The sequence below is a fragment of the Mytilus trossulus genome, chromosome 6, assembly GCF_036588685.1.
Source record: "Mytilus trossulus isolate FHL-02 chromosome 6, PNRI_Mtr1.1.1.hap1, whole genome shotgun sequence".
Taxonomy (NCBI): Eukaryota; Metazoa; Mollusca; class Bivalvia; order Mytilida; family Mytilidae; genus Mytilus; species Mytilus trossulus.
In genome coordinates, this window is record NC_086378.1 from 30,519,581 (window position 1) to 30,580,528 (window position 60,948).

General features: G+C 32.3%; 3 protein-coding genes across 11 annotated transcripts in view; 2 read left to right on the forward strand and 1 right to left on the reverse strand.

Moving 5' to 3' along the window:
• LOC134721095 (lathosterol oxidase-like) overlaps positions 1-4,064 on the forward strand; it is a 10,662-nt gene extending 6,598 nt beyond the window's left edge. For 2 of the 5 annotated variants that reach the window (XM_063583822.1, XM_063583824.1), the window contains exons 2-4: positions 1,289-1,518; positions 2,412-2,544; positions 3,037-4,064. In XM_063583822.1, the coding sequence (XP_063439892.1) occupies positions 1,309-1,518; positions 2,412-2,544; positions 3,037-3,560 (867 nt within the window). In that variant the 5' untranslated portion in view covers positions 1,289-1,308 and the 3' untranslated portion in view covers positions 3,561-4,064. Of the gene's footprint in view, positions 76-154; positions 296-1,288; positions 1,519-2,411; positions 2,545-3,036 lie in introns of those variants that run through there. The other 3 variants (XM_063583820.1, XM_063583823.1, XM_063583821.1) reach the window with 3 other exon arrangements.
• A 13,903-nt stretch (positions 4,065-17,967) lies between these two features.
• On the reverse strand, positions 17,968-50,618 carry LOC134721097 (dual specificity tyrosine-phosphorylation-regulated kinase 1A-like). Of its 5 annotated transcripts, none has more exons than XM_063583827.1 (9): positions 50,314-50,618; positions 31,098-31,312; positions 27,995-28,189; positions 26,626-26,773; positions 25,632-25,918; positions 24,928-25,074; positions 24,086-24,226; positions 23,119-23,401; positions 17,968-21,312 (listed from the first exon to the last, which is right to left on the reverse strand). In XM_063583827.1, the coding sequence occupies exons 2-9, from the start codon at positions 31,278-31,280 to the stop codon at positions 20,666-20,668; spliced, it is 2,031 nt and encodes a 676-aa protein (XP_063439897.1). In that variant the 5' UTR covers positions 31,281-31,312; positions 50,314-50,618; the 3' UTR covers positions 17,968-20,665. The 5 variants fall into 5 exon arrangements, with proteins under 5 accessions (XP_063439897.1, XP_063439895.1, XP_063439896.1 ...); XM_063583825.1 differs by lacking the exon at positions 50,314-50,618 and adding an exon at positions 39,324-39,705; XM_063583826.1 differs by lacking the exon at positions 50,314-50,618 and adding an exon at positions 34,585-34,729.
• On the forward strand, positions 48,060-49,475 carry LOC134722480 (uncharacterized). Its single transcript, XM_063586101.1, has 2 exons — positions 48,060-48,402; positions 48,568-49,475. The coding sequence occupies exons 1-2, from the start codon at positions 48,060-48,062 to the stop codon at positions 49,473-49,475; spliced, it is 1,251 nt and encodes a 416-aa protein (XP_063442171.1).
• Positions 50,619-60,948: the final 10,330 nt, after the last annotated feature.

Here is a 60,948-nt window from a genome sequence, read left to right on the forward strand (position 1 = left end):
CAAGAATATTTGAACCAAAGTATTAATTTGTTTACAAATGGAGAGAATTATCGCATATGAGAAAGAAATTGAAAGGTAAGTGTTTCTGTGTATTCTTTTCAAGATAGAAATAAAATAGTTCCCTGTAGATTCAATCAATCATTCGATCGATCTCGCTGTTTGTTTGTTTCCTACACATGGTAACTCACTAATTATAATCGTCCTTGTGTTTTATTCAAACATATATCTGTTAATATATCAGATGTATATCAGTTAATATATAAGTCGACAGGTTTGCAAATCAATAGATCTTATGGTATGTTTTTGTTTGTAAACCATGGGGGTTTGAATGACAAGTTGTCATGTAGGGTCATTCATTATTTAGCTTAATATACGATGGCTTTTTCTCATTGTTGAAAACCCTGTGATGACTTGCACATGTTATATTTAGTTGTTTACTTCTATTATATGTCTATTTCCATTTGACTCTGATTTGTATCATTGGCAATCATACCCCATCTTATTTTTATATCGTTTATTAATTATATGTATAACAGTAGCAATACTAGGTTGCACTTAATTGAATGAATGAATTTTTTATTTGATTAAGGAACATATCTCCCTCATGCAAAGCTCCGACTCCTTGTCCGGCTTTACTACATCCTTTAAGTTTTTGTCCTTTTTGGTCTTCTCCTTTCCCGGCTTAATTTATACTTTTTGTCATATTTGGTTAATTTTTATCATTTCTTCAAATTTGGATTTTCAAATATAAGCATCACTATAGACAAACCTTTTGTCGAAATGGACATCTAGGGCTGTAATTGCTTGTTTATTATGTAGACGAAACACGCGTGCGGTGTTCAAATTAATACGCCTGGTACTCTGAGGATTTTTTACTAACATTGACAAATACAATTTAGTAATCATGTACCTATAAACGCCTATAAAATGGTTGCAATATCATTTATATGGCAAAGACTTTGGCATGTATTTCATTTGTTTCCTTACTTAGTTATCACAAATGACAGATTAAAGACCCCCGTATAGGATACAATCTTCTTTCTTTTCTGCTGCTGCTTAAAACTTATACTTCATAGCATGTGAATGCTTCGATCAATATTTTTATGACGAAAATCCGTACAAATATGCATTAGTTTGAAAACGAACATCGTCGGTTGGAGCTTAACGAAGGTAAGCATGTAGAAAATTGATCACACTTTATAAATACGAACTGTGACTTGACTTAGGGGGTATACTATATCACAGAACAAAATGACTCTTTTTGCATGTGACTTATCTGTCTTTGTAGGTTGTGATTACTGAAAGACAATGGATGTAGTATTGAGTTACGCTGATGAATACGTCCTTACCCCCTACGTGTATTCCACGTCATGGCCAGAGGACAACCCTTTACGACAGATTTTGAGTTTATTCCTGGTGACAAATATTGGTGGATATGTGCTTTACTTTATTGCTGCTACCCTAAGTTACTGGTTTCTGTTTGATAAAAGACTGCTCAAGCACCCACTTATACTAAAGGTACATGTACTTCTTTAACTTTTAACCGTAATTGTTTGTCCGAAATTTTTTGTACTTTTTATGATTTCACTAATACATGTGATTTTCTTACATGTTTTAATGTGACCCGAAGAGTCTAGATATTGACATCGCTTTATTGGCTTACGTCACAATGAAGTTTTTCAACAGTTAAGTATAATATTAAATTATTTATCCAATCTGATTTAACGAGATAACAAAACAGTTTATATAAAACCAAAAATTACAAGTTCAAACTGGACAAATATTACTATAAATCGATTGACAAATACAATTAACAGTTACAGAAAAAAATAACACATAGAAAATACATGTATTAAATAAAACAAAATATACTGAGACGCATTTACATAATATAGATATAAGACAGATATCAAGAAAAATAAAATTGAAATTGAAAAGTCGCTAGTTGAAAAATTAATGAAGATTAGCTTAATTGTACTGAACTTGAACGTTAACGCGAGAAATCCCGAAATCCCCCCTAACAAAATAGAAATATAAATCTTTTCATTATTTAGCTGTGGCATCTATGTAACATGAGAATCAAGTATTCAGAAGTTACAAAGTATAGTGCATTTATTAGTTAAAATCGTGAATGTTCGCTTAATTTTTTTTCGTTCTATGCATGGGATATTCGTGCTACTTTAAAAGTAGTTACGTCATTTGCTCTCTGGTAGAGAGTGTTCGTTATCAATTATACCATCATATATTCTAATTTTCATATTTACTAAAACATAAAAGTTACATTAAGCGACTATTTATATAAATATCTTTTTGTTTTATGTGTTAAAAAAGCAATTATCATTTTGGTCTCGAATTCGAAAATAATTGTGTATTTAATATCTTATAATAATATCTTTTTTTCTCAATTTCAGAACCAAATTCGTCGAGAGATTATTTACACATGTAAATCGATTCCCGTAATGAGTGCACCTACAATCAGTATCTTCTTCCTAGAAGTTAGAGGATATGGCAAGCTGTATGATAATGTTGGCGATACCAGACTAGGTTGGTATAATTATAGATTGACATTTGTCATCTGATTCTCAACGAGATTGATTTTCTCGCTTGAACCGGTTCGTCGAAAGTGAGAAAAGCAATCGAGTTGAGATGACCAATGATAATCTATTCATCGCTATTTTACCTATGACGACATTGTTTATTTCATTGACAATGAGAAAAACACCCTAATTTCTAGCGATAATATTTCATATACTTAATGTTTTAAGAAAGGAATTTATCAGTCAGTAAGATCAAAGGAAAATTTCGTAAAATGGCGTAGCGATAATACTTATGATATCAATTGCTTCCAACATTTTACTATGAACGGTAGTCACTTTATGCGTATGTGTTCATTGTGGAAAGCAAGACTTTGTTTTAGTTAATGTAATTTGATGTAAAAATTGTTCTACAGTTCGATTAATCAGTGTACAAGTAATGTATGCTTCTACTCATATGATTATATTAATTTATAAATAAATTTGTTCACTATCTTTTCAGGATGGTTTGGGATTATCCTCAGTGTTGCAACTTTTATACTGTTCACAGACATGTGTATATACTGGATACACAGAGGACTGCACCACAAACTGGTCTATAAATATATTCATAAAGCTCACCACATATGGAAAGTTCCAACACCATTTGCAAGTCATGCATTTCATCCTGTGGACGGATTTCTACAAAGTTGTCCATATCATATATACCCATTTCTTTTTCCACTACACAAGTTTACATATCTTGGACTATTTGTATTTGTGAACTTTTGGACAGTATCAATACACGATGGATATTATCGAGTTCCAGACACGTTTAAACCAATCGTCAATGGTTCTGCACACCATACAGATCATCATCTGTTTTATAATTTCAATTATGGACAATTTTTTACATTGTGGGACAGAATTGGAAAGACATTTAGAAATCCAAGTGCATTTGAAGGTAATGGTCCAATGGTTGAGGCTTTAAAGGCGATTAATTTGACTGATGAAAACAAAAACACTACGAAAAACAAGGCTGATTAAAGAAATCTATATACAAAAGTGAACATGGTGACTATTATACTTTTGATTATACTGTACCAGCGACACCGATGTTCGTATATAGTCGCACATACACTGTTGTCCGAATTTTTTGTATTATAGTTGACGAAATTATTTATCAAATGTGTTCTTGTGTTATAGAAAAGAATGTATCAAATTATTTTTTATGATGTACATTTAAATGTAAAATAAAGAATCCAAGTTATATTTTCGTGAATATGAACGTTGAACGTTGAAATTTAAAAATTCTGTATGCCTTTCAGTCAGTTATCTTGTTAAATTATACTTATTATTGTTATTATTTTTTCATGATTTTAAAATCTATTTTGTGTAATGTTGTGATTCCGACTACGTGATTGATTTATAACTTATTAAAAGATTTGCACGTAAAAGAGCATTTCTGACCTGTAAAATTTGTGTAGTATACTTGTCTGTGTTACGTGATCATGTGTATAGAGGAAACAATTGCATTAGATATTAATGAATGTATGGTCTGATCAAACTGTACAATTACTATTGTTTCCATTCCATGACTTTCAAATATTTTTAAACTGACTGAAATTAGTTAGCATTTTTATCTAAAATCATCAGGTAGATTATTCCATAAACTGCAACTGTATATTTTAAAGAGCAGTGAGTCACCATAGTTCGGTTCCTTAAAGGCGAGTAATTTGACTGTTTGTGACCGGTGCAACCTAAATTCGTCTATAAAAGGCCTCGTTAAAGTGAAATGTAAAACAGGTCAAACCAGATAACTAAATATCTGATGAATGTTAAATACAAAGTACGACATACACAAGTTAGGCGCCTGTATATAATTCAGTGGTTGTCGTTTTTTTCAGTATATTATTTCGTTCTTTGTATTTTACATACATAAAACAGTAAGTTTTCTCGTTTGAATTGTTTAACATTTGTCTTTTCGGAATAAGCATGGTGCACAAGTTTCATAACATGTAGTTGAGGCAAACTTATGTTTAAAAAAAACCCAAAAAATCAGCAATTTTACCATTTGTCACCACACTAGACAATGTAATTCCACACTGTGAAAGAAATGAAAGATAGGGAAAGAAGGAAAAACAAACGCAATCTATTTCAATGTTACTGATCCTAAAACTAATTTTAAAACAGAAAAGTCAACACAAGATATAGAAAGTGTAGTTACAAATATTGGAAAACGCATTGCCGTTGAAATAGAAACTGTAACTTTGGGTGTCATACCACCAATTAAAAGTCCCTATCTGTTCAACCAAATGCACTATTTTTTTGTTCGAGTAGGACTACTTTCACCGTTCAATTGAATGTTACATGTGACAGTGACACGCTCTAACGTGAAGAGTTTTAAAAAATTTTGTAAAGTTGGAGCTAAATCAGAATTTGGAAGCGATGACAACAATTGTAAAGCAAAATTATATCCGGGTGAAATTTGATCCGGAGGAAAAAATGTCACAGTAGTTGTTGTTATTTTTTTATCCGGAGGAAAATATTTCCCTGGGATATTTTCTCCTTTGCCGTGAAATTCTATCTGGGTAGTTAACTTATTGAAAAGTTTTTAGAAAAAAACTTATCCTTTACAAATACTATGAAATAATAATAGTGTATTTGAATTAAAGCGAAATTGTTAAAAAAAAGGTATTATAATGGGAAATAATTTCACAAATCATCATTAAAAAAACTCCTGAAATATTCAAGTCAATATCATCCTTTTAAAACGAAAATTATCATGAAACATAGGGAAGAAAACCAGAAGTAATTTCAAAGATCGTAATTGTGAAAATGATATCATGATTATATATAAGGTTAGTGAAATACATGTTAAAGTGAGTTGTTTTCAGATCTCAGTTCAAATATAAATTAAAAAGTAAGGTAGAAATATAGTTGCATTACTACTGTTAACAGTAATAGAAGCATTTGATTATGATGATATTTTTAACTATATAAACAGTTTTGTCTGGGGACACAGATGTAGTTGTTGATTATATGAATATCAGGTAAATCATAGCATAACAATATAATGGAACAAAAACATGTTTAACAGCTGGATAGTATTTACCTGTGAAATGTTATCTGTCTTATTAAATCAAGTTGTATTAAAGTCATCTTTTCATATAAATGAATATGTAAAAAATAAAATTCAAGGAAAAATTTCACTATGAAATAGATTCAGAAATATATTATATTAATATCTTTAAAATATAAATTGCTCATAATTACCTCCCTTTGATAAATTATGCAAATTTGTTCTACCTTTGTGAAACATTTTATAATTATAGTCAGGTATATATTGATTGTGAGTAACTTACATAGTAGTTACTGGGACTTTATTTCACATGGTTCTGTGAAATATAGTACGGCAAATATATACCGGTACATACTATCCGCACAACACAGATAGATTTTCACTCCTCTGGATAAAATCTACCTGTGAAATACCATGCCTGGAAAAAAATTACCGGGACAAGTTATCCTCAGGATAAAATATCACAGAGGAAGAAATAAACCGTTACACAATTCCATTGGCATCAGCTACGACATGACACCAAAGGAGCTAGCTCAACTGAAAGAGATAACATAAGAAAAGAGAGAAAATTCTCAAGGAAAATGTAAGTGCAGGGTACGAGGCCGACTGTGTGTAATGTACATATTAAGAAATCGAGTCCAGAGTAAATTATGATAAATGACATGTAAATAGTCTTAACCGTTAAAAGCACCATATGCATGCGAGTCCAAGAGCACCAGTTCGCTCGTTATATTTTTGACACTTTTCACTGTTTTTATATAAATGCTGATTGCAAAACCAACAAAAAAGACCAAAATAGATGAGTTACGATTTCATGCAAAAAACAACATCCCTAAAATAATGGATTTAGTAGAAGTAAAGCCAAAAAGTTTCGATGCAACATTGATTCAGAATTGTGAATTAGCAACTGAACACTATAAAATGTAAGCTGTATAAATGTTAGTAATAACACTGGGAAAGGAAGAGAAGCAAGTCTTTATATACAAGAATCGATAGAAACGACTCAAGGAGACTTTGAAACTGACTACGGGGAATCAGTGTAGGTTCATATCAGACTAGTAAATGCATGGATACAAACTACTCAAAGGATTATCTATCAAAGTCCTAGTGGACCATATAACAATTGTGATTCATTAAGGAAGTTATTAACTAACATATGTGGTATCCAGAGATTATTGCCATATTTTACTGATGGGAGACTTTAATTATGACAAGATTAATTGGAATACATGGAGCACATCAATAAATGAACATTCAAAAGAATATAAATACATTGAATGTCTTCGAGATTGCTTTTTATACCAACATGTACTGAAACCAACACAAGGACGAATATATCAAGATCCACATAATAGATCTACTTCGCAACGAGTATGATTTCTGATGTGGAATACTTACGTCCGTTGGTGAAAAGCGACCACTCAGTATTGACATTCAATACAAAAAAGTCAGAAAAGACAAAGTTCTACTATGATAAATCGGACTTAGATGTACTAATGACAGACATGAACAATACAATACTAAGGATGTCAAAATGTCTGAAATCTAATACTCGGATACTCGGTCAAGATACTCGAGTACTCGCGAGTACTCGGATGAATCTTAAATGTCTACTGAAAAGTATAAATTTTAGGTGTGATGCAGAATTTTGTTTGTTTGTTATTACCTTCCATAAACAAATTAACGAAAGACAACAAAAAGTGGTTTGTCTTTAAAAAATATTCATTGCTCATTTGCTATCAGTTTGGCGTTTCAATGTGTATTGTTACAATACACATTGAAACGCCAAACTGATAGCAAATGAGCAATGAATATTTTTTAAAGACAAACCACTTGTATTTCAAAATTAACACATATACACAACATAAGAAGATAGGACAAACAGGCAAGAAAAATAAAGCTGTCTCGACCAAAAAACGTTGAAAACAATTAGGAAAAAAAACCGAACAGATGTTGAACACATTACATTCATATTCAAAACAGTGTATCTGTGGTCATTGATTGACGACCTTAATTATCCCATTGACTGGGGCATATTATGTGAACCTTTGTCTGTAAGGACTACTGTTCACTGCTTACTTGTTAAAGACACTTAAACTGTGGGGTCACCAAAGGTTCTCAACACCTTAATAAAGTAATTCGAAATATTAATCAGGATTAACACGATGTTTTGATTTATAACAATAATATACATCAAAACATAAAGGACCGAAATACCGTCCTCCATCTACAATAGATTGGAAACAGTGTCGTCAGGTCATTAAAGACGCTCTGTCTGCCTATTGTAAAAATTGGTGCAAACGTGAAAAATCCGATAAAAAATCTTTAGACAGTTATTTGAATAAAATTATGAATACTGTTGATATTCGAATATCTCATTTAGAAAACAATTCTGAAATTAATAATAGGAACCATGATATACCCATTTCTAGAATAAAAAACAAACTCAAGGTACTCGCAGAGCGGTTTGTGTTCGTACCGGCAGACAAGGCAGCAAATAATGTAGTGGTGGTGTGACGCATATACTACACGAAAGTTCTTCAAAACGAAATTATCAATTCCTCTACATTCAGGTCAGTGCGCACCACAGAGAGTCAAATCGTTAACAAGCATACCACTGCCACTGCCCAGCTTAAAGCATCTTCCGAACATTTGAAAGTCCCTACCATGTACTGGTTACCGAAATTACACAAAAAACCATTTAAATTCCGTTTCATCTCCGCTTCGAGTAAGTGTTCTACTGCTAATCTATCAGTGCTTCTAACCACCTCCCTTACTACTATCAAAGATCTGGTTATTAACTTTTGTAATAAAGCTTATGAAAATAATGGTATTAATTATTTTTGGAGTGTTAAAAATTCTTTAGAGGTTTTAGATAAAATACATGCTTTCAATGGTCCTTACAATTCTGTTGACAGTTATGATTTTTCTACTCTGTACACTACACTTCCACACAATCTTATAAAGAAAAAGTTTTCGTATTTGATAAAATGGTCTTTCGAAAAATCTCATTGTAATTTTATTTGCTGTAACTCGTTTAAGGCCTTTTTCTGTAACGAAAAAGGAAAGTATGCTAGATACACTTACTGGAAATGTGAGGATATGATTGAAGCTTTAAACTTTCTGCTTGATAACATTTTGGCTACACCTGTAGAAAGCTTATTAAAAATGGTATTTCTCATCCTAAATTTTATGGTAATATTGTACTTAAAGCGAGGAAATCACTATGTGATCCTTGTAAACTCATCGAACCTTTAAACAAACTTATAAGTAAGGGTTATCGTACCAATATTGTAATTAGATCTCTGAATATAGTTCACATTGGCACAATATTGATTTTGTCATTAGCAAATTAAAACATAACTAAATTTCATTATCTTTTGAGGCGAGATGTATAGGGGACACAGCCACGTTAACTTTTATTTCTATAGAAGTCGCCCTTCGCTATACTACTACCTGTCGATACATTTATTTTTGGCATTGCACAAGTCATGTCTTCTTTGACTATTAATGACGTTAAAATACTAAATCCCTGTGATGTGTTTTAGTCGATTTTTTACTATTAATTGGTTTTGGCTTTTAACTAGCTGTCAGTAACTGCGAGTACTCTCAAATCGTATTTTCTTGTTAATTCGACCTGTTGATACTGTTTATAATGCTTTTTTGTCATTTTTTATTTATATGGATCTTGTCTGTATACCAGCTTGGATTATTTGTAATATCTTCAATTTTTCACTTATTCTTACAACATTTGTATAAACTTCAAGATTATAAAAAAACGGTTTTTTTCTAAAGTGAACATTGATTGGTTAAATATTTCTCAGTGTGTTTGAATTTGTTTGTTAGCCTTTTGGTCATGAATGTTTGTCTCTAATATTTAATTAACTGTGCATTTGTATTCAGATATCGCAGATCAAATTTATTCGTTCATTGTGTAATCATACGTTTTTTGATTGAGTTAAGTCTGCCAATTGATATTTTATCGTATGTTTTTCTATGTTGTGATGTTATGCTATTGTTTCAGAAAAAGGGAGAAGGTTTGGGCCCATTAAAACGTTTAATCCCGCTGCAAATGTTTGCACCTGTCCTAAGTCAGGAATCTGATGTACAGTAGTTGTCGTTTGTTTATGTAATATATACGTGTTTCTCGTTTCTCGTTTTGTTTATATAGATTAGACCGTTGGTTTTCCCGTTTGAATGGTTTTACACTAGTAATTTTGGGGCCCTTTATAGCTTGTTGTTCGGTGTGAGCCAAGGCTCCGTGTTGAAGGCCTTACTTTAACCTATAATGGTTTAATTTTTAAATTGTTATTTGGATGGAGAGTTGTCTCATTGGCACTCACACCACATCTTCCTATATCTATATAAAGGTTATTCCTGATTAATTTTTCGAATTATTGTATGATTAAAGGCGTTAAGAACCTTTGACGACCCAACGGTTTAAATTCTATAAAAAGTAAGCAGTGATCAGTTGTCCTTACAGACAAACTTTTACCTAATCTGTCCTAGTCAAACGGATGATTTAGGTCGTCAATCAATGGCCACAGCCACACTGGTTTGAAAATGATTCTATATGGGAACAAAAGGTTGTGAAAAATAAAAAGGATTCTGTAAATCCAGAAACAAGGTTAAGAATCCTTGCCATAAAAGCAGCCAAGACGAAAGAGAAGGACATTGCCAATCATGTTGAGATAACCTGAGACTAATTTCAGACATTACGTAAAATCAAAAACTAAAACTAGAACCGGAGTATCTGATCTGATCATGAGTACACAAGATGTAATGATATACTAACAACCAATGACAGAGGGAAGGCAGAAACACTTTCAAGTTTCAAGCGTTTTCACAAAGGTGGACAATGGAGACATTCCAAAACTAAAAGGGACATAAAAGGACAACCTGCCAAGGGAGCCATGGCGAATCTAGAAATCAAACAGGAGACTGTACAAAAACGCCAGAAAACCCTGAACATAAATAAATCACAGATAATATTCACCTAGACTAACATGATTGTTGGGGTGCATTGTCAACCCCAATAATTATTATCTTCAATACGTCACTGAAAGAAAAAAACTACACCACAAGACTGGAGAGAGGGATGCATTACAGAAATATTCAAGAAGGGCAACCGAAAATAGGCGCCAAATTACAGACCAGCTAGCCTAACGTGCATACTTTGCAAACTTTGATTCCTATTTGTAGCTTACATGAGAACAAATAAAATATTTAGTGATTACCATTTTGGGTTTCTACACTACAGCTACTTCACGTTCGCGAAAAATGGACTAAAATTCTTGACAACAGAAGTTCCATTGATATCATATACCTTGACTTCATGAAAGCATTTGACACTATCGCTCATAAATGATTGATTTGAAAACTAGAGAGTTACGAAATAGCGGAAGTGATATGAAGGGAAACATCATTCTTAAGTGGTAGAAAAAAGAAAGAAAAAACCGTGTGAACAACAGATACCCAGAATCCAAACAAGTGACAAACAGCAATCCTGAGGGCAGTATATTTAAAACAATACTGTTTATCAACTATGTAAACGATTAACCACAAATCCTTGACTCGGATTGCTCAGACGCATTAGAGGTGGCATAATACAAGCTTACAAAGTCACTTCTCGAATAAACGATAAACTACTTCTGCAACTAGAGGACACAACAAGAAATTGGCTATAGAAAGGGGCAAGAAAAACATAAAATCAAACACTTTTAAGACTCATAAGTGACGCTCGAATCCAAAAAAGTTATGTAAAGTGCCAAATAAGGTACGAAGTTGAAGAGCAATGAGAACCAAAATTCCTAAAAACTTTGCCAAATACAGCTAAGGTAATCTATGCCTGAGGTAGAAAAACCTTAGTATTTCAAAAAAATTTGTAAACAGTAAATTTATAAATATAACCATATCAATGACAATTCATGTCAGCACAAAAAGTGCTGACTACTGGGCTTGTGATATTCTCGGGGAAATAAATCTCCACCAGCAGTGGCATCGACCCAGTGGTTGTAAATAAACTCATCATAGAAACCAGGACTAAATTTAGTATATACGCCAGACGCGCGTTTCGTCTATAAAAGACTCATCAGTGACGCTCGAATCCAAAAAAGTTTAAAATGCCAAATAAGGTACGAAGTTGAAGAGCATTGAGAACCAAAATTCCTAAAAGTTTTGCCAAAAAAAACTAAGGTAATCTATGCATGAGGTAGAAAAGCCTTAGTATTTCAAAAAATTCAAAAAATTTTGTAAACAGTAAATTTATAAATATAACCATATCAATGACAATTCATGTCAGCACAAAAAGTGCTGACTACTAGGCTTGTGATACCCTCGGGGAAATAAATCTCCACCATCAGTGGCATCGACCCAGTTGTCGTAGATAAACTGAGGATAAACTCATCATAGAAACCAGGACTAAATTTAGTATATACGCCAGACGCGCGTTTCGCCTACAAAAGACTCATTAGTGACGCTCGAATCCAAAAAAGTTTAAAATGCCTAATAAGGTTAGAAGTTGAAGAGCCTTGAGAACCAAAATTCCTAAAAGTTTTGCCAAATACAGCTAAGGTAAAAGAGCAAAAGCTGACACGGGAACCGGAACCGAAACAAGTCAGCAAATAACCGAAGACCTACGCATAGTAGAGTGATACAGCGCTCACTTACAGATAAAGATAGAATATGACTTTTTAAGTAACGGGACATAACCCTATGCTTTTTTCAGATGTCAGCACAAAAAGTGCGGACTTCTAGGCTTGTGATACCCTCGGGAAATAAATCTCCACCAGCAGTGGCATCGAACCAGTGGATGTAAATAAACTCATCCTAGATACCAGTACTAAATTTAGTATATACGCCAGACGCGCGTTTTGTCTACAAAAGACTCATCAGTGACGCTCGAATCCAAAAAAGTTTAAAATACCAAATAAAGTACGTAGTTGAAGAGCATTGAGAACCAAAATTCCTAAAAGTTTTGCCAAATACAGCTAAGGTAATCTATGCATGAGGTAGAAAAGCCTTAGTATTTCAAAAAATTCAAAAAAAAATTATAAACAGTAAATTTATAAATATAACCATATCAATGACAATTCATGTCAGCACAAAAAGTGCTGACTACTGGGCTTGTGATACCCTCGGGGATATAAATCTCCACCAGCAGTGGCATCGACCCAGTGGTTGTAAATAAACTCATCATAGAAACCAGGACTAAATTTAGTATATACGCCAGACGTGCGTTTCGCCTACAAAAGACACGCTCGAATCCAAAAAAAGTTTAAAATGCCAAATAAGGTACGAAGTTGAAGAGCATTGAGAACCAAAATTCCTAAAAGTTTTGCCAAATACAGCTAAGGTAAAAGAGCAAAATAGAGCAAAAGTTGACACAGGAACCGGAACCGAAACAAGTCAGCAAATAACCGAAGACCTATGCATATTAGAGTGATACAGCGCTAACTTACAGATAAAGATAGAATATGACTTTGTAAGTAACGGGACATTATCCTATGCTTGTTCACTTTATTAAAACATTACTATTTTGCGGATGGATGTTAAATCGATGATTTTTTTGGGAAGGTATCGACAATTTTCAGCATTTGTTTGCATTTAATCTCTATTAAGGGATAAAGGTACGATGTCATCTGCACAAGTAGGACATTCCACATAATGTTGCCTATACATCGTAGATTTTGTTTTTGCAGATTAAACCGTAATTGTATAGCCTGCCCATCAGTATATCGTGACTGACAACGTCAAATGTCTTCTGAATGTCGATTGTTATGACAAAAATGATTTGCTTTCCAGAGATCTTAGACCATGCCTCTGAAAGTATTAGTGCTACCAAGTTTGGAGATAATCCGTAGGTAAATCTAAATTATAACGGGATATTGATCAGCTTACATTAGGGTGGATTTACCCAACATGATATATTCGAATACTTTCCCAATAACTAATGTAACTAATGCTTGCTTGAATCGGCGATATTGTTCCGGTTTTAAAAATGGATGGTACTTTTTCCACTTATAGTTATTCTAGCAAAAGAGGAAAGAAATATACCAGAGGAACAGTCAAACTCATAAATCGAAAATAAACTGACAACACCATTGCTAAAAATGAAAAAGACAAACAGACAAATAATAGCAAACAAGAAACAACCTAGAAAACTAAATACTGAGCAACACGAATCCCACCAAAAACTGGGGGTGATATCAGGTGCTTAGTAGTTAATGAATCTTAAAAATGATGTAAAAACTTTAACTGCAGACAGTATGTAATGTAAACTGGAAGAAAAACTAATAAAATTGAGAATGGAAATGGGGAATGTATCAAAGAGACAACAACCCGACCATTGAAAAAACAACAGCAGAAAGTCACCAACAGGTATTCAATGTAACAAGAAATTTCCCGCACCCGGAGGCGTCCTTCAGCTGGCCCCTAAACAAATATATACTAGTTCAGTGATAATGAACGCCATACTAATTTCCAAATTGTACACAAGAAACTAAAATTAAAATAATACAAGACTAACAAAGACCAGAGGCTCCTGACTTGGGACAGGCGCATAAATGCGGCGGGGTTAAATATGTTTATGAGATCTCAACCCTCCCCTATACCTCTAGCCAATGTAGAAAAGTAAACGCATAACAATGCGTACATTTAAAATTCAATTCAAGAGAAGTCCGAGTCTGATGTCAGAAGATGTTACCAAAGAAAATAAACAAAATTACAATTATACATTAATAACAACAGACTGCTAGCAGTTAACTGACATGCCAGCTCCAGAATTCAATAACACTGATTGAAAGATTATGATTTCATCATATGAATATCAGGCACAATCCTTCCCGTTAGGGGTTTAGTATCATACCATCATAACATATATGAAAAGAACATAACCCGTGTCAGGAAATTTTAAGTCCATTAATAAGTAAAATACAGATACACAGATACAAAATATTAACATAATTTCCTTCTAGATACCTGTACTAGCTTTTGATCATAAACAAGCTTCTGTCCAAGTTTGATACAAATTAAAAATAGTATAAGAAAGTAATTAATTTTTTTAAAATTTTAACCACAGAGTGAATGTGTTGTTTCCTGGCAGAAAATCTAAGTCCTTTTAACGTAAAATACAGAGAAAAAAAGATTTATCGTTTTACAAAATTTAGTTCTGGATCTTATGATTATAAACAAGCTTCTGTCCAAGTTTAGTACAAACCAAGGGTAGCTTGAGAAAGTTATAAAAAATTTAAAATCTTTAACCACAGAGTGAATGTAATGTTTCCCCGCAGAAAAAATTATTTTTGCAAAAGTTACTTCTGGATACTTTCTTATGATCATAAACAAGCTTCTGTCCAAGTTTGTTAGAAATCCAGTATGGTTTAAGAAAGTTATTAAAATTTCAAAAACTTTAACCACAGAGTGAATATTTGTGGACGCCGACGACGAAGTATAGTTAAAGGATATTGCTAAATAGTTATCAAAGGTACCAGGATTATAATTTAGTACGCCAGACGCGCATTTCGTCTACGCAAGACTCATCAGTGACGCTCATATCAAAATATTTATAAATTTATACAAGTGCAAAGTTGAAGAGCATTGAGGATCAAAAATTCCGAAATGTTGTGTCAAATACGGGTAAGGTAATCTATGCCTGGGATAAGAAATTCCGTAGTTTTTCGAAAAATTCAAAGTTTTGTAAACAGGAAATTTATAAAAATGACCACATTATTGATATTCATGTCAACACCGAAGTGTTGACTTCTGGGCTGGTGATACACTCGGGGACGAAAATTCCACAAGCAGTGTCATCGACCCAGTGGTGTAAATAGTTATCAAAGGTACCAGGATTATAATTTAGTACGTCAGACGCGCGTTTCGTCTACGTAAGACTTATCAGTGACGCTCATATCAAAATATTTATAAAGCCAAACAAGTACAAAGTTGAAGAGCATTGAGGATCAAAAATTCCAAAATGTTGTGCCAAATACGGCTAAGATAAGCCATGTCTGGGATAAGAAATTCCTTAGTTTTTCGAAAAAATCAAAGTTTTGTAAACAGGAAATTTATAAAAATGACTACATTATTAATAAGATGTTGGTTTCTAATATTTCTTTAATTTCTCTGTTATTTTCTGAGATTTCCTTTTTTCTTTAAGGAGAGGGTTGTCATCTTGTGGTCTTCCTGTATCATTCTATTGTTTTTACTAATTCCAGTCAGCCTTTTAACATCAGGGGAAGCTTTTTTGGGGAGTCCAGTTAGATTGGTTATTCTTGAAGGTACTGCGAGTTTGGTTCCCCATACACATTTTAGCTTATCATTAGCAGTCATTTCATGGGATGGAAGGTATTGCAGTTGTTTATCAATCTCAATGAGGCATGTCTTTATCCATTTCTTCCTATATTAATTAATATGCGACTGTATTTTGTTTTAGATTTACTGTTCTTATTTTATTTCTAGATACATATTAGTACATGCTTCAACTGGTAGTCAGATACGTTGGGTTGAGGTGTTTACCGGATCTTGACTGAATATATTGGTTGATAGTAAAACGTCATTATTCATTGTTTGACAGAACAGTCAATTTGAGAAGTAGTTTTTCCATCTGTGTGGAAATATGTAGGTTTGGATTAGATATCTTGTGTTGACTTTAATCAGAAGTTTATCGTTTGAGACGCCAGTTTTTTACTTATGGTATTAAGGACCCATTTGATCTCCACATAAGATGATATTGTTTGATGGATCATATTTGTTCTTGGTGTTAATTATGATGTCGAGCCATTCCTTATTTCCATCCAAAGAATGTGCCAGGTTGGATTAGGTACCGAAATTATCTCTATTGCAGCATTGCTGTAATACTTTCATTCCCATAGACTCATATATCATTTTTTTTGTCTGCATGTGTTCTCAAAATTTACACCCACAGCACAATTTATCCAGACAGTTATTATTTTCAACTGTTGGATAGACCACATATTTGATATCATGTTCAACAAATTTTCTTGATCTGGACTCCACTAAGGAAGAGAAATGTTGAAAGACTAAGATTCTTTGGGAGGTGAAAGAAATAACTGACTTTGAGAAGTAGCACTTGCAATGTAGTACTAGTAGATGTTTTCTTTTTTTAGTTTGTTCATATTATGTGCCTCTATCAAGTCCGAGACCTGTAATTCAGTGGATGTAGATTTGCTATATCATATGGGTTTTATTTTTTATTTTTGTTATATAAATCAGGCTTTCGGTTTTCTTGTATGAATTGTGCTACATCCGTCATGTCAATGCTTCTAAAGCTTAAATATGGCTTCAAATGTCATTTTTTTTATATTTTTAAAATTCATGTTATGTTTTCAATGTTTTTGAAAGAAAAAGTGCCAATTTAAAATATAACAAGAGGCTGTCGGAGTGACAGCATACCAGATTTTCAGATGAAACCATTAACAGATAAGCAAGAAGGAACAACATATTTAAAATCTTATAACAGCTCTGAATTTGGATTGTGGTTGAAAATTGGACACAAAATGAATGTGGTTAAAAAGCTGAAAAATTTGAAATTGGACATTAACCCATCATGGTCCAATATCAAAAATCTAAGGACATTGTTAGAATCGTCATATCAAAAACCACAAGATGAAATACTTATTAATTATATTTCTATTCAAAGGGAAATAACTCAAATTCATATAACAAGAATGTGACCATGGTACACAGATGCCCCTTTTGCATTATCACTTTCTATGTTCAGCGAGCCATAAAATTAAGGTAAAACTCTTAGTTTGACATTAAAATAAGGAAGACCATATTGAAGGGAACATGTGTAAAAATTTCAAGTTGATTGGACTTCAACTTCATCAAAAACCTCCTTGACCAAAAGCACTAAACCTAAAGCAGGAGTAGATTTCATCAATAAGTTTTCACGTTAATGAATGAACAGTTTGGCAGATGCCAACCAGTCGTTCAACTGATTTTTCTTGTGAAAATCTTAATAAAAAATGTATCTCAAAAACAAGGACACAACACTTTCACTTTTTTCTTATTTTTTAAGTCTGTTATTAAATTGTTATTTTGAAACAGAGGAGTGAACATCCTTTTAATAGTGAATTAAAAATTAAGCTTCACACAGGGGACATGTCAGTGTTCTCCCCAGGGCCTTTTAGCATCATGGTAATGTGAATCATTTTATTATGTGATACTATATTTTTGAATATGATGCTATTTGAGTTGATTGCCTTATATAGATAGGATGTGATGCAATAATTTTTAGAAAGAAGATGGTATTTCAAATTACATTTTTTAATGTAGATGCTATATAAAATATCTGGGGAGAAAACTGCAAGTGATATCACGTATATAGGCATATATAACACAAACACATAGTAATTTTACAGTGACATTTAATGATCAGTGATTTTTTTTACATTATAATGATGTTTGCTATTATCAACAATAACATTTATGCAATTATCTCCCTTTTTTGGCATTTAATGCACATTTTTAAAAAGTCCTTGCTAGTGACCATTATCATCACCAGAAATACATAAAACCTACCATGTCTGGTTAGGTATTGTATAATCTTTAATACTGACAAGGATACCCTAGTCAATACATTATAAAACATTTCTTTTTCAACATTCTTCAATTCTCTCTATTCTTAGTTCAATCGTCAAACATGGGGTGAAGATTTCACCACATCAACATTATCCAAAGGAATAGAAAAATAACCTAAGATTATTAGCTTTCTTTGCTTCTATGGAAAGAAACTTTTACGAAAACATAAATGAACCACTTTGCATTCTATATTTGCAAATGTCAATGAAAGAAATACAAAAGAATAAGGTCTCCAAAATCAGATAACTTTTCAATAATTTGTTATGCTGAAACTGAAAGTATAAGTATAAATGTTTCAATTCTTCAAAACAAGATTTGAATGAAATGTAAAAATCAATGTACAATTATAATAATTTGAGAGAACACAAATAAAACTAAAAATAATTTGTAACTATAAAGATCATAAAATATTTATGTTATTAAAAATTTGGAATTTGTAAATTTCTGCCAATTTCAAAATAGATTTTTTAATAACTTGAATGTTTTTAATAATTCTATTATAAATCAACCTAAAAGTATTATAGTGAGATTCTTTAAAAGGCTGGTATTGGAATGCTATTAACTGCCCTATTTTTGTTCATAATGATAAAATGAGCATCAAACAGCAATATACATTGTACATGAAATTTAAATTCAAAACTCAATTCAAAATCATTTAAATTTCTGTATCAAATTCAAAACACGTCTCATTTTGCAGACAAACATTTTTGTCTACCAAAAACAATCAATTTCCCTGACTATTAATCTCTCTGCATGAAATAACAGAATCCCACCTGACAAGTTTACGCAGAGCCCCATATGTTGTTCCCCAAAAAATGAAATAAAAATGTGTAATAAAACCAACTTTAAAAATTCTTTACCATAATTTTCACATTGGAAACTAAAAACATTTGTTAAAATAGAAGGTAGATGAATGGTTAAAAATTTCTCACATCGTTCATTCAATAAATAACAATTACATACTCTGTACACAGTCTACAATAAAACATCATGCCCTCTAGTGTTTAACACCATAAGGGGCCTTAACTCCAATCAACAATATATTTACACAATAAATTCTCTATCGATTGCCCAACAATTTATATACCAAGATCTCCCATATGACTCTACATAATAGTAACAACATTCTGATCTAGTACAGTAGTTCAAACATTTCTCACCATAAAAAATAAATATCTGGTCTTTATGATACACTTTTTGTATGGTATGTTACAGATAGGAGTGTAACACAGACTTTTCAAACATTATTTCTTACAAAAAACTGATTAAATGATTAAATACAGAATTAGGCCACTCAAAATAACTGTGATCTTAAAAAAACCTTTTTTAATTGTGTTACAAGTACATTTTATAGTCTTTGAATGTCAAAAACATACATGCAAGTTTTTATGTGTAGTTGAATTAAATTTTTGCATTTTGATATTTGATGAAAAATTCATGGGGTAAAAAAAAATCACTGAAATTTCCTTCTGTAGTTTTCTGGAACAAGCTTTACTGTTTTTTCAATTTCCCCCCAAAAGAGATTCTTAATAATTGGTATAGGAATGTTTGATATTACAAAAACTAAATTTGAGTGGCCAAGCATAATTTGCTGTATATATATATTTGTTTGTAATGTATTTGCAGTCTTATTTTTAAATGACTATGCATGGATAAAATGTATGTCCACTATACCTATTTTTGCATAGTTTTTAAACCAAACAAATAATTATCTAAGTTAGTATGATAGTACTTATAATCTTAAGTTTATATTATGATATTACTTAAAAGTTATTTTCCTTTCTATTTAATGATTATAAAGCTTGCACATTAATGATCTTGCATAGATTTCAAATGAATGAACAAAACTTTTCCAAGTGTTTGATATTTGAATATTTTGTGGAAAGTTACAAGTTACCAGAAGAACAAAATTTCTAATTTGAAAGTTACACATATCAGTCTGATAGTCTTCTATAACATACAAAACCATAACTTTTACAGTTAAGTAAGGAACTACTGCATCTATGAACCTCTCTTCTATTCTTTCTTGTCTTTCCTTGGCTAGCACAAGCTCTCAGGTTCACGCAGTCGAGGGGTGAGGTGAACCATATAAGACATCTCAAAAAATAACAGATATTTATCTGCTATACAATGGATTGAAGATGTCTTAGCATCACTCATTAGTATTGAAACCAAAATGACAAAGTTCCTCATGATACAGGAACATACAAGGGTTCTCACTGTGAGCCAATCCAGGTCACTTTCACACTCTTACTGACAGACAACTCCCTCTAATCAGATGAACCAATGAACAATAAGACGCTCCATTCATTACTTTCACAACGAAACACAAACACGTACATGTATGCACATTAATTTGCGGTGAACGGATCCCTTCTTTAGTGAAAGCGCATCTGAACACAGGTTTTCACACAAAGCTTGGCTCCACTGGTTGAAATAATTTGTAAATCCTAATTTTGAGTTACTATCAATGACTTGCTACTGGACTTTGTTGTACACAAACTCCAACCATTGGGGAGTCATCTCCCCTTTCTGCAGCTGTCCGTACATGTTGATTGTTTGTTTCATGGCCTGTTAAGCTAGCATTAGCACTACTTGACAATGAAAAGGGGAATCCCCCTGCAGTCCATGCCGGCTGCTGATACTGTCCAAACTGTGAGGGATAACCCGCGGGCACATGCATGTTAACAGACGATACTTGTGAGGCGTCTACTGTTGCTGGATTTGGCCTGAAATCTACAGGTGGTGGAATTCCCCCTGGGTAAGAACCTTGTACATATCCCTCAGTATACGATACATTGTGTTCTGGAACTGTTCGTGGCACATGAGATGACGGCGCCTCTGATAAAGACGGCGGAGATAGTCTAGTCTGATGATGAGGATGATGAGTTATATGTCTGCCACTTTGTTGATCCCTTTCGCTCCAGCTTGTCTGTTGTTGATAATTAGGAGGTTGTGATCGAGACTGTCCTGATGCTGATTGTGGACTTTCACATTCCATTGTCGTGTATTGCACGCCATGACCATGGTGAGCAGAATGTGAATGCACATGCAGATGTGAGCGATGCTGATGTGTTGGATCAGACCTGGCTCTACCACTTGATGATGAACTCACTGAAAAGAAAATGTATCTTGTTAATATTGTTATTCACTTGAACTTTATACTACATCAGAATAAACTAGCACATGTTATCTTTGATTCTTCAACCCAAATCAGACATGTGGCCATACCAATCATTTACTGTTACAAAAACACAACTAAATATAATCATACATTCCAACATCTTGTATGGGACAATTTCTTAGTACTACAAACACTTCAAGCTGGGTAAGTTAGGTAGATTTTTTTAAACAGTACTTGTCACTGGACAAAGTTTTCCTTTTTTAATATAGTATACCACTGCAAAAACAATTTACTTGTCAGAACATATATAGGCCAAACATAACTTATAAAATGCAATATTTGGGAAATGAGATCTGGCCTCATGGTCATAAAACTTTTGAGCACGATTTTTGTACTCAGATTCGAAAATCAACCAATCAAATAGCTGGATTTCATGTTTCGAGCATGATTTTCGTGCTCCGAGCACTGAGCAAAGTTTTATGCATTCAAGGACAGAACATATTAATATTTTTAAGGAAGCAGAAAGAAAAATGTCACATTACAATTTTGAACTTGAGCTTATGCTTTTGATGTTGAGTGCATAAAATACATACATGAAATTTGCTTGTTAGCAATAATTTTTTTTTTTTAAAGTCAATCTTCAGAAATATTGAAATGAAAAATAATCTGTTCATTTGTAGCCCTTTATAACATGTTACATTTACTGAACTTTTCTTTCTATGTAAATCTAATGTGAAAACAGTCATATATGGTTTTGATCATTGTTAAAGGCTGTACAGTGACCCAAAGTTTCTATATCTTTTGGTCTCTTCTGGAGATTTTTCTCATTGGAAATTATACAACATCTTCCTTTTTATATATAATAGTCATTATTTTTTTCAGATATCTCGACTCATTTAAAATGTCATGAAAATTCACTTGATAACAAATTGTTAACTTGACATATAAGTAAAAGTATAAAATTGTAATACAGTAAAGAAAAGTTAAAATAATGATATGATCAATACATCATAATTTAATTTCCCAATGATTGTTTCAAGAACTTTAGAAGCTGAAGAGATTATAAACAGAACAAGAACATATATGTAAGTAACAGAAATAGTATGAACAGATGTATCTCATGGTTTAAAATGAAGAAGTGCTGTTATAAACAAATACTTTCAACAAGTCAACAAGACAAACAAATAAAAAGAAACAGAAAATGTAGTACATAAAGCTAAAGTACAACACATCCATTGCTGCAGTAAGGACATGTTAACTTGGTTTACAACACATATAATTCATGATGAGAAAGATGATTTATATTCTGACTGGTTGTTTTTTTCAACACACAAAATAGCAGGATCATGGTATTTGTAGCTTTAATATTAAAATCAAAAGTTAAATATATTCATTGATATTTTTTAAGATTGTAAGTAACTAATTTCTTTCTTTTTTTTTAAATTTGCTGTACAATATTTCTTTTATCAATCAAACAATTTACAATGTCAGTACATTACTTCTCTCCTGCAACTATATCTTTAAACTAAAGTGCAAATAGTTCTGTGCAAAAGGATTTTAATATGAGGTGCAGCAATGGATAGGAAGAAGTTCAGGTGTGAAATTAACATAAGTACACATTAGTGCATGCTGTTTCAGTGTTAAACACACTCTTGCATAGTGCACAATTGAATTAAACCATTCTAAATTGCAACTTTTTATTGACATTTTCAGTTTTGATTTAAAATATACTATGTTAATTTCAGACCCAAACCTCAGCATGAACAATGAAATGTACTGTCTCACCCTGACTATACCTGTAGGACTAGAAACACCCTGCTGTTCTATCGCAGGACTGTTTGATGCAGAATTTGGCGTGTTAGTACTTTCATCTGTGGTCTTCTTGAAAAAATTATGTTGAAGTGAATAATATGGTGTTATCCGTGTCTTTGGATCATATTCTAACATTCGTAAAATGAGATCTTTGAATTTTAAATAGTCTGCCACAGTATGACCGGGTTCTCCTGCCCGTCTACCTCCTGGGCCACCAGAATCAGCACCAATAATATCATGGAGTTTCCTTGTTCCAGGATGTTTATACTGAAATAATGTAAAACAAAATTTATTTAAGAAATTTAAGCATTTTTTTTTTTTTAGAAATACCTATTCTTTCTTAAAAAACTGACTTTTTCAGTAGTTATGATATACATATTTTTTGTTTAAAATCATAATCCCAAATTCCCCTATGCTTTATGTCAAACAACCTACATTTATCATGTTCATGCAATTCTCCGACATATTTATATAATAATAAAATCAATAGCAAATGTTGAAAGCTTAATGTCACAAGTTCTCAAAATAGGAAGGTAAGATTTAATTGTCCACAGTAATCTGCTGAAATCAATGTTTGGATTTCACTGTAAGACTGAACGGATGCGGGATGTCAAGTTTCTGGAATACTACAACTTATATTCCCCATGACCATAAATATCTAAGGGAATGAAGATTTCATGACACATTTTATTTCCTTTCATAAATATTTTCCTCATTTGATTTTTAGTCAAATACCATTATATATATTTATAGATCATCGTTGAGATGACCAATGATTATCTGTTTATGGTTATTTTACCTACGACGATGTTGTTAATTTCATGTTAATTTCATGTTAATTTCATTAACAAAGATAATTTTCATATTATTCAATTCCTTTGAGAGAAAAAAAATATTAGTCCCCAAGATCAAACAAAAATTTTGTAAAATAGTGATTAATGCAGTTCCTACCTTTTTGCCATCTTTAGGTTTTTTACATACATAGGTCCCATCTGGTTGTACATCAAAATACTTTCTAGCTTTTGGAGCTTGATCTAGAATATTTTTGGGTGGCATACCTAATACTTCTACTATCTTCATCATCTGGTCAAACTGTAAAAGAACATTAATCATTTTATATAGAAGTTAACTATTGCACAAAAATAATACATTAAAACACCCAATTTGTTGAATAATTATTTATAGTTGGATTTCATTTTGAAATTAGAAGCTACCTAATAACATAACAATTATTGTCTTGTTATATTTCGATTCATTTATTTTCGTAGGTACCTATTTTAGTGGATTGTGGAAAAGGTGGTGGATCGTTTAATTTGTGGTTTACCTGTACCAACAAATAATATTGATTTCACAGAATCTTAACTGTAAAGCATTCAAATACTGTTTTCTATGTAGGTAAAGTATTTATTGGCATTCTCGTCTGCTCAACTATTATATAATATAAGTTTGAAATATGTTACTTATTACCTAAGAATTTTCTATTTACATTTTTCTTGTGATAAGAGTGCTTGACTGATGCCAGATCTTGTATAAATCTTATTGCTATTTAGAAAACAAATTATGTCAACTCAAAACTTGAATCATCACCATAAGAATTGAAAATAAATGACTTCATACAAAAGTGAATCACATAACTGAGTTCAAGTATCAGTCTTGTTCTGAAGAAGTTAAAATCCATGAAAAATTCGAAAAGCAAAGGCCAAACTTTGGGAATTATTTTAAATATACTCTTTTTAAAATTTCATCAAAAAAAATTAAGGATTTATCTCCCTTTCATTGTATGTTGTAATTACCTCGTTTGAACCAGCAAACAATGGTTCCCCTGTGTGCATTTCTACTAATATACAACCTAATGACCACATATCTATAGCTAAATCATATGGAATGCCTAGTAACACTTCGGGGGATCTGTAAAATCTGCTCTGTATATACTGATAAATCTGAAAGTAAAAATATTTATAGAAATTATTCTTGCACTTTAAAACAAAGTAAAATAACATATTGCGTTCACTCTTCTCAAACCATATAAAGGCAGTATCATATCTGTTTAATGTTTGTGAATTTTTTCAACCAGTTGTTTCTAGTATGCAATATATTTTAACTTGTTTATCTTGATTAAAGAAATAATCAACAAATCTTGTTTAAGATTTTAATATTTTGCTGAATTTTGTGTCCGAATTTGTTGCATAATGCCATCAAGCAACAATTACTTTTTAAAGTACTTTTTCAAATTGTTATGTCAAAGTTTACAGGAACTTGTGTGAAATTTACCTAATGGCAGACAATTTGCATACAAGTGTAAATATGTCTTTTCATAACTGGTTGATAGACTATTTAAATATGAAGACTTAGCTATATATGCAATCTTGTTTTGGGTGAGCGTTAGTGCCACTGCCTTGTGGTCTATCCATGTTTGAAAAAAAAAAAACATTTTGCACAAAATTTGTTCCATATACAAATGTTAATTAATTTGACGTAAGAAACATAAATAACTTACCCTTTGACCTAATTGACAAGAACTTCCAAAATCCACTATCTTGATTGCACTACGTTTAGGATTACACAGAAGTATATTCTCTGGTTTCAAGTCACAGTGAATAATATTTAGTTCAGGCGTCGCTAGAAACAGCAAAGCTGTACACAATTGTTGAGCAAATTTACGAGTCAAATTCAATGAAACACCTCTAAAGTTTGTGTTCCGTAATAAATCATACAAGTTATATGATAGAAGTTCAAACACTAAACATAAATGGTTCCTAAACATGAAATGTCTCTTCAATTTTACTGTAAATAAAAAAAGATCATGTTAAATCGTAGTTACATAAATTATGGTCAAATCTTGTAGTATATAGATGTAACATTTAGATTCAAGCTTCACAATACAAAATTATTTTTTACTACATATTAGCTATATCAAATTCCAAAAGGAAAAAATTTTCTTCAATTTAAACGTTTTTGCAAATGACACCTGGTAAAACCATGTTCCATAATCCATGATCAAAATTATGTCCATAAAATGCTTTGAAAGCAACGTGAATCTAATGTTTGTACCAATTCAGGAATATGACAGTGGTCTATTTGTTTGATTTGATCGAGCTTATGATTTTGCCATTTGTTTAAGGACTTTCTGTTTTAGGTTTTTCTTGTAGTTTTAGTGTTTTAGCTCTTTCATTTTTTAATGCTTGATAAGAAAGGGCCTATTGGTGTATAACCACCGTGTTTAGGCCAATAGTGTTTTTTAGCATTTTATATTGTCACATAATACATAGATGTTGTGTGATTTCGGGCAGTAGATATTCATCAGTAGTTTTTTTTTATCTGTGTTTGACATATTTAATTTGTTATATCGATTGTCGTATATTTTTATCATGCCTTTGATTTAAGTGTAGGTGTCAAGTTATAACTGAAGCAATTAAAATCAAGAGGTGAAACAGCTTGTGACAGTTTACCTATAACTATATAAACCTGTTTTATACCCTCAATTTACTTACCTATATAGTACTTGTTTTCTTTATCATGTTTATTCATTAACTCTAACAATTTGACTTCTATTTGGGCCTGGTTGAGGAAAGGTTTTTTGTTCTTTATAATCTTGATTGCCACTTGCTCCTGGTCTCCATGGTCAAAGGCTTTGACAACCTGTAATATATAATGGATATAATCATGTATGTCTGTTGAAAATATGATTTTTTTCTACAATGGAAATTTGTCTTTTTTTAATACCTTTCCTTCATCAGAAAATTTAAGTAACCTATTTTTAATTTATTTATAAAATGACAGAAGGAGATTGATCCATTTTTTTGGTTAAAATAATTGTAATTAAACCCAATTTTGAAACCATATGGGATTAAGTTGGAAATCAAGGATGTCTATCAACCTTTCAACCCTATAGCTATTTAAAACAAGAAAATTGTGTATTTTTTTTGTCCAACTTAAAGAAGGTAAATAATCTGTCCCACACTTGTGTGTTTGATACAAAATGTACTGCTGCAATTTTTTGGATCTATTAATTATTCTTTCAGTCTGCACGGTTAGCCACTAGTTCCATGCCCCAGACTAGTAAATTTTCATTCAAACTTGTAAGTTTTTGCAAAACTTTGTTTGGCCCAATAAGAAAAATGTCTGAATATTGGTCTTCGCACTAGCAGGTGAAAAGGTTTTTGGTGCAGACTGTTCTTTTATATTAAAGGTTGATATCTTATGACATCAATAATTTTTATTTTTCCTGCACCATAATTCATATAACTTTGTATGGATTCATATTCTACTGCTATATAACATAACAGTTATCTTGGGAATCTCCTGTTTACAAACATTTCACCAACATTAACTGTTCTACAATTAATGGTATTGATACCAATAACTCTCATTGGATGAAGCAATAAATATCTTTAACCAATCAAGCACACTGTTCTTTCCACTCAAGAAAGATGCCAATCAAATTAATATAGGATTCAAATGGTCCCCTGGGTCCTCTGGTGTTGAATTGTTGTCTATGACTACTAACAATATAAAAGAACTCCTTATATTCTACTGTTCAATTCTTTGTAAAAAGTCAATATGAAGGAGAAAAGTTAAAACAACCTGTGATCATTCAATTTATTTTGATTTTTTTTTAAATTTTTATTGAATGTGTTCTGCCCCTCCCCCTTTTTCCCTCTTTTCACAAGAGATTTACAGGATTACTTTTGAAGTAGTCATCTCCTATTTAACTACAGAGTTTTGAAAACTATTTTGATGAAAACATAAGCATGTTACATTTTTTTACTGTGTGCCTCAAGACCTACAATGCAGCTTGATTGTCAGAACTTTTTTTTGTCATAATATTCAGATTTTCTTTTCTTTTCTGAAACTGCTTACCTGACCAAAAGATCCTTTGCCTATTAAAGAATCAATTTCATATCGGTCCATCCATTTTTCTCCAGGATTAACTATATAATCGTGATTAGCATCATCATAACCATCATTATAAATATGCACGTTGACTTTGCCCTTTTTCGTGCTACTTTCATCTCCATGGCCCTGTGCTCTTCTCTTCTTCTTTGCATAGTAAACCTGGAATATTAATAGGGCAAATGTTAAATGACAGACTATGACCAAAACAAAGGTAAAAGCTTCTTACTGTACCGTAATAATAGCTTAATTTATATTTTAAATAGAAGACAGCATGTATGCACAATTTATTGGTGAAAATGTATACAATAGTTAAGTTAACAAAGAATTGCATTTCTTATAAATGTTTTAATGCATTCTTGGAACATCCTTTTATTGTAATTCCTAGAATGCATCAAAAACAATATCATATATAATGTATTTATATGTTAATGCAAACAATGAACCTTGTATTTATATATCCTTGTCTCTCCGTTTTTACTACAATTTCCCCTTCAGGCTATTTCATATACATAGTAAATATTTTGCACATTTAACACCATATTCTATTATCAATATTTTCCTTATTTTTCAAAGAACAGGCTCATTTTGAAAAGACAAATTCACTGCTTTATTAACAATAACACAACTGACATGATGTACAAAGCTACTGAGAAAGCTTCCAGCTCCTAAAAACAACATAGTATTATTATTACAATGTTCATTTATTGAAACAATGGACTTTATAAGTTTTTTCTACAAATATGTTTTGTATTTTTCTTTCTAAAATGATTGATCGTCACCAGCTAGAGTACATCATATGACATCTGACATTAATTGTACACAGGTAAATCAAGTCTGTCACCTTATCAATATCCTAATCAAAATATTGTCTTTGATTGTGTGTTAATGCTGTATAATTAACAAATGAATACTAATTTATTTATGAAATCTCATTAATTTTGGCAGTTAATCAAAGGGAGTTACAATGAATAATAAACAAAAGAATTTCGTTCAATCTTCCTTATTTAAAAAAAAAAAAAAATTTTGAGAGAAATTTCCTCTTCATGATTCAGAATAATTTTGACAGCTATTTTGCAAGATAAACTGTTTTGACCTTCAAATATCAATGCATGAATATGCAAGTATCTGATATGCAAATTTTATCATTTTCCTATTTAACCTGTGCAAGCATGCAAAGGTAATCTCAATGAAAAGGCTTAAAAACCAATATTTGCTTTTTTCAACTTTACACAATTTTATTGTCTTCTAACAATTAAATGGCAGCAGGAAAATTACATAATATAACTCTTGTAATATATCTGATCAAACATGTTATATTTTTACAGGTTTTTTTTAAATTTATTTTTGAGGATATTGAACAGCAGATTTGTGCAAAAAGTAATATATGCTGGACATTCTACTTAACATTTAAATGTATATGGTGTCGGCAGAGGATTATTATAAACCTATCACATTCACATATTTTGCCATTTTCTGAAAATCTCGTCTGTGTAGTCTGGTTGCCATGGAAACACATTCCAACAGCAGACAATATTGATCAGCAATAAACATAAGAGGTACCTCACTCAATAAAACATTTCTAGGATATTTACTATCATCTACTCTATTACATTTTCAAATTAAGTGCCCCAAAGTTCTATTTAAAAAAAAAAAAAATCTTTCAGGTCCCGGTCTTTTAACATAGGTTTTTTTTCCCCAATTCTTTACCCTACATTTCTACAATTCTCTTCTTTATTTATGTTCTTAAAAATTTCCCAAAAATGCCTGTTTCTGTATTTTATCATGAAATAATTGAATAAAAAAAACATACAAAGCTAAACAGCTATAGACCTAGTTACATTTCAAGATTACATAATTATCTTGCATTTTTGTGTCTGTTTTATAATTAGCTCAGTACTAGAACTACATTATGTAATCTTGATATCAAATGGATGTCATTAGTAATCACAAGTTACATTGCATTTCATGAACTAGAGCATTGTGTAATAGATATTTCAAATATTTAGAATTTACTTTCTCCTACATTTGTATTGAACTTGAGGCAAAAGATACAAAGTATTCAAAAGATAGAGAAAAGCATCAATATTGGGATGCAGAGAGATTTTATTTAGTTTTTGTATCAATTAAAATGTCAAAATAAATTTCAGAACATAAGAAATGTTTTTTTTTTCTTCAGCCAGACACCTTACTAAGACATGTCTGTTAATAGACCTATGAATTTTAAAATAACTTTCATTAATTTCCATTTCTATGCTACTGTCAGGAGTATCCAGAGGCCCCTATACGCTTATTTTGAGGTATTACCATCCACGTCTATTTGATACCATTCCATACTCCCATTAGAAAAAGAATCAAGTTAAACATTGGCAAGTACAAAAATGTTTTTTTTTCTCAGTAGAGTAAATTTTGATGAAAACCCAAACTGTGTTGAAAATAGGGATGATGCTGTTAGGATAATGCAAGATGCAAACACAGCTTGTTATTTACCAAACTTACATACATGTATGTAGATGTTTGTACATACATGGACTAAACCATAAGAAGCTCAATTGGGAGGCTGGGGACACATGTTTGTTTTTTGTCGAAAATAGGGACAATTTTGTAGTAAATCTATATGAACAATGGCTCGACAACATTTTGTCCTGAATATGTTGGTTAAACAGAAAAATACACTGAGTGCATAAATTTATGCTTCTAATGTTCAATTTGTTTATTCCAGTCATGTTTTTTTTATATCTGACAATGCAAATGGTGCCAATGTGTCCATGATTTGTTGGAAATTATGACGACCTTTCCTGACAGAGCCAAATTGTGGATTTTTAAATGAATTAATTTGTGATTTGCCTTCATGACCACCTCTATTGACTGTAAATTCAGAAATTAATGTCAGCTTTTTATTGTTTCCAATAAAGCAACTGGATGAAAATTATAATATCTGATACGTGTATATTTGTATGTAAATTTTCCTGATATCACCAGACACAATACTTTTTCATGTATGTCATATAAGTCAAATTCTTGGAAATAATAAGTTATATATTTATGAGCCATGTAAAGAAATACCTACTTCATTTATGTGTTTGTAGGTCTTTATCAGATCTACACTAAGTTTTCGAAGTGGAGCATTGCTGGGTTCTCGGAAGGTCATTGGTATTCTGTTCTGCATGGCTGCAACGTCCTGCTGTTGCTGCAGGGCATCAGCCATGATTTCAATATGGTCGGCTGCTCCTGCTAGCTGCCTGTAAACCATTCCTGGGTCATGGCGAACTTTAGACAGCTGACCTGCAATATAAAAAGTTAATTTTTACAATACACTGATGAACATAGCGTTCATTATCACTGGACTAGTATATATTTGTTTAGGGGCCAGCTGAAGGACGCCTCCAGGTGCGGGAATTTCTTGCTACATTGAAGACCTGTTGGTGACCTTCTGCTGTTGTTTTTTATTTGGTCGGGTTGTTGTCTCTTTGACACATTCCCCATTTCCTGGCATTCTCAATTTTATTCTTTTTTGTAAACTCTACTGTTTCAGCCTGAGAAGATTGATGAGCATATGATAAAACCAACAGCACAGCAGTCCAAAAATCTTAAGTGTATATGAAAATTTAGCCATAGATTAATACTAATAGGAGAGCAATTTATTTGGATAGTCTGATTTATAAACAATCAGCCGTTTGGGGACAATCACCTAAATGGGCTACAATGTCCTATTTGGGATATAAAAATATCACCAAGCACAAATGATTACATAAATCTTTTGGTTAGCAATTTTCCTGAACACATGATAGTTATTAGTTTGGTCCTTTGGAAAGTTGCTACAATTCACCCTAATTAATGCATTTTTCAATATTTTAGCAAAATTTGCAAATTAAGATTTTCTACATTGAAAAGGCAGAACTTGTAATGTATATATTTTTGCAGAAACATTATAAGACTTTGGAGGGGTGTATGTCCAAATTGCACTTCAAGACAGTTATTCTCTGATGCATTAACAGGGTACACCATTCATCCAATGCATATCCTTTAAGTTCCACTCAGACCTTCTCTTAAAACATTTGTATGTTACCATGTAAAATAGCCATTTCAAAAGACAAGATATGTTGAGAATGTGTTATGTATTTGTATGTATTGTTAGAATACCTACTGTGTTTCACCTCAATGGTTTAGACATGAATGAAGAACACCTGTGATACGTAATTAACATATACACCTTTTAACATATTTTACCTGTCATTAATTATTTGTTAAGTTAACAGAAATTGACATTTTTAACAAATTTCCTACCTTTACACCAGTGAAAATATATCCTTTTTATAAAAATTCATCAACTCCAGGTAAAAATCACAGGTGGGAAAAGCATGATCTAACATGTATACAATCTTCCCTCATTTTTTAAGTAAAGTATTTAAATGTATCAGACTATATTATCACCATAATTTAGGTGACACAAAAATTTACAACAGCTCCAATTGTTTATCCTTTTTTTCTTTTTACATTAATTCACAAATTTTCATCACCAATATAACAAAACTTCCACAATAAAAACAAAACAAAGCATTATGGGTATCAAGTTGAACAAGTTCAAATCTGAATTAAATGATTTACAGGTAAAGGTTAAAGGTCACATTAATCAATTATGTATCAATTTAATGATTTTTTTTATCTTTGATTAATTCAGGTTTTTACTTGTTACAGATGGAAATATGAGAATTAAATAAGGTGTTTTCATAGATAACCTTGATAAAATTTAACATGATACAACATTATCATGTACTTTATATCACATTTCTATTTTCATAATATAGATCAATATAATTAAATATTCATTCAGTCATCATATTGTAAGTGATAAATTTTAATTCCCTTAACATATTTTATATCTACATCTTCACTCTGTTGCATGTACATGACGTCAAAACATTACATAATTTTGCATCCAAATGATTACAAATCTTAGATTTTTTACTTCTTTAATTTATTTTTAGCATTCATGTTTTAATTTTTTACATTTCATTTTTCTCAATCTTCAGTTTATCATTTTATTTGCAACATCAAAGTTCACATTTTACTGATTCTATAATTAGTAACACCATCTGGGAATGTTGTTTATAGGTAAAATTATTCATGCCTTGGTTGTTTACTATTGGTTCATCAGAGCTAATCTCCTCTGCCATTGGCCTTAGATCATACTTACATATCTATGAATATACATAGACTCTCATTGTTACTAACTCCCTTCACGCCTCCCTCATCCAAGTCATTCATAATTTCACAAAAAATCTCATTCAAAGGCGATTAGAAATAGTTAAAGTTATAAATAGATTTTCTGAATGATTTTTCACTTAGCCTCTTCACCATTTTGGCACTTGAAGGCAGTTTAAGAGGATTTTCAATGACTTAAACAAATGTAACATATTGTTTTCCTCAGCAGTTGAGGCAACATATTTTCTCCTATTCATTAATAACTTCTAGAGAAATTTTATAAGCTGAATAGTTACATACATGTACATATGTGTGATTTAATTATAATGTGTACAATTGTTCTTTGTTTAGCAAGTTGAAATAATAAATGTACTTCATATAAAATTAAATCCTATTTATCCAACAAATTGGTTACTTTGAATTTTGTTGATTTTTATTACAGAATTGGCTAAATATAATCCTTCCCCCTTTTTTCTGGAAATTCTACCAGAGGACCAGAAACAATTCACATCTTTGATAGAGTTACCATAGTTTTCTTATTTATTTTTTGAATGGAAGAGAACGAACTGAGAATCCAGTTGTTGAATAGTGTTAAAGCAGGCATAAAATTCAATCTTGTTTATCTGATAGGTTTTACAAGTATGTATTAAAAATCCTGATCTTTAACACAATATACACATGTATATGAACCAACAACAGATATCAAGGAAACGGTCAAATTCAACTTTCTACCAAAATCCATTTTTACTTTACAAAGGATGCTATACATAATTCAAATGCAAGTTATAAATAGTGTTGTCTGATCTATGGTCTGGTTGTTGTTGCTTTGACACATTCCCCATTTCCTTTCTCAATTTTACAAAGATCACAGGTGCAAATGCAGATAAAGGAATAAATGAAAATAGAAAATTTGATGTGCATGGTCTTTATTTTTCAAAATTGAAAGTAGAACGGATTACATAATCATTCCTGTTTAAATATTTTGTTAACACTTTGATTATTTGCAAATAGCTTTAATACTTTTTAAGTTATCAACATCATATATATATGAACAAGAACAATGTAGTAATTAGTAAACATTGTAAACAAACCTTTCTAAAACATAATCTCTAAAGATACCAATAAGAATCATAATCTCCTAATACATGTAAGGACTTCCTGGAGGAAGTAACTTTAGGGACATAACAATAAATTGTTCTTTTGAGAAACAAAGAGAGTACACAAGGAAAAGATACAGATTAAGCTTGTTATTACTTCCTATATAATAAAAACCTCCAGACATACCCACAAAATTGGTCAATTGTTTAAAGAAATGTAGGAAGATAAATTTATATAATAACAAGCTAACATACTTTCATTTGGTCCAAAACAAGAATAACTAGTTAATCCTTCACAAACCATAATTTCATATATTTCTCCATTGTTATTCCATTTAAACGGCCATGCTGTTATCAGCTGTTTTTGTTTACATCACATGATCACAATCTGCTAATTTTAATACTGTCAGCCAATCAGATGAAAGGTTACAATCACTGACCCATTTGTTGCCAGGCACAATACCTATTAATAGTAATACCTACACAGATTCTTTGATCACATGATAAGGGTGTTATGGGTCATTGTTTGTGGTGGGAAATTCAAAATAACTAACTTATTTGTCATGATGGTTGTAATCAAACTTTATTTAAGATGGGTAAAAATAGCAACAGATATTTCAGTCATACATTCATTGATTTTTATCAACAGTTTCTTAGATCCATTTAACAGAAATATGTTTAGTTATCCTTAAATCATTATTCAACAATTTAATTACATTTTTTTTGTCAATCAGGTGTTTTCTAGCATAGTATTTAGCAAAAGAGGAACTAAATCATTTCATCTCATGTAAGTTATTAAGGCTGTACAGTGACCTTAGACTAGTTGTTATCATCTAATTCATTTTGTCCAGGTCTCATTGGCAATTCACAGCACTTCTTTTTTTATGGTAAAAAAAATAAACTCTATATATCATACTTGATCTAAAAATAAAATTGTAAAAACCAGATATCACCATCATCATATACACTTCAACTTTCTTTTTAAAGGTCAAGAAAAACCATAAGATTATCACTTGATTAAGTTTTACATAATCAAATGACCCAAAGATCATATCAGTACAGTATAGGTTTAATATTCTCACATTATCCAATTCAAATTTAGATGGAGAAATGAATTGCATAGGTTTCCACAATAGACACATATATCTTATTTACAACAATGTTGGTTTTTAGTTTCAATGATGACTAAACCTAGACCTTTTACCTACAAATCATAGAGAGGGCTAACATAGGCTTTGCCTGTTGCCAAATTCAATCTATTTTAATAAAATACTGTTTTACTAAACTAAGCCTACCCTTTATATGCTTCAAAATGCCTTCTCAAAGTGTTTTTTTTTTGGCACTTACTAGTATATATTGGGACCTAATCAAAATACGTAAGGAAAAACAATTGGATTCAAATAATTTTTAAATCCATCCTACATGTACATGTACATAAGCTTTTCTTCTGAATTAAGAAACCAAAAGACTTATTTTTTGGGGTCTTTCTCAATTTCAGTTCAAGGTATTTCAGTCAAAGTGAATAAAAGTTGCTTTGGACCTTGGACCTGTGGTCCAAAAAGGTTTCTTTGATTTGAAGTGGGATGCCAATATTACGAAAAGAAAGTTTAAGTCAACATAGCAATCTTTTAAAACGGATTGTCATATGTCATGTATGTACCAATAGGTACATTACATAGTCAATGAAGTCCCACAATTGACTGTCTCTCAGAAATAGAAAACAAATTATATGGATGGAGAGTTGTCTCATTAGCACTCACACCACATCCTCTTATATCTAGGTAAAGATAATGAACAGTCAACTAGTCTTCACTCTGATTTCTTGATTCTAGCATTTGGAAGCAAAAACTTTTTATAATGTAATGACTGCCTCAGTATATTTTTTAACAAAGAACATGCTTAATTGGTTTAATTGTTAGGGCAAATAATGACCCATAACTCTAAAATGAAAAGTATGAAAACATTTCTGAAATTTGAAGCGGACTTGTAAAACCCAGTAAAATTTGCATAGACTTTCTCACTTCTATCATCAAACATTTAATTATGACCAGTGGTCAGGTAATGGTTAATAATGTCACTTATAAACAATTAGATATCCATTACTTTCTAAACTATACGTCACTTATAAACAATTAGAAGTCCATTACTTTCAAAACTATTTTCTTGAAATCATTAAAATTGAAATAGAAAAAGAGAGATCAATTAAGCTAAGAGTTATTTGTTTGAGGTCCAGTGGAAAATATTCAATGTTTGTTCAAGACAAGGTGAAATACAACTATTTCATACATATCCCAATAAACTTCAACTAGAACTTTAAGAGTCCAAATAATCAAGAAATGATTCCACATTGAATGTTCATGCATTACTTTAGATTGTATTTTATTCAGTATTATATACATATAACTCCTTCAAGGACAAACATTTATGGCCCTTTAATATCTGTTTTTACTTAAAACTACAATGAACATACTTCCAACAATGAAAACAGATGTCTCAGAGGGAAATGACATTTGTACACTTAAACCACCATTTCAAACCAATACACATATATCTTAAATAAGTCACAGATATATGAAATAAAAGTAAGCTGTATAATTCAGACTTCGCAAAAAAAATTTCCCCTGGTGGTCCTTTAAGAAAATCTGCTGGTCCTCACTATTAACTCTATTGAAAAATACTAAATTTGTGTCAGTCCTATCCAAAAATTTGATGATAAAACCCCGAGGACCACCACTTTTCACAAACTCTAGTCCTATCTACGAGACGCAAGATTAAATCCAAAAAAACATTCAAATCATTTCAAAAAGTTGGTCAGAACATTTGAGTTAGTGGATCAAACTTTAGTTTGAGACTGATCTAGTTAGTGGATCAAACTTATGTTTGAGACTGATGTAAGTACAAATATCTAGCCATTTTGGAAACATAGATATACATGTTGAGATGTGGTATAAGTGCCCAAGAGACAACTCTCCATCCAAGTCACAACTTGTTAATAGAAACATACATGTATGTGTATTCAGAATTGATTGTTATCCCTAAATACTATTATTATTTTTTATACAGATTTTCAAATATTACTGTAAGTGCTTTACCAGTATATCCAAGGATTTGTATAGTAAGTATATCGAACAAAGATTGGGTCTGTATATACATGTACATGTACATAATATATAGTTTTTGAAATAAAAGTGTTGAAACAGTTATGTGCACTGCATGCTAGAGAATGTATAAAATTTTGCTTCATGTTTTTCTGGTAAGAATCAAATAGTGCAAACTTTTTACACAATTTACAATCAATGTGGTTTTGAAAATTTAGACAAACTACGAAATATGTATATGATGTCAGCAGACAAAATTCTGGTATCCTTTATTGAATATTCAATTAAAAAAAGTTATGGTTGTGACAGTTTTGGGAAATATTCAAATTTATGGATTATGTCTTGAAATGTTTATTCCAAAAGAGGAACCTTTTCAATAGTTCCAGATCATAATGGTATGGTGTTTTTTTCAGTCAGTCAGAGGGGACATCAAGTTTTGATTATCTATTCAAAACCTGATAATTTGTCTAGCAATTAATGTTCCTCTTTTAAACAGTGCAAGCTACAAGATAATGTAGGGACTATACTAAAGAATCTTGATAATATTATCTTGCAATTAAAAGTCAATTCATTTAACTGCATTATTTATATGTCAACAAGCTTTCAAAGGCAAGACAGAGAAGGTCTTACAAACAATACCTATTATTTGACCTTAAATTCTTCAGTTTACATAATTCATCAAAATTACATTCTTGTTTATATCTCTAATAAAGACAGGATATTTCCTGGTTATACATTCTTTACATGCCATAAATATTCAGATGTCTTCCATCATATTGTTTACAGATGGCTACACATGAATGAACACTAAGTTTCCCACAATACAAATTATAAACTTAATTTAACTACTTTGTACATAATTTAAGTGAAATCACAATGAAAATACAATGTTTTCACATGGGAAATTTCGTGGCTTCTTTGATAAAGATTGACCAAGCATTACTTTATCTGTGGCCAATTGAAGGTGGTTATTTCAGTTCAATGGTCAAATTTAAAGTTTCAGCAGTTTAAGAAGGTCTTTCAGATTTGTGTTTAGAATCCATTTTCTCCTTACTCTTTATTACTTATTTTCAGAAAAAGCCACATTTTACTCAAGTTTATAGACTGTGACATTCTTTAAACATGTGTATTGTCTTAAAACTCTTGACTAATGAACTGAAACAATCATATTGAAATATGAATAGTAAAAGTTAAATTATAAGGTTTAGAATTAAATGTCTAGACAAGAAAACCAAAATAATGCCTGGATAACACTATATCTATTGCAAAAAAGTATTGATGTACTATCTGACATCAGAGCATCCCAACTAAAGTATGTGTGGTATGTTACCAGTCATATATACACAGCTGGTACATGAATCAGCTGACTGAGGAGGTCCCCTACAGGGCATCTATATTCTATGTTACAATCAAAATCCCTGGGGTCAATCAGATGAAATAAATATTTGTCAGGGGAGTTTTCTGTCATGTTCAAGAATTTGACAACTTGTGTCTGCTGTCAATCTTGTTTGGATTGAAGGGTCTTGTTGTTTATGTATTTGTTTTTGTCATTGTGTGATGATTAATAGATAAGTAAGTTCTCCTTAATTACCCCCAAAGATGAGGTAACTATTAATCTAAATCTAGATACCTGATTTCCTAAATACACAAGATCAGGACTGATTGTATGATGAGAAATTAACACCGTTTGATCTCCCAGTAGAAATTTGTATGGTCCCATTCAAAAAAGATATTGGTCACTTATATAATTAACAGAGGCTATTTAATTCAATATCTTGGTCAAGGACACCTACATAGGTATGACTGTACATTTAACATTCACACCCTACAAGTGATATATAAACCATACACAATAAGAGTAAATAGTTATGAAATAGAGAATGTTTGTATACTAACGTTTGAGACGCATGGCTTGTAAATGGTACTCCTGTTCCTGTCTTAGCCAGTGCCCACGGTTTGACAACATACGATCATCCATGGCACTATCCATGACCAATAATTTGTTTTCACCACTTCCCTCATGAACCATTAGAATAAAATTTTATGTCCTAACTTGTCCTGTCAAAGTCTGTCAATGTTTTTCTGATGCAGACAAACAATTTTTTTCACTAATTATATGCAACTTTTAACACATGCCAGTCCTGATATCCATATGAACACAAAATACATCAGATATGTTTTATATAATATCTTGATTTGTTGAGAACACCAAAGAAATATTATTGCACAGTGTAAATATCAATAAACTCTATAAAATATCAACAATAATAACAAATAAACAAACTATTGCAAGGATCCCAGGCCTTCACTTAAAATCCATCATAAAGGAAGTAAGACCATATTATGGTGCTGTGAACTCAAATGACCTCCATGGTAGACAGTCAAATTATTCACATCCTTAATGAGCCCTTTTTGCACAAGAAAATAATCCATAACAAATAGTGGTCCAATACAGGGCACTGAAGGTGTTAAATTAAGGACACTTCAGGTCACTTTATGTCCCTGTAAAATTTACAGCAAAGCACCTGACAACACAGTGACAGAGAAGCCATAATTGGATCAAAGATGATATTTGCCTGAGGTTACTGACTGTTATCAACCAATCAGATTCCTTCTTACATCCATTATCTGGATGTAAAATGTTGTCTGGTCAATATGTAATGAGAAGTCTAGAGGAGATATAGAGGCTCCCTAAGGGTGTGTGACATTATGTAATAACCGTTTTTCCAGTTAACTTACTTAGGAAAGCTGTTAAGATGTACTGATATATAAATAAAATGTAAACATTTTGTTTAGAAATAGTTTGAATAACACTTATCAGGTATTTATAACAAATTTGAATATTTTGTTAGAAAACGAATAAATAATTACAATATTTTGAAAATGAACAGCTCATGCGTTTTCAATTTTATGAACTGAAAAAAGGTATGTACGTGTACCATCTACCTTTATGAATAAAACTTTCTATAAATATAACTTATATAAGAGTTTAACTGCACCAAACAGCAAATGGAACATGAGAACTCTGAATAAGAATTTACTTGCAATTCAGTCCTTCATATATTTCTAGCTCCAATTTTTTAGAGCTTTATTTTATGTATAATTGTATTTTAACAAATTCTAATTGAAAAATAATTAGTAGAACATAGATTTTTCAAAAGCAATTAAAAAAATTCCATCAAAACCAGTTGTAAAACAATCCTGAATTGTTCTTGCCTCATCGGCTATGCAATAATAGGAAAAATTTGCAGATACAATGTACATACTTTATAAAAAAAATATTTAAAGAGTGGAACTTTATGGGGTAATAAAAATGAAGTTAGTACCCAAAATATGTCCATTGTATTGCCAAAAACAGCCCATATTTGTGTAGCAGAAGCATTCTACTTTCCAATAAATAATTAAAAGATTACATTTTCACAATTTTGTAAAACTGCTATATTTTGGGGCCAAAAAAAGGTCTTACTAAGGCAAAACAAAAATATATGTCTGTTTCCTGCTGCCAAGGCAAATAAATCAGGGTCGGTAGGTCAGGTTTTTTTCTTCTTTCTTTTTTCACTCCCTGCAGTCGGTTCAATGTCAGGTTTCGTTGGGTTCCTGTACCCAAAAGTGGATATAAAGAAGATTTGATTGACTTCTCCTCCCAGTGCCAACATTTTGAAACCTTAATTGTAGCTCATTTGTGCTAGAAGCAGCCATTTTAATGTTTGGGCATTGTATGATACAGATCTGAAAAGGAAACAATTTTTTCCCCGAATTAAAAACAAAGATCTTGGGTAGTGGGTTTTGATCCAGGGTCAGTTGGAAGCAGGAAACAGACATATTTTTTCTTTTGAATAAAAAGTTACGCAATCCTGAAGTCAAAACATTTTTTTTCTACTTTCTGTTTGCTATTTTTACTAGGCCACACCACTTCCAGTAAACATGATATCCTTTCACTTTCCGGGATTGATATCCCCAAAAAATGCAAGTTTTTTTTAAAAGTCTATAAATATGTTTCAATTCAGCATAAACCTATAAATCAAACAGAAAAATACGAGTTCAGAAAAAAATGCACTATTTTGTTTGAACTTTCCGTCCATGTTTTGACATGCACCTGAAACTGGAGTAATACAAGACTGGTACCTTTAATGAAATTCACATTCAACTAAACGGGGTCATTTAACAATTTTATTTTTCCAAAATGGATTCTATTGCTTTTCTATTGACAAATTAAGTTTCTCTCCCTGGCTTTTCAATTCTGCAATAAAATAAATGGGGATTGTGTCCTAAGGACACAAAAAATTTCCCCACTTGCATATCTTATAAAGTTACAAAGGGACATAACTGAAGAACAATAAAAGTGAGGCTACCCAAATTTGTACTTGATCCAAGTTTTGTGGTAATACTTATTGTGAATAAGTTTCATAACATTTGGTTTTCAGAGGTGAACTCAAGTTAGAAAACATAAACAACAAGAATGTGTACTCAGCACACAAATGCCCCACTCACACTATTGTGAAATTGGGGTAAAAACTCTAATTTGGCATTAAAATTAGAAAGATCATATCATAGGGAACATGTGTACTAAGTTTGAAGTCGATTGGACTTCAACTTCATCAAAAACTACCTTGACCAAAAACTTTAACCTGAAGCGGGACAAACCGATGGACAAACGGACCCACAGACCAGAAAACATAATGCCCCTCTACTATTGTAGGTGGGGCATAAAAATTCAGCAATTTTTCAATCAATAAACAGGCAAAACTCTTGAACAGTAAAAGTTACACCATCAAATTCAAACTTGTTTTTTATTTTGGTCGGGTTGTTGTCTCTTTGACACATTCCCCATTTCCATTCTTAATTTTATTGATCTGTATTTTAAAGTTAAATGAGTTGGGTATATGTTTCATAACATTTGCAGGCCTCTACATTATCATTTTTTCTCACTTGTCCCTTCGGACAAGTTGCAAGAAAATCAACTTGTCCGAACTCATAACTCACTTGTCCGAATTTATAATTGAAAATTCTCCATATTGATTATACATGTTATATGCAATAATAACACTTGCCCTTTGATTGTACCTAATAAAGATCAATAAAGGGAGCATTTTGTTATGTTATATGAATACCACATCAAAATTCATTTTATTATTTCAGACTGAAGGCTTATTTGCAAGACTGAGCTCTCTAACACATTGTCACTATCATGTGTCGTTCATTAAATCATATCTCTTCCCATACCACTAGGTTCTCCTATTCATGGACCTATATTCATTCTGAAGTGGTGGTATGGTTTAAATATACCTGGCACCTTGTTTGCAAATAAACCTTTTTAATTTATTGATGGTGCCAAACAAGATTTTACAAGTTGTCTTGATTTTTACATACATTGATATATGATCATGAAGTACATAAAACATTTTAGTAGAAAAACTGCCTTTTTAGATTTTATCTAATTTTTCCATCTTAACTTATTATTCTAACATATAGATCGTATTAAATAATACCTTTTTTTTAATTTAATGTTATGCATAAAAGCAAAATCAAATGATACAAACTTTAATTTAAAAAATTTAAAGTTAAGGTAAAACTCCATATCATGCATATGGAGGTGCTCCTATTCAAGAGGCTGATACTAAGAAGAAACATTTACATTTGGTTTCCTTCCCCTTACTTATTTTCCCCTGGTCAATGGCTGCCAGCATGTTCAAATACGTTCAATCAAAGACATACTATACAAGTTTATATGTCTCTGGTTCAATCAATGAATATTTATTTCATTTTGTATGATCAATAAAACAATCATTCATATTTTTAGGAATGTATAAGTCTTGAATTTGATCTATTAACATCTGACATCGATTTTTTCACTTGTCCCATCGGACAAGTAGTATGATGAATCTACTTGCCCGACACCTATTTCCACTTGTCCCGGACAATCGGACAAACGGTAATGTCGAGCCCTGATTTGGTTGAGGCAAACTAAAGTATAAAGAGAACAGAAGATTAGAAAACTTCAGCAGTTTTTTTTCCATTTGTACAGGAGCATATTAACTCTTTGAATGGTTAAAAGTGACAACCAAAATGCAAACTTGATCTGTGTTTTTTGGTAATAAGCATAGTGTATAAGTTTCATAACATTTGGTAGAGGCAAACTAAAGCTGGAGAACAGAAACAAACAAGAATGTGTCCTCAGTACACGAATGCCCCACTCGCACTATCATTTTCTATGTTCAGTGGACCATGACATAGGGATAAAATCTCTAATTTGGCATTAAAATTAGAAAGATCATATCATCGGGAACATGTGTACTAAGTTTGAAGTTGATTGGACTTCAACTTCATCAAAAACTACCTTGACCAAAAACTTTAACCTAAATCGGGACAGACAGACGGAAGAACGGACGCACAGACCACAAAACATAATGCCCCTTTACTATCTTAGGTGGGGCATAAAAATTCAGCAATTTTTCCATTTGTAAAGGACCATACTCTAGAAGGGTTAAAGTGACGCCACCAAAATTCAAATTTGATCTGTGTTCTGTGGTTTAATCTGTAATAAGCACTGCATATAAAATTTCATAACATATGGTTGAGGCAAACTAAAGTAACCAACTTTGGGACAAGGTCACAAGGGTAAAACATAATGCCCCCACCGCTACAGCAGGGGCATAAAATAAGTGTTTTGTAAAATAGACTTCTTATAAATTATATAATACAAAAGTGGATTTAGATTTTAAATAATGGATGTCAGATTATTAAACAGAAAACCAGATTTTTTAACATAGTTTATTTTGCTTGGCATTTTTCAATATCAAAAGGACCATAACTCCTGAATGGTAAAAATATTTGACTACAACTTGACCTTCATTTTTCACCGTAAGTTACAACATATAAAAAATGGTTGAATGGTTCATGTGTTTTCTCAATCTTTCAAGAACCAAATCACCTGAAGGGTGAAAGTAAGAATCATCAATATCCAACTTGACATCCGTTTTGTCATCAGAATTGTAACAACATATAAGATTTGAGAAGCTTTGGTAGAACAGTTCAAAAGAAAACACATGGACACTGTTTGGCATTCACCTGCCCAGATGTTGTAAGAATAAATAAGAATTTTAAGAAGGCAGCTTATAAAAAATTTAGTGTTCTTGTTAATGTTAGAACACCCGAACATTTGTCATGTTGGGCCTTTCACAGGGCCAGACTTTTTTTATTATCTGTTTAACGAGAAAATTTGTAAAAAAATAGGGTCGAGGGTATGAAAAAAAAAAAAAAAAAAGTGCAAAATTGGTCCAGTCGACACTAAAAATAAAAATAAAACCAATCTAAGTGACCCTTTTTTTTTTTTTAAGAATTTATCAAAATACAAGAACAATGGAAGAAAACAGACCTCTAGTAGCTGGGCTACTAAAATTTTGATAAAATTTAGTTCAAAATACAAACATCATTTAGGAATAATTTGGTCTGGGCAGAGACATATATACACATATATGTCTCTGGTCTGGGCTACCAGCTTGAGTTTCCTAAGTTTTATTCCGGTGTAGGGTGCAAACTTGTACTGTAGGACGGGGAGGACAGGGATAAGGGAGACAGGGAGAAAGGGGGTAGGAGAAAGGAGAAAGAGGGTGAGAGAAAGGAGAGGAAGGCTGGGAGAAAGGAGAAAAAGTTGAAGAAAGGAGAAAAAATAAAATATAAAAATAATGATCTAATATTTCAAGAAAAAATATCAAAAGGAGATGTTTTATTCTAATGGGAGAAAGGAGAACGGGGTAGGAGAAAGGAGAAATGGGGTGGGAGAAGGGTACCCCCTGTCCTCCCCCTCCTGTAGGGTGCGAAAGTGAAAGGGGGTGAACGTGAATAAAAAAAGTGGTTTTTCAAATGATTTGGTCCCATCCATACACAAAATTCAAAAAGCATTATTGATTTTAATTGATATCTTTGATAATATTTTAATATGCATACTACGATACTACTTCAAAGGAAAAATATAAACCCAAACTCTTCCAAAACGTTGACCGGCATGTCAGGTTCAACATCTGCCTCGTTGGTTATAATGCGGCTGATGCCAACATCTTCCGGTAACTCATTGGACAACATGACCCCGATTGCCTCATCTCTATTACACTTAACAAATTTGAGTGAACACGAACTTCTCTCTAGTGATCGGACTTAAAGTTTAATGTAAAAAAACGGTACCTTCCCGGAAGTCGCCGTTTTGTTTGACCATGCGACAAGAGATAAATTAATAATCGCAGACCCGAACTCGTACTTTTTTTTTTTTTTTTGAGGATTTCGTTACAGTCTGCGGAAAAAATAAAAATAAAAGTAGGAAGCACTACTTTTATTTTTATTCTGAAATCGGACAATGTGGAGTCGGCGGATCTCGTTAAACAGATAATAAAAAAAGTCTGGCCCAGCATGCAATGTTGTATGGATTTCTCTGTATATTTACAAATTGAAAGTACCACCTACAAACAGGATAGGTATCAGTCAACAAGATAATAACAAAACCCCAGGGTAGCTTATTATTGACTCATTACCCTATTGTGTCTGTTTGGGTTAATCAACCAATTTTGTTATGTACATGTATGGGAACTTAGTATAAAGATCTCTCATACAAGTGGGAGGTAAAGCTAGCTATAAAGCAATGGTTAACCCACCATTTTCATCTGGATTATATCTGTGTCAAAGTTATTAATATGATAGTTGTTTTCCACTCTTTATGTTAGAAAATATCGTTTGATTGTCAGTTTGTATTGACCTTCATTATATAATTTTTGAGTTTTTAGGTTTACCTGGAGGTTAAATATTTTTGTTAAAAGTTTTTGCTTATTAAAAAATATTTTTGAAGGTCATTCATCCCCTGACAAATGATGCTAGTTTTTACATCATTTGATATTTAATGAAGAGTTGTCGCACTGGCAATCATACAACATCTTTTTTTTCCACTGCATGATCTAAAAGAAAAGTCTGAAACTCTGAAATGACCAATTGGATATTTAAAAAAAAGAAATATCTTTCTTATTTCAATTTCAACAACCGAAGCGAAGATTTAAAAAAAATGTTGGTTTAAGGATTTGTCATGTCAGAGATGTTTGATTTGGAAGGGGTAAAAACAAGAAAGTGACTATCAAGAAAAAGATGTGTAACGTGTCCATAGGACACAGATGATGCCCAACTTGCATATCAAATAAAGTAATAAAGGGACATAACTAAGAAACAGTAAAGTGACACAACCCAATTTCAAACTTCAAGTCTTGATCTGTGTTTTGTTTAAATAAGCATTGTGTATAAGTTTCTTCCCATCTGGTTGAGGCAAACAAAAATTTGTAAAAGGCATAAGTTAACTCTAGAACCTCAAAAGTGACGCATCCATAATTTAAAACTGGATCTGAATTTTGAGGTTATCCGAGTTTGCGAAAAGTGGCGGTCCTCAGGATTTTACCACCAAAACTTTGCATAGGACTGACACAATTTTAGTAGTTTTCAATAAAACTAATAGTGAGGACCAGCAGATTTTCTTCAAGGACCACCAGGGAAAAAAAGATTTCGCAAACTCTGGGTTATATGCATTGTGTAAAAGTTTCATAATATTTGGTTGAGGCAAACTAAAGTTAGAGAATGAAAATTTACAAAATAAATAATCAGTAATTTTTCTCATTGTAAAGGGGTATAACTTTTACTCTAGAACGGTGCTAGTGACAGACAAAATTCGAAATTGATATGTGTTTTGTGGAAATAAGCATTGTGTATAAGTTTCATAACATTTGGTTGAGGCAAAGAAGAAAGGAAATCTACATGTAATTGGGGACCTATGAACATACAGCTGTAAAGGGTAAACATATATACCAGTAACTCCCCCTCTGCTATGCTGGGGACATTCAAATAATATTGTATGAATGCATTCATCTATATGCATAAGTTATGGTCATCCTACAATGACTTTTTTATTTTAAGTTCAAGTGAAATACTACTGTACTGTTGGCAAGTCTTAATCTTTTGAGTGCTAAGAGCAGTAACATGAACGATAATAATTAATGCAAAAACATGTAATTAATGTTTTAATTTATGGTGTTTTAATTTCTGTAAGATATGCTATAGTTAAGTTGCTATTTTTTTTAATAATGATTGCTTACTGTTCTTTTAATATTTCTGCAAAGTATAACATAATTAACTCCTTAATGCCGTTTGTATCTGCCTATCATGTCATGTGTTTATATGCTTCAGATAATGATTTGCTGTGACTATGTATATGTACATGTAGATCTTGTGAGTGGTGTGTATTTGATTTATTTTCAATGTTCTGTTTATAATATGTCATCTTAAGATATATAAGCTCAAAAGAAATTATATTTTCAGTGGACAAATGTTCCTCTAGCTACAAATAAAGCTAATGAACATGAACTTGACATTTTGGTATGTTTTAAACAGTGAAATGAAATGTTACAAGGAAAGGAATTAAAATACAATCCAAACCCCAAAATTTTGGGCCTTACTTTAGATGAAAAATGTAATTTCAACAAACACATAGACTCTGTTGAGCAAAAAGCACAAAAATCCTTAGGGATAATCAGAAACATCAAAGGAATAGCAAAGGTATCTACAAAAATTTTAATACAAATATATCAAAGTATAGTGCTATCTACAATGTTATATGCTAGCAGTGTATGGCAAATCAACAACAACACCCATATAAATAAATTAAATGCTATTCAAAGAAAAGGACTAGCCTTATGTCTCAACCAACCAACAACAGCTAGTATAGAAGCCTTAGAAGTAGTAGCAGGAATACTACCACTGAACCTCAAAAGAGAAGAAACCGGTATCCGACAAATTGCAAAAATAAAATCATATAAAATCACTTTCCCTATTAAACAAATTTTTGAAGATTGGAAAAATATAAATGAACCTACAAAAATAATCTCACCAATTGGAAGAATGGTATTACAGGCTGAAGACATGAAAAGGTCAACAGAGATTGATTCTGACTGTATAGAGTCTCAATTTGAATTCTGAGGGTTAGCAGCCTCAAAATCACCACCAGAGTATTGGAAAAATCTCGGAAGTTCAAAGTCCAGATCAGAGGAACAAGCATTTCAGGGAAAAAATATTATTTTGGAAAAAATACATCAACTTAAAAATAATACAACATTAGCTTTCACTGATGGCTCCTGCAAAGGAAATCCAGGTCCATGTGGTGCTGGGGCAGCTATTTTAATATCAAACAGCACAGAACATGTGGAGTTAACACAGCCAGTTTCCAATAGAGGATCTATTTTATTAGGGGAATTAGTAGCTATCAAGCTAGTAATAGATTTTCTTTTAATTCCAAACAACAGAAAAAACACTGAATCCATCCAAATTTTCTCAGACAGCCAATCAGCAATTGGAATTTTAACTTTAAATTGGAAATCAGATAATTATGGCAAAACTATTCATGATATTAAAATTGGTATATTGGCACTTAAATCTGAAGGAATCATTGTTTCCATTGAATGGACCCCTGGACACGCTGACATACAAGGTAATGAACTAGCAGACCAACTAGCTAAAAAAGCAGCACAGGAGGCAGAAAAAATACAAAGCATTCCAGTATTTACAAAACAAGATATACAAAAAGGAGCAAAAGACAGTGTTATGGTAAAATGGCAAAACCGATGGGACACCAGTGATAAAGGAAGAAGATATTATGCCTTTCAACAAAATGTAAAAAATACACTTCCAAAAGACAAGCCGTCAACTGAAATATTTAGAATAACTACTAGTCTAAGAACAGGATATTGCAATTTAAACTTTTACAAATCAACAATATGCCCAGCACTCATCGACAAATGCAGCTGTGGACAAGTAGAAACAGTTGACCATTACCTACTGGATTGTGAAAATTATGAGGAGGCTAGAGAAAAACTCCGCTCAGCACTCTACTTCATAACAGCAAAACTAACACTTGAATCTGAAGTATTGTTAGCAACAACAGAAAATGATAATTACAAACATCACTTAGAAGATATTCAGCATTTGTTAGGGGTCTTTATTAAAGATACTGGAAGGTTCACAAAATAGATAGTTAAGGTTTTATAAGGGTTAATTATTTATTCAATTTTAATTTAAGTTTTTTGGGTAATTAATTATTGAATTATTTATTTAGTTACATATTTTTTTCTGCAGTGCCACATTATAAATACAAATGTACCAATGAGTTTTATACAAAAGTGACGTAAATTTACCAGTGTGATTCAAATTACAGAGAGATTATAGTGTCAAGTTGACACTTCTAAAGACTAAAGACTAACAAGGCTAAAGAAATTTGATTGTTTTTTTTATCATATTTCAGAGGTCTAAAATCATTTGTCTAGTCCTTTCGTTTTGGACATCAAGTTTTGGACATCTTGACAAATCTTTATCTTTTTATTGACTTTTAAAATGATGTACCTTTGATTTTTGTTTATTCCAGAAATTATCTCCCTTGGCGAATTTCTAAAACAAAATACATCAAGGTTCTACATTCATACTTAATTAAATCATAGAATACAATTAATAAACAAAACTTGACACTATTTTAGTTTTATTCAGCACAACATGAGAGTATGAAGCAGATAATTTGTGTGTACAAAACAACAGATAAGAAATTATTCAGTGAAAAAACATGTCTAAACATACCAAATAGAATTTATATTTGCAAATGTCAAAAGTTGGGACTTCCAGGTGTATGTTATGTGTGTTTATGGAGGGACATGTAAATTACCAATTCGTTTGGCAATGAGAAACTACGGACGAAGGCAACATTTCTGTGTTTTGATATCTGAAATGGTCACGTCAAAGAAGAAATGTTGGGACACGTTTTCATTTGTTTTCTTGCTACCAATATTGATTCATGTGTAATAAACATTTTTCTACTTACTAAATTGTTTACTTTTTTATCCAACAGCCATTAGTTTCATCTACGTCAGTCAGGTTTAGTTCATATAATGTTTTCTTTCCTTCATAGGATATACGGGGTTGGACTTGGCCACCCTCGATGAACCAGGCAACGTGAAATGGCGCGCAAACAAATTTAAATTAAAATGCGTTATGAAACTTTTACCTTTTTACTCATACGAAATTTATCACTAAATTGGTTTGATGATTATAATCACCTGATAAGAAAATTAATTAATAAATTTTAATAAATTTGTTTTGAAAAGTTCGGACACTTTCGTACAAAATTCAAAATGGCGTCGATGGCTAACACTTCTGATGAAAGTTCCTCCGTCTATTTGGAGCACCTTCAATTTCGCAAAGATTTTATTCGGCATGTATAAACGAAGGGGATAAATGATTAAAATTAACAAGGCAAGTGAGACACCATTTGATTTTAAGGAGGACTAGGGTAAAATATGAAAAAATAGCAGGACAGGAGTTTTGAATAAACTAAAATGCAGGAAGCAGATATAAGCAACTTTGCAAAACTTGAAAAAGAAGTACTAGATGACAATTTATGTATTAAAGAAAAATTTAGGATAAACCAACGAAAAAAAGGCATGACCGAATAGAATTGAAAAATAAAAAGGAAGGACAGTGTTTGAGACTAATTAAACACAGGGCAGTATTTTTTTCATCCTAGCCCCTAAACATTAAATGCTGGGTAGCTCCTTAATGGAGACACAAAGTTATAATTGTGACACCTCATGATCAGGCATCATTTAGATTTTGTAAGATGACATCCAACGGATATCAGACAAAATCTATGCAGAGATACGAATCTTCAAACCATGAGTCCAATATTGGGGAGAGAAGTAGGACCCGCGATTAGCTACTGTGCCACATATATCAGTGCAGCTTCAGGTCTTTTGACTAATCTTAACGTGGAGGTTTTTTACTACATCTCGAAAAAAAACGTTGTCCTACCAGTTAAAATGATAAAAAAGTAACAAATGAGGAAGAATAATATTTCATGAGGAATAAGCTAAAATGTCTGTCGCAAACAAAACATCTCACATTGAAATTCAAAGAGATAGTAAAGATACATGCAACTGTACGTATCATCAAAAAGCACTCTGATTCAAACATATTTTCCTCTAAAATTATGAAGATGCTTGATTTCTTGATTGACAACATATTTGTTACTTTTGGAGGATTTGATTTTTCAACAAGCTATCGGCATTCCCATGGGAACAAAGTGTGAACCTCTTTTTGCCGAGTTGTTCCTTAATTTATTCTTTATATGTCTGAATTCATACATGAACTTCTTCGTAAAAAAAGAAAATAATTTAGCAATAATAGCAGTTCCCCTTAAAGACATTTGGGATTTTGACTATTTCATTTCGAAATGTGAAGCAAATGGCTGCAAAACTTGTGATATTTCTATGCCACAATTAATCTTAATTTACAATTAAGATCATCGTAACATCTAGTAAAATAAGACTTTTTAGTTAAACTGCAAGTGAATTGAGCTTTGAAACATTGCTCAATATTTACCTTCACGACATTTACCAAAGAGGACATCCTGGATAATCATAGGTCTGTTCTATTTTTCATTGAAACTTGAACCAAAGGTGAAGAATGGGATCTTCCATCACTGTATTGGATACCTAAACTACATAAGTGTTCCTACAAACAACGGCATATTGCTGTATCTTCTAAGTGCTCAACTAAACCTCTTTCTAATTTATAAATATATATTTTATCAACTCACAAAGCCGGGCTTTAAAGTTATTAAGAAACTGCCCTTTCTAGAGGTGGCGTTAATCAGATGTGAATACTAAAAATATTTTAGAGTACAGACAATCTAAACCTCTCTCATCGTGCAAAAGTATTAACACATTTGACTTTTCTACACTTTACACAATTATTCCCCATTTCAAACTTACAGACAAATTGAAAGAGTTGGTATTGCTTTGTTGTAAAATGAATAGCAAACGTAGACAAAAGTGGGGAGGGATAAATCCTACTTTGTAAAGAATCACTCTGATTTAAACAAAATATACTCTGAAACTGACATTATCAAGATGCTTGATTTCTTGATTGACAAAATAATTATTGCGTTTGGTGGACATGCTTTTCAACAGACTGTCGGTATTCCAATGGGAACCAATTGTGCCCCTCTTCTTGCCGACTTGTTTCTTTATTAGTATGAGGCTGACTTCATACAAGAACTTCTTAGGAAGAAAAAAAAAAGAAGTAAGCAATATCCTTTAACTTTACTTTCCGCTATATAGATGATATTCTCTCATCAAATAATTTAAAATTTGGTGACTATGTTGGACGCATCTATCCCATCAAACTAGAGATAAAGGATACAACAGATACAGTTAAGTCGGTCTCATATCTTGAATTACATTTAGAAATTGACAATGAGGGTCGGTTGGAAACAAAACTTTACGACAAAAGAGATGATTTAAGCTACCCAATTCTGAACTTTCCATTTATGTAGCAACATTCAAGAAGCGCCTGTATACGGCGTATATATCTTCCAATTGATACGACATTCCGGGTTTGTATTTCCTATTATGATTTCCTTGATATAGGGTTGCTGTTCACTAGGAAGCCAATAAACCAAGAGTTCCAATTGGTGAAGTTGAAATCATCCCTTCGTAAATTTTGGATCCTCAATGCTCTTCAACTTTGTACTTATTTGGTTTTATAAATATTTTTATATGAGCGTCACTGATGAGTCTTATGTAGACGAAACGCGCGTCTGGCGTACAAAATTATAATACCTTTGATAGCAATTTACAGACGTCATCACAAGTTGTTTAACCGTTTTGTAATAACGGTTTCAAAGATGATATCGGATATGTTCCTGATGTCTTTACTACAACCCACTTCCCTTTTCCCCACGAATATGACCTGCCGATTTATACTATTTACCGGGGTTGAAATAACACTAGCAACACAATGGGTGCCAATTGTGGAGGGGGTGCTTCTCACCATTCCGACCGAGCAGATGAGACCCCCACCAGTTTTTGATGGGGTTCATGTTGGTTATTCTTTAGTTTTCTAAGTTATGTCTTGTGTATTATTATTGGCTGTTTGACTTTTGAATTTTTAGTCATGGCGTTGTCGGTTTATTTTCGATCTACGAGTTTGACTGTCTCTCTGGGATCTTTGACCCCTTTTTCAGCAGCGTCTGCATATATAGAGTATATATCTTCCAATTTATACGATATCCCCGGGTCTGTATTTTTTATCAGAGGGTTGATGCTCACAAGGAAGCTTTCAAACCGAGATATTAGAATTATTACCGGGTTTGTAACATCATGAGCGGTGCAACATGTGGAACAGATCTGCTTATCCTTCTGGATCACTTGAGATCGTCCGTCCGCAGTTTTTGGCGGTTTCGTTGTTTTAGACTTTACCTTTCTGTTGTGTTTTCTTGACTGTTGTTTGTCTGTTGTCTTTTTCTTTTTTAGCCATGGCGTTGTTTACTTTAGATTTATGAATTTGAATGTCACTCTGGTATTTTTCTTGTACAGTTTAATGCATCAAGGATTATGCGGAGAAAATGGACTGGATCCAATAACTTTCATTCACCTTCTACAAACTTTTGTTTTTCCAGTCATTTTTTGCTGCCGAATGGAAAACAATCTCGACTTATTAACGAATTAAAACAAAAGAATAAACAAAAAATCGTTCACTAGCACCTAATCTAAAAGATCCAGGAATTTATTGAATATCTGGTCTACTACCTGTGGAGGCAATGATACGAAAGTTTTTGCACAGCAGTTGAAAGCTGTAAATTTTCTACTTCACAACACAACATGTACATGTACGGTTCGACACAGAGAGAACGGCGGTAGCCCGCTATCAGGCCGGCCACGTACCTTCCCCATGGTAGCCCGCTATCAGGCCGTCCGCGTACCTGTGCCCGCGGTCGAGACCCGTGGTAGCCAGCTATCAGGCCGAACACGTACCTGTACCCTGCGGTCGAGACCCGTGGTAGCCCGCTAGTACCTTTTTCGCGCTGGAGGCCGCTATCAGGCCGACCATGATGGAGGTAGTCTTATGGGTACAAATTGTCCCCCTTTTATAACAGATTTATACCTTTATTGTCTGAAAAACAGATGATGACTGAACTCAGCAATCACCGTCATTATTCTAATTAATTTATAAATTCAACTGCACTAATTGTAATATTGATTATATATTTTCATAAAAAAATCAAGAATTCTCTAAACATACTGCTGAAATTTCCACAAAGGAACTTACTCTAAAGAAATCAAATATCAACAGCAATAAAAGTCCTTTCCTAGAATCAGCTAGGTCTGTTATCTTTATACGAGAAACTCGACACAGAAAATTACAACAAAAGGTTTGATTGTTCTTTTCCTATTGTTATATTTTCTTTATTGGACGAATATGTTGCTATAGAACCGCCTCACAGAATTTATATCGGCCATTTTGGACGGTGATGTTCCTCCGTCTTATACAAATATCCCAATTCATTCGCGATGCATGTGTCTGTAGTGATGTTTTGGATCTCAATGAGCGTAATTTATGTATTACTAGAAAATCCTTCACCCAGGCATTTTGTTTCAACAATAAACAAACATTTACTAAATTCTTTTATAGATACAACCATTTGGTATGCAAGTTTGGCTATAACTGTAGAAAATTTTATTTCAAACGGAATAGCACATCCTAATTTTTACAAAGATAATAACGACCGAGCACGGAAATGTTAATACGGTATGGGCAAAGTTATCTATAAGACCGAGGAACATTACCGTTCAAAATAAAGGAAAAAGAACAGAATCTTTCTTTTGTTGTTAATTTTTTGTGCAGAGTGTCTGGTCTAGCAGCTTTATGTGGTTTTAGATATTTCAGTTTTAAATCCAATTTATTCGGTATTCTAGAGCTTGAAACAACTCCTTAGACTTTGTAAAACATCACCAGTGTCAGATCAGAAAGTTGTTGTACCATGGGTACTGTGGATTCATTAATATTCGTTGGACACCAATTTTCGTGGATTTCGTGGGTACAGTGGGTACGGACGTTGTTTATCATCTTAATAAATTTTATTCTATTCTTTGATTTTTCTTTATAAATATTTCTATTTCTGTTTAGTCTGCTTTTACTGAATTTCATTTGACGTGGCCCAGTACTTGTACATCCCGTCATTTTGTTATTGTTCTATGATAATTCTCATATTTTGTCTTTCATTTTAGTTAATGTACTTTGTCTATGTGCCTTTCGGTGTTTCTTTGATATATATGAAGTGGCTCTGTACTTTTACACCCCGTCATTGTGCTATTGTAAAACATTTTTTGTATTCTTGTCTTTCATATTTGTTAATGCGCTTGGTCTATATAGAGATATAGGAAGATATGGCGTGAGTGCCAATGAGACAACGTTCTCCATCCAAATAACTATTTATAAAAAAATGTATGGTGCAAAAATTTAAAGAATAAATTTAAAATAAGAAAGACATATCAATGTCTTTCTGAAGATATATGCATGTTGGTGGATTTATTTTAAATAGGCGAATGGTCGCTGTTATAAAATCATATAATATCGTAGTTTAACCCGAACGCATTACCGTGCGTAACTTCAAACTAAAACTGAGTGAAACGTATCAAATATAAGAGAACCCGACACAACATATATTCACAACAACATTATAATGTAACACACATAGAAACGAACTATAATATAACAATGGCAATTTTCCTGACTTGGTACACAATTTTGACTTCTGTACCCCTTTATTTGATATTTTTATCTATTATGTCTGTTTGTTTTGTTCACATATCGTTGTCAATATCATGATGCGACTGTAACACAAGTGAGAGGTTTAGCTAGCTATAAAACCAGGGTTAAGCCACCATTTTCTACATTAAACAAGGTATTGAATAAAACTGGAAATCAACATCAAGTTTAGAAAACCTGCATTTCTTCTTACCGCTGAATGTCATGATGTTAGTTTCATTATTTTTTAATATGACGTTTATATCTTTTTTTTTCTTCTCAGTTGATTTTTCATATTCAACATATTTATTATGATTAAAAGACATATTGTGTATTATAACTTACCTCCAGAAATAAATTGCAAACCCTTGATAGTATGACTATAAAACTTTTTATGTTATGTAAAAAATAAAACTTGAGAATCATATGAAATTGAAAAATCGTCTTAAAGAAATAATCCACAATGCTTTTCAACATATAACTAGCAGCATACGCTAAAAATTTATTACTTGGCATACCATACAGCGTATTTTGTTAAAAGATAAAACATGCTACTCAGAGGAACAAGTGATCAGTATGCTTGAGTTTCTTATTGACAACATATTTGTTGAATTTGTAGGTAGACTTTTTCAACAAATGTCGGCATTCCTTTGAGGACGTAATGTGCGCCTCTGCTTGTCAACATGTTTTTATTTTCATATGAATCGGAGTTCCTTCAGATACTTTCCAATAACAATAAAAGCTAGGTCATTTAATTATACATTCTGATATATTGATGATGTTCTTTCAATTGACATCCAAACTTTGGTATGATTGGGTTCCATTATGCACCTGTTCCTCTGGTATCTTTCGCCCATCTTTTAATAAATCACCCAGAACAGGAAATTAAAGAAACAACAGACAGGACTTTCTCCACCTTATTTTATCCCTATACTTTAAAGATGTAAAGGAATTTGACATGCACGGTCATCTCAGTACCCGAATCTATGACAAACGAGACGATTTCAATTTGGAAATTATCAATTTCCACAACCTTAGTAGCAATATACCAATTTCACCTGCATATCGGATATACATTTCCAAACGTATTCGGTACCTAAGAGCATGCAACCTTCACCAGAAAGTACCAAATAAAGGCAACAGTAGTTTACCGCTGTTCAAAACTCATAAATCCATGGACAAAAAACAAAATCGGGGTAACAAACTAAAACCGAGGGAAACGCAATAAATATAACAGGAGAACAACGACACAACACTAATGTGTAACACAGAGAAAAACGGACCAAGCATTAGACAAACGTGATATCTGTTCTTTTATTTGTCTTTGTGAATATTACTTTTACTGTTTAGTCTGTTTTGGTGGTATCAATTTGACGTGGATCTTTACTTATACATCCCGTTATTGTGTTGTTCTATGATAATTGTTGTATTCTTGTCTTTCATTTTTGCCTATATATTTTTTTACATGCATTTTTGTGTTCCTTTATTACATATGAAGTGGCGTTGTACTTATATATCCCGTCATTGCGTAATGGTTCTATTATAATAATTTCTGTATTCTTTTCTTTCATTTTTCTTATATGCTTTGTATATATGCCTTTTTGTGTTTCTTGTGTATTACATCCGGTCATTGTGTTATTTTGCCATGTTATAACATTTGTTAATACATTTGTGTGTTTTAAAAGTGATTAGGATAATAATACAATGTTGACTGCTGCAGCCCTATCAGTGCCATTTTTAACTATTATGTCATTGTGTTGTTCAGACATTGTTGTCAATATAATGGAACTTTATGCGACTGTCATACAAGTGAGAGGGTAAGCTAGCTATAAAACCAGGTTTAATTAATAATTTTCTACTTTAGAATATGCCTGTACCAAGTCAGGAATATGACAGTTGTTATCAATTCGTTTGATGTGTTTGGGCTTTAGATTTTTCCTCAGATTTCAGTATTTTTTGTGCTTTTACTTTGTCCTTGGTAGAGTATTCAACTGAGCCAAGAACGTACCGTTGTTTGTACAGAGATCTATGAAATTAACGTATCCAATACAACCAAGTCCTCATATATGTTCCTCACTAAAATATTAATTGAGGCCACGAAGGACTAAGGGTTTGCCAATATCTTATCTTTTAAAAAGTTAGATTATGTACGTTAGATTATTCAAATGCTCATGTGTTTCAAATTCTTAGAAAAGATAGTCATACAATAATAAAGAAAACATGTCTTTAGATCTTTGTCTGTAGAAATACAACATATTCATCATGTAGAGAGGATATACATTTCACAGTTTCTGTGTCTCTCACTACGGACTAAGGTCAAATGTTAACACAGGTTTTTTTTTCAATTTGTGGATACGCAGTTGTATCAAGGACCTTGAGTTAATAATTTTATGTGTCTAGAAAAGAGAAACCAAAAAATCTCTGTGCAGTGATATTGGACATTTTCCAATTTATTTAACGACTGAGCTTAACCTTTTCTGCTGATTTGAAGAGTAGAAGACCATACACTAGTGATAAATTAACTATGTTGAGTTAATGAAAATTTCCATGAAAAAATAAATAAATAAAAAAAGTTATTACCTATGAAGACCGTGTCACAAATGGCTTTTCGGGATATGTCCAATTACGAGAACACGAGCTTACTTCGTAAAATGTAACCACATGTGTAAAAGAGGGACGAAAGATACAATAAGGATTGCCAAATTCATCAATCGAAAGTAAACTGACAACGCCATGGCTGGAAATGAAAAAGACAAACAGACAACAATAGTACACATGACACAACATAGAAAACTAAAGAATTAACAACACGAACCCTACCAAAACTATGTGTGATCACAGGTGCTCTTGAAGGGTGAGCAGATCCTGCTTCACATGTGGCATCCGTCGTGTTGTTGATGTGATAACAAATCCGGTAATTAATTAGGTCACATTCATGAAAGGGTAGGGGATGATAGTCAAGACGTAAGAAACATATCCGAAATCATTTGTGAAACGGTTATTCCGTAACGGTCAACCAACTTGTGATGCCATATAAAGGTGCTTCTGGAATGTTGCTACTTAGAAATGGAAAGTTCACATTGGAAAGCTGAAATCATCTCTTTTGTCGTAAAGTTTTGTTTTCAACCGACCATCATTGTCAATTTGTAGATGAAGTCAAAATATGAGGCCGACTTGAACTGTATCGGTTGTATCCTTTATCTCTAGTTCGATGGGATAGATGCGTTCAACATAGTCACCAAATTTTGACTTATCTAGTGAAAGAACATCATCTACTAGTATATAGCGAAAAGTAGAGTCAAAAGATATTACTAATTTCTTTTCTTTCTCCCTAAGAAGTTCCTGTATGCAGTCAGTCTCATAATAATAAAGAAATGAGTCGGCAAGAAGAGAGGCACAATTTGTTCCCATTTGAATGCCGACAGTCTGTTGAGAAACACGTCCTCTGAACGTAACAAATATGTTGTTAATCAAGAAATCAAGCATCTTGATAATGTCAGTGTCAGAGAATTTTTTGTTTGAATCAGAGAGATCCTTTACAAAGTAGGATTTATACCTCCCTATGACAAGATACTTGTATCTACGTTGGCTATTCCTTTTAAATGAAACAAAGCAATACCAACTCATTCATTTTGTCTTTTAGTTTGGATTGTAATACTTGTGTAAAGTATAGAAAAGTCAAATCTTTTAATATTATTACAAGATGAAAGAGAGTTAGATTGAATGTACTCTAAAAGATCTTTAAAACTTTGAAGTATCCACATCTGATTCACGCCACCGCTAGAATAGACAGTTTCACAATAACTTTGAAGCCCGTCTTTGATTGTTGATAAAATAGATGATAATAATTTAGAAAGCGGTTTCGTGGAGCAATTGGAAGACCCAGAAAAATGTAAAGTCACAAAAATACTGAACTCAGAGGAAAATCTAATCGGAAAGTCCATAATCACATGGCAAAATCAAATGACAAAACACATAAAAACCGACTGGACAAGAACTGTCATTTACCTGACTTGGTACAGACATTCCAATGTAGAAAATGGTTAAAAAGCGCTAAACCTCTCACTCTGATGACAGTCTAATCAAATTCCGTTATATTTACAATGATGCGTATATACCGTTGTTTGTAAGGACACTTATGTAGTTAAGGTATCCAATACAGTGAAGGAAGATCCAGTTCTATATCTTTGTTTGAAATTCCAAAGGAACATAGAACATACCTATGATTATCCAGGATTTCCTCTTTGGTAAGTGTAGTGAGGGTATATACTAGTATTGAGTTTCCAATTGAATTGTCAATACCTAATTCGTTTATCAAGCAGTTAATGTAATACGTTTTACACACACAAACGATGTTGCTTGGGGCTTTTTCTGCGTGGACAACAACATATTTGCCATGAATGTGGGATACGTGTTTTGCAACATTTGTGTCTTTAAAATTTGACGTAGCATGGGCATTGTTAGGCCCATTCAGTTGCATAATTCTAATTTGTATCAACGACCGCACTGCTTTAATCTGGAAAGAGTGTCTACGTCTTCCATCTCGCGCTTAGACCATTGCCTGGCATAATCCTCGACTGAATCCATCAAAAGTTTAAAGCTGTATTTCCAATTGATGGATGTAGGCTCACGATATTTTCGACCTTTCGATAACACATTTTGTATGAAAGTGTTATTAACAATGTTGAGGTCACCGGTAATAGCGTGGCCAGCGAATTGGGAACTAACACAAGTGCAATCAGGAGGTTTTAACTTGAAGTCGTCAATATTGAGATCCTGCAAAACGTGTAAATTGTATCAGCCCCTAAACGAGCAATCATATGTAGCAGACTTTCCGATATAGGCAGAAGAATTTAGGAAAATGCTACCT

Excerpts from the sequence above, each read along its gene's own strand:
- LOC134722480 (XM_063586101.1), top strand. The coding sequence starts at position 48,060 with ATGTTATATGCTAGCAGTGTATGGCAAATCAACAACAACACCCATATA. Across the intron at positions 48,403-48,567 it reads AACAGAGATTGATTCTGACT|CTTTCACTGATGGCTCCTGC; the intron begins GTATAGAGTCTC and ends ATACAACATTAG.
- LOC134721097 (XM_063583825.1), bottom strand. The coding sequence starts at position 39,456 with ATGGTTCATGAGGGAAGTGGTGAAAACAAATTATTGGTCATGGATAGT. Across the intron at positions 28,190-31,097 it reads CCTACAAACACATAAATGAA|GTTTACTATGCAAAGAAGAA; the intron begins GTAGGTATTTCT and ends TTAATATTCCAG. Across the intron at positions 25,919-26,625 it reads AGAAAACAAGTACTATATAG|TAAAATTGAAGAGACATTTC; the intron begins GTAAGTAAATTG and ends TTTTATTTACAG.